Source organism: Physcomitrium patens, chromosome 5 (assembly GCF_059467195.1).
Source record: "Physcomitrium patens ecotype Gransden chromosome 5, ASM5946719v1, whole genome shotgun sequence".
NCBI classification, from domain to species: Eukaryota; Viridiplantae; Streptophyta; class Bryopsida; order Funariales; family Funariaceae; genus Physcomitrium; species Physcomitrium patens.
The window spans coordinates 14,347,864-14,418,807 of record NC_143414.1 but is presented as its reverse complement, the minus strand read 5'-3'; the positions used below and the strand labels follow the sequence as shown (position 1 = coordinate 14,418,807).

The window sequence follows — 70,944 nt, the reverse complement described above, 5'->3', positions numbered from 1 at the left end:
ATAAATTTAACTGTTTGCTTTTATTGTAAACATTTATTTATTTGGTCATATACTTTTATAGTTTAAATTGCACAACAACAAAAAATGATGTATTGTATTCAAAAAGATTTCTATAATGGGTTTACATGGATGCCCAAAGAAAAATAAGCAGTTGTCAACACAATCAAATGTAAAACAAGCAACAACACACAAAGAACCATACAAATTCAATTTTTGACTACTACATAACTTTCATAGAGCATAGTTATGGGTGCAAAAATCTCAAAAATTTACAAGAAACACCAAAAAATAAAATAAAATAAAATCAATATAGTAACAAATGAAATAAATAAATAAATAAATAAAATCCAATTTAATAATGTCATGACTAAAACACTTCAAGTCACATTATTGTATCAAAGCAGGTTAACAAAATGTATGATAAATATACAAACAAAACCAAACATGATTAAGAAAATAAAAATTAGTTTGGAATTCAATTGACAATACTTAGTTAGTTAACAAGTTCAACACTTGGCTTGAATGCTCCACATGGTGGAGACTCTACACAGTTTTCATTGCAATTGCATACTTTGCAGTCAAACATCAGATTGGTCTTTGAACCCACAACTCACTCATTTGTTTCTTTTCACTTGGTGGGGACCTCAAGTTTCATGAGCTTTCAGTGCCCAAATCATCTTTTGTGCAGTGCAATATTGCAAGTCAGAAACACTGACAATTAATGTTGAGTTCAAGTAGACATAAACTGAACCTTGGAAGCAGATGAATTAGAAGAAGAAGTTTTTTTTAAAAGCAAATTAATTTTGGATTAGGGCTAATTCTTTCTCCGTAGTTGTGTCTTTGTATAGCTCTTAAGAAGACTAATCCTGGGGCGTAAGCAAGACCATGAACTCCATTGCAGGCTCCACATTCTAGTGAAACTCACAAATGGGTTCTTGCAACATGCAACCTTCAAGACAATAAACTCACTTTTATTTATTTATTTATTTATTTATTTATTTATTTTATATGTTTAATTTCTTCATTTTTTTAATGCTTTATTGCTTCACTTTGACAGGCTATGGTTAAAAACTCTTATAATAATCCTCCATTTGGTGAAGGCAAAAGTCTTTTTTCAAAAGCTTTGCTTTTTGGAAATAATATCAAGTGAGAAGAGACTATTGCATGGACAAAATAATTCTTTTATTGTGATTCCAAGTATGGAAATTTATACCTTGATAATTAAAACCATATAAATATAGCATAGATGTTTTTTTTATAATTGTAATAAATATTTTTGGCATTTTTTTACTTAATACAACATTATTTATGTCATGTAGGAAAAAAAAAAAAATACATTCCACCTCATCTTAAGATATTTAAGTCGATTTTTCTAAAGTATGAAACCAACTAAGAAAGACTTTTAAATTTTAATCAGTTGTAAGCTTTCTAGTTTAAAGCTTTTTTCTTTTACCACCTAAGTACAAAGACCTCTTAAAAATTGTAAGTTTGACCTATTGTCATAAACAATAAAAAAATATGTGAAAAAACATGCTATCCAATTTATTTGATAAAGATTAGTAATAAAATTTACCATTAAAGATTATGCAAGATATATTCTATACTTAAATAAAATTGTAATTAATTATAATTAAATTGCATATATGCACTCACATACATATATACTTTAGGTTTTAAGATAAATTACAAACTAAAGTAATTGATGTATAGTTTAAAATTAATTTGAAAAGAATTTGTAATTATAAAAAATAGAAGTTTTCATATTCATATTATGACACTGTATAATTTTTTTTAAAAAATAAGATAAGTTTAGAATTATGTATTAGTTGTAAATAAAAATTTAATTTATCCTTCTTCTCATTTTTAAAATTAAATTAAAATTTGAAGTTTAATACATCACTACTTTTCTAAAAACTTTATATTCTTTATATATATATATATATATATATATATATATATATATATATCAAAAATAAATTAGAGTGATAAATAACATTTGTTAGTTTTACCCTTACAGTAAATAATACCAAAATTAAAATCTTTTTTATTTTCTAGTGTTTGTATATCTTCATATCTTAAGTTTCTTTAAGTTCACTTTCATTTCCAAATGCCAATTGAAATGCAAGCAACCTATTCCATGATTTATATTTTTCTTGCTGACGTTGAGTATCAAAAAGATTGCTATTTCAATTTTTATTTTTTTATTTTATGGAGTAGACATACATTTACAAATACCACACTATTATGCCACTTTTATTACTTGCTACTATTCTTGGTTGAGACTCAATGTACTCAGAAGTTTTGCTGTTAATATGAGCATTTCTTTTACGTTTGTCCAAATAAATTTGATCGGTCTTTAAGCAATTCTAAAAGTCGCAACTGTTCTATTTATATATATATATATATATATATATATTAACTTATTATTATTATTTTTTTATTATTTTTTTATTCAATATATATATATATATTAACTTATTATTATTATTTTTTTATTATTTTTTTATTCAATATATATATATATATATATATATATATTTTTTTTATAAATTAAATGTTTTAAGTACATTTAAAGATACTTAAACACAACACCTTCACTCATGTACATTTTAAACTTTAACATTGGTAGTCATCACCCACTTGTTTGTTGTATTTTCCAATGGGTTGGAATCTTTTCACACCCCAATTTCAATTATCCGTCTTTTTCAATAAATCCAAGATTGGATCGTTTTTTTTTTATGGAAGCTCCAAAAATATTTCACAAAGTAGTTTGATAGACATGAAAATGACTCCGGTACATTTTTTTAGATAGGAAAACGTTGAAAGTTAAATTATATTTTTTTATACATTAATAATCTTCAAGTAATATTCATCAATTTTACTGTGTTTATTTTCTCCAAAAGTCATGGCTTTTTCACAGACACACAAGAAATTGTCAGAGTAATATCTAGCAAAGAAGATTAAACACATTTTCACCAAAAAATAAAAAAATAAAAAAATAAGAATCCATGTTAATATATATTATTTCTTACTCAAATTCTCATTTAATATAATTTAATTCTCATATAACATAATATAATATAATTATTGCTCACTCAAATTTTACAGAACAACATCGCATTTGGTCTTAGAACCCAACTCACCAATTTTCTACTAAAGTTCCAGAAATAATAAAAGTAAAAGCTTGAAGGGTGAAAAAGCTCCAAGTCGACTTTTGTTATGTCACGCTGTTACAGCGATTGCAGAGGGAGCAGGCTATGGCGAGGAGAGGCCTGAGCTTGCTGCGAGGGGGATTCGCCGCGTTGGGTCCCAATCGTCATCGCTTCTGCTTCGACTCCGCTGCACTTGCGTCGCAGACCTTCTCGGGCACTCGCTCGACGTGCGATTTGGCTCTGTTTCGCGGGACTTTGGCTTTGACACAAGCTAAGAGGGCGATGGGGGAAGCGGTGGCCCACAACCAGCTCAAGCCTTTGCGTATTCTCTTCTGCGGGGATGAATTCCCTGCTGCGGAGTTTTACACTCGGAAGAATTTGCAACAATACCCACATCTTCATGTACGTTAGTCTTGTCGTTTCGCTGAATTTCTATGCATTTCCTTGCTTGAGTCCCTCGCAGTAAGGATGCCAATGCGAACGAGGCTTTCGACAGTGCTCTGCGTTTTCTCCCGTTTGGGAAATGGTTGGATCAAGTTTTTTTGTGTCTTTGATGACTGATTGTATGCTGCAAGATGGGTCGAGAGATTGAACGGGTTCGAGACAAGTAAGTTTTTTAGTACTTTGTGTTGAACTTGAAGTTGGGGAGAGTTCAATGTGAAGTGCCCTGGGATGAGATGTGTGTGCACGGCAGTTGGATTCTTGTCCCAGGACGTTAGTGGCTGATCGGATAGGAGATTATGACATCTGCGTACCTCGAATGATGCGTCTGGATGCCGAAGTGATTGCCCGCGCCAAGCAGTTGCAACTCATTGTGCAGTTTGGTGTTGGGCTCGAAGGTAGGCGACCTAATGCGCTCATACAAGCTTTACTTTCAATTTGTATGTTTTTTTGATGACGTGCGGATGTGGTGCAAGTTTAGCTGTAGTAAACGGTATGAGGAGGGTTTTGGGAGACATGGAAATGTTACGACTATGGCACTTCCTAATTTTTTTTTTCTAATTCTTTCTACAGGGGTGGATATCGAAGCTGCGACAAGAGCGGGTATTAAGGTGGCTAGAATTCCAAGTGTGAATACTGGAAATGCATTAGCTTGCGCCGAACATTGTATTTACATGATGCTAGGCCTCTTGCGGCACCAGGTATAAGCATGTTTCAGTGACTGCAATTGAGGATTATTCTCTATCATCATTTATGTCGCACTGGCTGATCTGGGCTTTGTCTTTTGAGTCCTCTTAGCCGTTGAGACGATACAGTAGCTAACTACATATTCAGCGTCCTTGCCTTCACAAACATTTAACGTTTAAAATTCAGCTTATGGACAGACATGGTACACAGAGCGGAGCCTTTGCTTGTGTATGTGTATACGTATAATTTCATGAAATTGACCCGGGAATTGTGGCAGAGAGTCATGGCGTCCTCTATTGCTGCAAAACGGTTAGGCGAACCTGCCGGCAGCACCTTGTACGGAAAAACTGTACGTAAGGTCCTTCATTTGTTCTAGTTGCTTAGTGGCTGATAATGTGACTCTTCGTTTTAGCCTGCAGTATGCAGATTTTCTCTCAACAATGGCAATATTAGTATATCATCTAATTGCATCCTCTTGGAATCACCACTTTCCTAAGGTGCTGCTGAAAGTTTTTCTTTTCGAGTTTCAGCCTGCCAAGCTCAGTGAAGCGATCAGATGGGTCGAATTTACTAGCCTTGGCAGAATATGACCCAACTAGCCATGTGTTTTTAAGGCTTTTTGAGCGTTGTTAATAGTGCTCTTCGTTTTCTATTCTGGGTGGTAGTAGATCTTAGTGTTGGCACTGTGTTCGAATTGTGGGAGTTTCGTATGTTAAGGCAACTTCTTGTGTGTGGTTTTATGTTTTTAAATTGACTTGAGATTTCATTTTTTATTTTAATTGAAATTTTAACGCTGTTGGGTTCTCTTTTCTAGATATTTATACTCGGATACGGTCATATTGGAAAAGAGTTGGCACTACGCTTGAGATATTTTGGTGTACATTTACTTGCTGTCCGACGATCTTGGACTAGTTTAAGAGGTATTTTTTATTTGGGGATGAACTTGTTTTAGAACTGCGCTCTGTGCTGTTAATTTTGACGACGCCAATTATTAAGGTGCGATTTCTGATTCTTTCAAAGAACTTTCTTGCTCTGATGTGCTTCGTCTGATAACAAACTAACTCATTGTGCTGTACATTGTAGGTTCGCAGAATGGAGCTCTTCCCAATACATCTGACGATGAGGATTTCGTAAATGAAAAAGGTGGTTCAGAGCGCATTCTCGAATTTGCCAGCCGTGCTGACATTGTTGTTACGTGTTGTACACTTAACCCTTCAACTGTGAGTTCATAATCATGTCTCATTATCCGCACACAGTTTTCTTGGTTGTGAAACTATAATATGGATGTATCCGATGGATATGAAGACTGGTTCGATATTGGTGTTTCATATCGGCATACCAGGTTCGAGCGCAGTCTTGATGTATAGGCATGTGTACCGAAAAATAATTCTCTATGAAGTTTAGAACCCATTTTATGACTCCATCATGCTACAATTTGCAGAAAGGGATAATTGATGCAACGTTTCTTTCAGCGATGAAGAAGGTACGTATTACTCTTTTTTTGATTGGTGTGTTCCCATAAACGATACCTTCGGTTATCAAATGAAAGCAGTATTGTTCAGGCATGCATAGCAAAACACAAGGTCTACGTTAACTACAGCGATTTTTATGAGGCATAACTGCTAGCATTTTTATGGATTTGTTGTTTTTAAAACTTGGTTGCAAACGGTTTTGTTTAAACTATTTGTTGTGTGATCTTGCTGTTGAGATCCATGCGTTGTTTGGTGTCAAGGTCTTTTTCTTTAGAGGCTAACACCATCACATGTGACAAAATTGGCATTGCAGGGAGCTTACGTAGTAAACATCGCACGAGGAGGCTTGCTTGATTACGATGCTGTCTTGGCTGGTATCGAATCCGGGCATCTGGGTGGACTAGCCATTGATGTTGCGTGGACAGAACCTTTTGATCCCACTGATCCAATCTTACAACATCCTAATGTTTTGATCACCCCTCATGTGGGTGGCGTTACTGATTTGTCTTATCAGGCCATGGGAAAGGTACGCATTCTAACCATTCTTTGATTCTCTTATAATGTTTTTATTTCATTTTTTCAATCGTTTTTCGCACCTAGTAGCGTAAATAAGAAGTGTTCAGCAGAATAGATCGTACTATAACCCTCGAGGTTTCTGTAGAGATGTTATTTTTCCTCCTGTTTGGTTCTGTAATCATATGTCAAGTTTAGGATAGAATCTGGCGACCAAGTTCTAAGACTTACGCTGGCTAATCTCGCGCAATGCATAACTTTTTTTTAAGTTCACTATTGGTCCTGTCTTCATCACATGTAGTGAGTTACAAAACCAAGTTAGCGTTTGACAGTTTTGCATTGAAATAGTCACGCTGTTGACTTGTAGCATTGAAGCAAAAGTTCTGATATACATGGTAGTGCTCAGTCGTTCGAAGTTTGATGCACAAAAGAACTACAGTTCGGAGGAAAATTTGGTTTCAAAGTTAGTCATCTATTGTAATGATAACATCTATGGACCATATCATTTGCTTCGCATCAGGTTTGTACCTCTATGTTTGACAGATACTTGGGGTAACAACGAAGCTGGGCTATGTGGATCCGTAAGATATATATATATATATATATATGGAAATAACACTGCTTGGTGCTTGTCTTACAGATTATCGCGGAGACTGCACATCAGCTTTCTGTTGGAATGCCCACGACTGGGATTGAAGTTGTGAATTAGTGGTATTAAAACTACATCTATGGACCTGCAAATGTGAGTGAACATATTTGTTGAAAAGTTTCTGGTATAAGTGACTTTGGAAGCGTGCGGGTGAGTTAGCATCCCTACTCCCCCTGAGTAGATTTGGACTTCTTCTGAAAAGATAATTGTTGCTGAGGTTGGCTATCCTTCTCTCTAACTTACATGTGTTTCTTTTTTCCCCATTCTTCCTATTTCATACCTCCTCTCATTTCTGCCATTCTCTAGCTTTTAAGTTTAACTCTCAAAGTCTCTTCTGCTCCTTTTGCCTCTCAAGGTTGCTGCCTACTGCTCTGGAACGTGATGGCATCTTTAAGGAAATTTCTGTGTTGTATTACCGTATAAAGATTTTAAAGCACCTGTACATTAGTTGTTTGAACCTTAAAAGAGTAAGTTTGTTATCATTTGCATTAACCCACACCAATTTCTAAATACCTAAATTCTGGTTGCTTGGGCTTTAAAAGTCTAAATGTGTTAACAATTGGTGTAGATCATTGAATTTATTTTCATAATTTTATATAAAAATTTATAAATTCTTTTGATTGTACAATGTTTGTGTTGAAAAAAAAAATCTACAAATATGTATCTATTTATACTTGCAAATGTGAAAATATAATGTTCTTGTTAATTAATCCTCCATAAACTAATAACCTCCAACAATCAATCATGATTTTGGAAACCAACTTTGGTTTATGGTGCATAATTAATAACTTTTGATTTCTACTATTTAATTGTTTTTTACTCAATTTTATGAATTAATAAAGGTATTTAATAGAGGCCTTATATATAAATGTGTAGAGCAAGGTCATGTAGTTGGTAGGGCTACATAATTAGATGAGGCAAGATCTCTTGCTTGCCATGTCAAAGGCAACTATCTTAAATTGTAGAGTCCTAGCAAAGATGATTTCTATCTTGTCTTCAATGTGCCACTTCTAATGATTAATATCCTTTGATAATTAATACCTTTGTTGCAAAAAATAATATTAATTAATAGGAAAAAATACTATTGCTTTTAAAATTGATTATTTTACTATATCAATATTTTTAATATTTTTACCATTCATATATGATTTATTTTTTAAAAAATTAATACTTTAAAATAAAATTATAATTGCAAGCTAATTAGAAAATATAACTAATATATATATATATATATATATATATATATATATATATACATACATGTTTGGTGTTTCATACAATATATGCATAAAATCTATAAAGACATATTTAAATTTACATTGTTATTTTTTAATGATAAATCTAAAAGATAGAAGAAATATTTTTTATATTAATTTAAATTAATTTTTTTAATTAATCAAGTAGAGGGAATTAATCTAATTTTAAATTTTAAATAAATTAATAAAGATGTATTTAAGTTTAATTTGATAATCATACTAAATTGTTGAGGTTTATTAAAATCTCTATACTTACATGTTTATAGAATACAAAGTAAAAAATTGATTTTTTGTCATCAAAAGAATATTTGAATTATAAAAAAATCAAAAAGTATTATATTCAATTGAAATTCTATAATACTTGAGATAGAATTTTATAATAGTAAAAAATGATTAATTACAAGTAAGTTCTTTTAAATAAACCAAATATTCAAGCATTGTCATGATTCTTGTAATGAATAATTTTCTCTTGGTTATATCTTTAATATTCAAATGTTGATCTTGGGTAATGCAACATAAAATTAAAAAAATAGGCATTGATTTGTTTACACTTCTAAAATATATATCTTGCTTATAATAAAACTATGTGACATCTTTGTATCGTCTTATTCCAAATTCTTTTATGTACTAGTATAATTTATTTAATATTACATAAAATTAAAATTATTTATCTTTATAATATATCAAATATTTTATATATATACATTTTATTTTATTTAAATTAGAACCATAGTTTTAAAAATATATATATCTCTAATATGTTTTAACTTTGGTTTTAGATATATAGTTTTTAAATAGACATATTTTGAGACTTCAAGAAAATACAATCACTTTTTATAATGTTACCATAAAAAAATACTATAAACATTCAAATTTTAAGAACTATGCATCGAATATATACACCTAGTATAGTTCTAATTACCATACTTACATGTAAAAGTTACTTTGTATGGACATAACGATTTGAATAAACATCTCAATATATTAAGAAATGTTCTTTAAATGTACAAATTTTAACACTAGTAAATTAGAACTATACTAGATTTCCATACAAAAAGTATATATTGACCAATTCTATATGGAATCAAATTTTATTCTAACATATAACATAACCATGTTACAACAAAATATAAGACACTTGTCATAATGTATGTTGTTGAAATTTTTTGTTATTACTTTTTAGAAAAGTAGTTTGTTTATTATGTCAAGCACATGGACTTAGAGTATTTACTAAGTAAACTACACATGTCAAGCCAAATAGTTTGTTGATAAAAAATTAAAAAAAAAAAAAAAATCTAACTCAAATATCTTCTATTCAATTCCACCTAATAATATAAAAATTGTTTCTTTTTTGGGACAATCTTATCATTCTATAGAATGAATAATTATAATTTATAAAACATACCAATACAACAAGTGTAAGGAAATAAGACAAAGAAATTGAGCTACTTGTAGTAGGTCAAGAACATGACCTTTTGAGATTTAATTAAATATTCTAAGAATAATACATGACATTTAATCATATGCAAATGTATTTAAATCTGAAACAAATGCTTCATTAACTAATAAGTTTTAATAGATTTTTAAATATATAAGTCTCATTCGTGTTTTAGATATTTTTAAAAATTTTAAATAAAGTAAAAAATAGAGTAAAAAATATATTCTATCAATTTGAATTATTTCATAAGGACTTGAAAAAAAAATCAAAAATCAAAAATCAACATTCAATTTTTTATTATTATTATAAACTAGATCATACATAAAATTCACATAAAATTCTACAATGGACTATCATCATTGTTTAGATAACCAAGAATTATTTAAAAAATGAAAAAAATAATAAAATAAAGACTGAAAAAGCAGAACTAACACTTGTCAAGATCATCACAACCAAAAGACAATCTTGCTTTCCACATAACTTTCTCCAGGTTTCGAAAGGACGACCACATGTCATGCTAGAGACAAAAATATAATTCACTTAGAAAAGTTCTTCTAAACATCCAAATTCGGAGAAAAGTACAACCCAACATGTCAAAATAACTAATGGCTATTTTGAACAAATCAACGAACCTAGGGGATGAAAGTTGGAATGAGTAAAACGCACCCTCGAGCCTTTTATTCATCCGCATGGTGCCAGCGCAGAGGCCCTGACTCTTCCGCCCAATAGAAACCCGCCAAGCTCTGCCCCTACCAAAAACTTCGACACTGCCCGTGACAGCCCAGCATCGTAGGACGCCGTCAGATCTTACTTCCATCTGACGGCGCTCACATGGAACCGGGCTATGCTCGCAACGAATGGGAACGCAAGTGCGATGAGTTCGCCACATTGCGCATCGCCCGTGCCCAAGCCACAGGGGCCAGACTTCAACATCGGCCCTGTCTATCTCCCGCTTTATCTCTGCCTCTGTCTTTATGTGTGTTTTGTGGCTCTTCCTTGGTGCTCTCCGTGTGCGTGTGTTTTTCCACGGTCGATTGCCGAGTTGCGTAGGAGGGGCGAGGGTAGTGAGTCAGTCAGTGTTCGGTCGCGGCAGTCGGACAAGATGAGAGAGATCCTGCACATTCAAGGCGGGCAGTGCGGAAACCAGATCGGAGCCAAGTTCTGGGAGGTGGTGTGCGAGGAGCACGGCATCGACCCCACCGGTACCTACAAGGGCCTCTCGGATTTGCAGCTCGAGCGCATCAATGTGTACTACAACGAGGCCAGCGGTGGCCGATACGTGCCCCGCGCGGTTTTGATGGATCTGGAGCCTGGAACCATGGACAGCGTGCGGTCCGGTCCTTACGGACAGATCTTCCGGCCTGATAACTTTGTGTTTGGACAGACGGGTGCGGGAAACAACTGGGCCAAGGGGCATTACACGGAGGGAGCTGAGCTGATTGATTCCGTGTTGGATGTGGTGCGAAAGGAGGCTGAGAGCTGCGACTGCTTGCAAGGTATGGCTGGATTGGGGAACTGGTTAAGTTTGAAGATACGGGGGTGCGGGTTGTTGTATTACTTGTTTCTATGGCCGTTGCGACGTGGATCGTGATAGGGGAATTTATATATATATATATATATATATATATATCGAAGGTTTACATGAGCTGAGGTTGTGGGTGTGTTATTTGGCAGGTTTTCAAGTATGTCACTCTTTGGGAGGAGGAACCGGATCGGGGATGGGAACATTGCTGATTTCGAAGATCCGTGAGGAGTATCCCGATAGGATGATGCTCACCTTTTCAGTGTTCCCGTCGCCGAAGGTGTCAGACACCGTGGTGGAGCCGTACAACGCGACTCTATCAGTGCATCAGTTGGTGGAGAATGCAGACGAGTGTATGGTGTTGGATAACGAGGCTCTATACGATATCTGCTTTAGGACGTTGAAGCTCATTACTCCGTCGTGTAAGTGTCCATGGGGTTGGTGGATGTTCCGTTTGTGTATTGAAGGAGGGGCTGCATGCTAGTAGCACGAACGGGATAGATGTTTGATTAGGAGGATGGGTTTGAGTTATGGTCGGGGTTGGGAGATTCCTTTTAGGGAGACGTTATGAAAGGAACTGACAGGTAACTGTAACGTGGTTGATTTGTGATGCAGTCGGAGACTTAAACCATTTGATTTCTGCGACAATGAGTGGTATTACTTGCTGCTTGCGTTTCCCGGGACAGCTGAACTCCGATCTGCGCAAGTTGGCGGTGAACTTGATCCCGTTCCCGCGTCTGCACTTTTTCATGGTTGGTTTTGCTCCCCTGACTTCGAGGGGATCGCAGCAGTACAGGTCGCTCACTGTTCCGGAGCTGACGCAGCAAATGTGGGACGCGAAGAACATGATGTGCGCGGCCGATCCCCGGCACGGAAGGTATTTGACGGCCTCTGCGATGTTCCGAGGGAAGATGTCAACCAAGGAAGTTGATGAGCAGATGATCAATGTGCAGAACAAGAACTCGTCATACTTCGTTGAATGGATTCCGAACAACGTGAAGTCGAGTGTGTGTGACATTCCTCCGACCGGGTTGAAGATGTCTTCGACCTTCATTGGTAACTCAACGTCCATCCAGGAGATGTTCAGGCGAGTGAGCGAACAATTCACTGCCATGTTTAGGAGGAAGGCTTTCTTGCATTGGTACACAGGCGAGGGCATGGACGAGATGGAGTTCACTGAAGCAGAGAGTAACATGAACGATTTGGTTTCGGAGTACCAGCAGTACCAGGATGCGAGCGCCGAGGAGGAGGGTGAGTATGAGGACGATTTGGAGGAGGCGTAGATGTAGTCAGGTGGTTTATGGTGTGAGGTCACTATCCTTTAGTGGTGAGCGAATCAAACAGGAGAGTCTGTTTGATGGCTTGCGGTGATTCGTGGGAGACTGAAACTTGTAGCAGGTTATTGAAATATTATGTATTCTGCAGTACGCATTGCGAGCGTAACCAATGATGGCTGTAGAGTGAAATGCCATTGTGGACTGTTACATTTGAGCATATGATACTTTAATACGTTTGTTACATTGATTGTGGATTTATCTAAAAAAATCATAAAGTGAACAAATGAAATCTCACTCCCACCTGCCTCCGTACTTTTCTGTACATAGCGTATCTGTCCAAAAGATAATAAGAGGGGGGTCAAACTTAGAAAATGGCAAAAACCAAATAAGTCTTATATCACTTGGAATCAAGGCAGATATCTGTAGTACTGCAGCTTTCAGATAACACATCCCTTATGGACCTGCCGATTTGCTTCTGAAATCTAACTTAAGTCTGAGAGTGCTGGCTTTGCCTAAGGAATGTTGCTGATTTGCTTCTGAAATCGAACTTTAATATGAAAAGTGCTTGTTGTTGTGCGGAGCCTAATTGACTCGCGATATTATGGGTTTTTTGGGCAGATCTCTCGGAAGAAAATTTTGTTCCAGGCTTTGGTTTAGCTTTGATTTGGGTTTTGTTTCTGCTTAACATCTCTGTGTTAAATGTTTTGACATTTTCTCCCTACATTCCCACCATGTCTGTTTTAGTTACATCTAAGGCATCTAAGATACACCTAATAGAAACTGTCTTTGCAAACATTGTGTCTTGGCTTGAAGATAGACAAGATTTTGAGAGCATTTATGGCATCTTAGGTGCAACGAAAATCAATAGTCCTCCCAAGACAAAGACGGTAGGCTTGACCATCCTCGTGCTTGACCGTCCTTGTGCAGGTGGTCAGCAACCTAAGCTGTGGATGACTCCACCATCACCACAAGGCCATGAGAGGTAGTCTTCACACTTACAAAAAGAACCTCACTAAAGCCTTGGAAAACTTACAAAAGTTTAATTACAATATACCCTTGAGCAAAAGCTCAACAAAGTTTGTGTTCATTTTGAAAGGATAAAGAAGTTGTTTGGAGAAGATCCAATCTGGGTGCCACTACAAGCAATGGACTCTTTAGTCTACTTTGACAAGAAGAGCTTTAAGAGCATGTAATAGTAAGTTTGAAGTAAAAGATAGAGTTCAAAGTACTCTTGGTCACTCTAGAAAGTTTTTTTGTAGGGAGATTGATCAAAGAACCAAATGTCATTTGAGCTTATGCGTGCCTTGAATTCATTTGTTAAATTGCTACCACTTGAGGAGATATTGACTAAGACATTGTCAAAACTTAGAGTGTATCTAAATGTATCATAATGGAAGGTGTCATCTTTATCCATGGCCAAACACAAAGGTAAGTGCAACATACTTCCTACCTTCCAAAGCAAAAGCATGTAATCTCAAAACAAGTTTTATCAAGCTTTCTTGGAGGTTGTGCTTGAAAAAGCCAAGACTATAAAGAAAGTAGAAGAGATGAAGTTGATTGTAGAGTATAAGAAGTTTACTTTTGAAAGGAAGAGGTAGGCAAAAGAAAGCAAAGACAGTGAGAAGAAAACCAAACTTATAGAAAATGAGTTTTTACGGAAGCAAGAGAATGAAAATACAAGATTATATTAAAAAAAAAAAAAAAAAATATGAGCAAGATTAGAAGTATTATATAATCCTTATTGCCTTGCAAAAAAAGATGATTATAAGAGAATCAAAATAATACTTGCATCTTTTATGCTAATTATTGTAATTGATAGGTGTTATGAACATGTAATAAGAAGATTTTAGAAATATTCTTATAAGATTCTATTAGGAATTCTATAAGATTTTAAAAAGATTTTAGAAAGTTCACTAAATATTTTAATAGATTTTAGAAAATTCTAAGATGATTAAATAAGTTGTTTGAGAAGTTTCGTAAGATTACTTCATCTTTAAGCAACATGAAAACTTTTCAAGGAACTTTCTAAAGTTGTTTCATCTTTAAGTAATATAAAAACTTTTTGAAAAACTTCTTAATACATAACATATATTAGAATCAATATTGGTGAAATTCTCAATCTCGACAATATATCTTTTAGAATTTTAGTTCATCTTTTATGGTGTTGATTTTATATGCATTTGATTTAATTAAGTTCTTGTAAACTTTCTTGTTGAAACTCTTTTGTTCAACTTCTTGTTCAATCTCTTGTATAGTATATCCATAATAGTTTGTCAAGACTACCATCTTATGAATACTAGAGTTTAATCCTTTTTAATAGAGAGTGGACTATTCCTCTTCTTGAAGGCATCTAAACACTTTAGAAGTTATAGAATATCCTCCTTTAAATTGATATTGTTTAGAAATTCCTTTTCTTTCTTTTAGAATGACTAGAGGTAAAGATATTAGTAAGTTTGAGTTTCCTAAGTCGAAATTAGATATTAATATAAACACATTGAATGCTTCAGCTTATAGAACTATTCAAATTGAGGGATTTTTTTGTAAGATTTTATGGTGATGCAAGACCTAAAGTAGGTCAACATGTAATGCAATGATTTCTTCAAGCTTCTACATTCAAGGAGAAGGTGGCACCTATACCTCAATAAGAAAATTTATCTATTCAACAACATAATAAGCCTTGGATTAATCTTCCAGGAAAGTTTGATGACACATACTTGAAGTTCCAAAGGTTTGTTAACCAAATTTGATTGGTAACTTTTTTACAACTTAAATACTATCCAATATAGGAGTTGCAAGTTAATTTAGTTGGAGCCTTGTTCAAAGGATAAGCCTTATCTTGATTTGCTCCTTTATTTGAAAAGAGATCTAGAAACTTAATCAATTTTAAAGCTTTTTTAAAAATATTTGCAAAGGCATTTAGAGAATATGATAAGATTTAATGGGCAACAACAAAAATTTGCTCATTGCGTCAAGAATTACACTTTGTATTGATTCATGTATTTGATTATAGGCAATAGGCTTGTGATATCAATTGAGATGAAAAAGCTCTTATGAACTAATTCTATTGAAAATTAAGGGATGTTGTATAAAATCTATTATTATTATTATTTGATTTTCAAACACGCAATGAAGCTATCAGCTAAGTTGTGAAGTACGATAATTGATTATTTCAATGCTTTTAAGATCAATTTTCATGGACTTTGATAAAGCAATGCATTAAAAATTTGTACTTTGTTGCTTCAACAAATATATTATTTCTATATTTTGAAACCAAATATATGTAAATTGATGTGATAGAATTTGAACCTCTTATAGTAGAAGAAAAGAAGCATTAATTTGAATAAGGCTTATGCTTGTATTATAGTGAAGAAGGCCACAAATCAAAAAATTGTCCAAAAAACCAACATATAACTAAGACTAGGAGTGCAATCATTCAAGAAAACAATGAGGCCTAGTTACAATAGGAATAATGTGGTTGAACATTTCAATACCTCAAATTCATCAAGATTCTTCTTTTTCTATCCAATTTGCTTCTTGTTTTATTATACATTTATTTCTTAGTCCACAAAGACTTCAAATAAATGCCTTATTAGATTCAAGAGCATTTCTTTGCTTTTCAAATGAAGAATTTTTCAAACTCTATAAAATTCTTTTATTACAAAAGTCAAAAACTAAAAATGTAGAAGTAATAGATGGTTAATCTTTATCTTCAAGTAATGTTATTCATAAGACCATACTACTAGAAATATCATTTCAGGGCCATATTTAATATTATTAAAATTGAAATAGAATTGGACTATCTCTAAGATCTAAGATCCTTCCAATTTGTAGTAATATAAATCCCATCATAATATAAGGCATCATAGACTAGAACAAAATTGAATAGATCTAAATAGAATAGAATATAAAAGATAAAAGAGAATAGAATAGAATTGAATAAAAAAATGAGAAATTCAACTTTATTTAAAAAAAGAGACAAAAACCATATTTAATCCAATATCCAAATGGCCCTAGCTAGTCTTATTTATACTTTATCGAATCATCTTGGAACTTTCTAAAATATTCCTAATAGTGGGCTCCACCTAAATAATTGCCCTAAATCTTTTTTAGAATGTTCTATGGTGGATCCTATATAGACTACCACATTCGTTCTAATTCTAGAAACTTCTCAAATATGGCTCCAATTATCTATCTCTATATGTCAACAATACAAATAACTTATCCACATCATGTTACAATTAATTCTCCACTAATGTAAAATATCTTCATTTTGCTTTCAATAGTATCTCCAAATTATTTTTTGACAATATGTGAGGTTTTGTGCAAGTTTTCACGTTGCATTGTGGATGGAATAACATTTCTTAAGGACTTTGTACTAAAGTTGTGGATATTCGTTGCCATGGCAAAGGTAGCAATGCTCCAAAATATTGTGCACTTCATGTCTTTGTTGGTTATTAATCACAACCAATGATAGTGGTAGTGGTTGATGTTGGTTTGAAAAGAGCCTTGGCTGAGTATGAAATTCCTTGAATTTCAAAACATGGAAGATTCAATAGACCTAAATATGTCGTGGAAGCTCAAAGCAATATACAATATTAGAAATCAGTACAAAAATGTAAAAAGGTCCAAGCCACTAAGGTACCAACTTATGGATTTAGGTTGATGTGTCAAATAGACAGTTGGTGTTAGAGAGTAACACCTCATCACCTTCTCAAAAAATCTTATGTTATTGGTTTTTATCCACGTACTTCTTTTGTTGATTTTGCATAATAAAGAAGCGGTGTCATATGTCTTACAAGGCCATTGTAAGCCATTATATGAACTTCTTTGTTATTGAGTTGTTTATATCAATAGGACAGTAGAGAATTGTTAGCATGATCAATTGCTGATCGATATTAAAAAAGAATAAAAATGACTAATATTTACTTAAATACTATCATTGTAAGTAAATTCCAAAGATGTCAAATATTCATCCTAGTTATTATGATAAAATACTACAAATGCGTATAACATATCTTCTAAGGTTTAATTTGCATGCTCTGTTTGTCTATTTATTTAAACATAGAAGGCCATAAATATAGTAAGTCATGTACCTAATAGCTTAAATAAAGCTTATCAAAAACTTTCCTTGAAATATAGATTTCAATCTAAAACAATGATACAAGATAATCTATGGTGACAAAAGACAGTATTGAAGAAGACGTGTGCAAGTGATAGGGCATCAATATTGAATCGCACTATAGCTAAGTGAAGTTACTTCAAGAGTTGGTCTATAAAGATAGCAACCACAATGTGATTATAAAGCATCTATAGCAAATACTTAATGAGATCTATAGTCACTTACTCCCAATGTGTCATATGTAATAGAATTGATTGCAATAGTCTAAGAGATGCTATGTTGCATGCTTTGTTATATTAGCATGACTTGCAAGAGAGCACAAAAGTTCAAATATAATGATCCAAACTTATTCAAAATCATGTCCTTGAGATCCATTCTAGAGTCTTTTCATGTCTTAAATGTCCAAATATTGAAATGTCATGTTCTTCTTGAAGTATGCGCATCTAAAATATAGTATTGTTAAGTACATAAATCCACTTTTTGAAATAGAATAAGCCATTACTAAGCCAATAATCTTAATATTGTATATTTTCTACTTTCAATCAATCAATAATCATCTTAAAATAAGCATCTCAATGTGTAGCTTCCTTCTATTCTGCTCCTCTAATTAGATTTGAAATGATACTACTAATACTAGAAATTTCTATCTAGTCCTTCAATTCTGGCTTCAAGTCTAGTTTACACAGTAAGGTATCCAGTACAATGTATTATCGCCTTTACTTATATTCAAGTTGAATATCAAAGAGCTGCTATTATTCTTCTCAACAATGATATTATGTTTTTATATTTTTTAGATGCAAATCATATAGCAAGGACTGATGGTCAGTCCAAATAGTCATTACCTTCTCCAATAAATAGTATTGCCACACCTTTATGGCATATACAATTGTTAGTTTTTTTTTATCATGTACAAAGTAATTGCACTCTACCCTTCTAAGCTTGCATGATTCATATGCTATAAGTTGAAGGTCTCTACTAAAGTCTTGTTGAAGGACCATACCAATAGCAAAGTTGGAAACATCAATGTCAAGTGCACAAAGAAGGTAGAAATCATATGATTATAACATTGGAATAGTAATGAGTGCTTCCTTCAACTTATGAAAGGCTCTTTTTGCTCTAGCTTTTATTCAAATGGAACACCTTTCTTTAATAAGCTTATTAGTGAACTAGCAATGTTTGCAAATTACCGAATAAAACGACAATAATATCCAACAAGGCCTAAAAATGAGTAGACTTCAAAAGCATCTTTAAGGGTTAATCAATCTTCTATTGCTTTTATCTTATCTTGCTACATATACATACCTTTAAAAGACAAAACATGTCTTCAAAAAGATGACCTTTGATTTCTAAAGTTCATACTTTGATTGCTTACAATAGAAGCAATTATCTTGTAGTCAATACAATACTTTTCATTGATGTTGTTCATGCTCCTCAGAGATTTTATCATAGACTAGGATATCATTGATAATGAAATTTATATACTTTTCCAAAAGGTCCCAAAACAATCTATTTATGTGATCTATGAAGGAGGCTAAAGCATTAGTGAGGCCAAAAGATAAAACAAGCCATTCAAAATGTCCATAGCATATATAAAATGGTATCTTTTCTATATCTTCTTTTGTAATAGGTATCTGCCAACAGTCACTTTAAAGGTCTAATTTGCTAAAGATGGTTGCACCTTGAAATTGGTCAAGAAGATCATCCATGAGTGAAAGTGGATATGCATTTTTGAGAGCCCATTTATTGAGGTCATAATAGTCAATGCAAAGTCAAAGTCCACCATCTTTTTTGAGTGCAAAGAATAAATGTGCTCTCTATGGTGATGTATTTTTTCAAATGAGACCATTCTTTAAAAATTCGTTCAATGTCTTTTACAACTTTTTAAATTCATTTAGTTCTAGGTAATAAATTAGCAAATTTATTGGTTTGATCTTAGACAATAGTTCTATTTAGAAGGAGGCACCTCAATCAAGTAGCATGCCACTAGGTAAGTCAATTGAAAATACATTCTAATATTCATGTATGAATTATTTTTCTTATTTAATTCTTTTGGCTGTCTTTTCTACCACTCAGGCAAGATTTGGAACCACCATATATACTAATTGCTTATGTTGTATTTACTTCTTTATAAAGGTCATCCCTACAAGTAAGTCTTTACTCACAAATTTTTTTTCTACCTCACTTGATGTTGAGATACAAAAAGGCATCTTGCATCTACTATCTTTGAAAGAGATTGTCTTTTCTAGCCAATCAACTTGCTTATTTTTCACCTTTAGCCATAGAATATCAAAAATAACTTCATATCTGAGCTTTGTTACTTTGAACTTCTCTCTTAAGGCATAGGTATTACTCAACCTCAAGGTTTCTTTTTCATATATTGTATTAAATATATTCTCTAGATCATTTGCTAGATATATATTCTTTCTTTTGATCATCTTGGTTTTAATTCCAAATTTATTAGTAATTTCAATTGAGATGTAATTTTTTGTAGGAATGCAATCCACAAATACTCGATATGGTTATTCTCTTAGTTGACCCATTAGACATACTAATTGATCCTTTTGATAGTTATCTAAGGCCATGTTATTTGTCTTTGAAAGACAACAACTATTTCCAATATTGGCCCTTAGTACCTATATTGAAAAGCCTCATTTTTTTGCTCCATTTTGTTATTGATTTGGTGAGTCTAGAGATCGTAAACTTAGCTTGATCTTTTGATGCTTGAATTTTGATATTTTAGACAATCTCCAATCTGATAGCATGGCTCCCAACAATAGAAACACAATATTTTCTATGCCAATATTTGTCATCTCTATGATGTTAGTGATCCTTGCAAGGCATCAATCTCCATCAATTTTAGTTATTGTACCATAGTATTGGATAGCAACATAAGACTTTATTCTATAGATTGTGCTCTAAATTTTTTAAAATCTATAGCATTGACCTTCTCTACAATCCTAATTGCCTCTTCAAATATTTATGGATCCTTTAATTCTGCCTCTTGCTAGACCACAAGTTTCAACCTTTTAATAAATCAATCTATTGTCTCTATCTTTCAAACATTGTCAATTTAAAGACAGAGGGATTTAAATTAAGAGACATAATCTTGCACTAATCTGGATTGTGTAAGGTTGGCCAATTAATTGTGTGTCATCTTTTTCACATTGATGGGCCAAAATTGATTCTTAAATTTCGTCTTAAACTCTTACAAGTCACAAAATCCACCTTGAGCTCTATAGTTTTGAGCTTGATGTTGCCACCAAATGGTTGCCGTACCTCTCAAATAGATGGTGACATATATAATTCCTTTGGTGGTATTTATTTCAAATAATTGGAGGTATTGTTGCATGTTGAGGAACCATTGGCATATATCTTTTTGCCTTAAAGTCCTAGAATATATATCAAGCTTATTTAATTTCAACCTAGCAAATATTGACTCCCTTATCCTACAGGCTTCCATTTATCCTTAGAAAGTAGCTATTTGATCTAGAAGGTATTATATTTAAGTCTCCATTTGAGATTGCTTTGCCATATCTTACATACTAAAATTTCTTTATTGAACTTTGCTATTGTAATGCCTTTTCTCCTTCCAATTGACTTCTTAAAAGTATCTCATGATAGCTCCAAAACAAAATGTGATGTGACAACAAGAATTGACCTTCAACTAGATGGTGGCTATCAACATACTACTAAAGAATAGACTAACACTTCCTCTGATATCAATGAAATAGGACTAGGTTATCTTTAGAATGTAAGATCTTTTCAATCCATAGTAATATAAATTCCATCACAATATAAGACATTATAGACTATAAAAAAACTAAATAGAACTAAATAAATTAGAATATAAAAAGAAGAATAGAGTAAAAGAAAATAGAATAAAATAGAATAAAAAAATGTGAAATAAACTTTATTTAAAAAAAAAGAATTAAAGCCATACTTGATCAAATATCCAAATCGCCCTAGTCAATCATATTTATACTTTATCCAACTATCTTGGAACTTTTTAGAATGTTCTTAATAGTAGGCTCCATCTAAATAACTATCTTAAGTCCTTTCTAAAATATTCTATAATAGGTCCAACATAAAACACCAATCTAATCTTAATTCTAGAAACTTTTCAAACATAGCTCCAACTACCTATCTCTATGGATGAATAATACAAATATCTTATCTATATCTTGTTGCAAAAATTCTCTTCAATCCTATCATTTTAAAACTTTTGTGATTAAAAAGCTATAATTCATCTATAGATTGGAGGTTTCATAAGATTGAATTTCTTATAGAATCTCTTTAGATAAAACCTATCAAGAAGCCATCAACAATAAAGTCTTTATTCCTATGAGCAAGACTTTTTATCAAGACGGCTAAGAAAAGAAATGCTATTTGTCATTTATTCAACTCTAGCTTGTAAAGAAGCAAGCTTCCTAGTAGCTATCTTAAAGGAGTATAAAGAATCTCAAGATGTCTTTGAAAAGATAAATGCTCACATATTACCTAAGCATTGACCATATAATTGTATCATCGATCTTCAAAAAGGGACTCAACTACCATTTGGTCCAATCTATTACAAAACAAGTTTTTGGCATCAAAAGATTATATCAATAAAATTCTTACAAAGAAATTTATTTGGTATTCCAAACTTCCAACAAAGGACCAATACTTTTTATAAAGAAAAAAGATGGATCTTTGCAATTATATATTGATTATTGTGGCCTTAATAAAATAATGGTAAAAAATTATTATTCATTACTATTGATATTAAGGCTTTTAAACAACTCGATTAAGCGAAGATCTACACCAAAATAGATCTTTGTGGAGCATACAATCTGGTGTGGATTAAAAAAAGAGATGAATAGAAGACAACATTTTGGACAAGATACAAAAATTTTGAATATAATGTTATATCTTTTAAATTGATAAATATTCTAGCTATACTTAAATATTTGATGAATGATATTTTTTGAGAATTCTTAAATAAGTTTATTGTCTATTATCTTGATGATATCTTAATCTATTCCAAGACTCCTAAAGAACATAAAAAATATGTGAGATTAGTCTTGTAAAAGTTATAAGATGTAAGATTATATACTAAATTAGAAAAATATATATATTCCATCAACCAAAAATAATTTTTTTTGGATATATTATATCCAATGAAGGCCTATTCATGGATTTAAAGAAAGTTTAAGCTATAACAAAGTAGATAACTTTAAAGACAATACAAGATGTACAATATTTTTTTGGATTTGTTAATTTCTATTGAATATTTATTAAAAATTACTGCTAAGATGTTATTCCTTTCACTCAATTATCATCTAAAGATAAATTGGAATAGAGACATGAAGTACAAAGGGCTTTTTATGATTTGAAGGCAACTTTTACTACAGCTCCAATCTTAATGCATCTTAATTTTATGAAGGCCTTCTATTTAAAAATTGATGCTTCCAACTTTGTATTAAAAGTTGTACTATTATAAAAAAGAATATGGATGGAAAGCTCTACCCAATTGTGTTTTATTCTAAAAAGTTTTTAATTACAGAGATTAATTATGAGATTCATGATAAAAAATTTCTTATGATTGTAGAATCTTTCTAAGAATAGCATCATTTGTTGGAAGGTCCTACATATCCAATGATTATATATATAGATCATAAAAATTTGGAGTAATTTATGTCAACTTGGATTTTGAATTGCTACCAAATTTATTAGAATATATCATTATCTCATTTTGATTTTGTAATTACATGTCTATTAAGAAAGCAATGAGGACTATCAGATACTTTATCAAAAAAATCATATCTATTTCCAAAGGCTCAAGAAGTAGCATTTGATTAAAAATATACCACTCTTTTGAAGTAAGAAAATTTTCATCTAAGTATTATTTTTATGATTATTCCTATTAATTCAAGTTTTTATGAAAAAATTCGTGCAGCATTAACCAAAGATTGATTAGTTTGTAATATCAAGGAGTGTCCTAACAATGACAAGTTCAAGATTGTGGAAGTTCTTTTGTATTTTAAAGATTGTTTATATATTCTAGAAAGACATATGCAACTTTGTATTTTCCAATCTTGTCATGATTTTTGAGTTGTAGAATATTTTAGATTTAAAAAAATATTAAAGATTATTTTTGAAGATTTTTTTTTGGCATCAAATATAGAAGTTCATAAAGGACTTTGTTTTTTTATGTGACATTTGTTCAAGATCCAAGAATTCTTAACATTATCACTGTAGACTTCTACTACTATCAATTTCACATGACCATGGTCTTTAGTATCAATGGATTTCATCACTAATCTACCTCCATCAGCCACGTTTGATGCTATCTATATTATTGTTGATTAACTTAAAAAAATGGCACATTTTGTCTTGTGCAAAAAGGTAATTTTTGAAGAAGAAATAATAAGACTCTTTTTTAATAATATATATCGACATCATGGCCTACTTGATGACATCATTTTTAATCAAGGACCTCAATTTATATCAAAGTATTAGAAATCTTTTTTTGAGATATTGAAGATAGATATCAAAATTTCGTTTGTCTTTCACCTTCAAACTGATAGTCAAACAAAACAAGTCAATCAAGTTTTGAAGCAATATTTGCAACATACCATCAACTATCAATAAGATCATTGTACCTTATATTTATTTTTAGTAGAATTTGCTTATAATAATACTCTTCATGCTTCCATTTAGTAAATATAAATTAAATCTAATTATGGCTACCATCCAAAGCTTGATTTATTAGGTACATTAAATGATGAAAATCCAACAGTTGAAGATCTTGCAAAACAATTGTCACAATTCTAAAAAACTTTGAATCTTCATTTAGAAGCAGCTATAGATTCTTACAAGCATCTTCAAACAAATTTAGAAAAGAATCCCTTGTTTTTAAGTTGGTGATAAAATATGGTTTCTTTGATGAAATATCAAGACCAATCAACTTTACAATAAGTTAGACTATCAAAGATAAGGTCCATTTTGTATTCAAAAGTAAATCTATATAGTTGCTTATTGATTGGAACTACCCACATCTATGAAGGTATATTTAGACTTTTATATTTCTTTCTTACAAGCTTATTTAGAATCAACTATTCTAAAAAGAATACAACCATCTCCGCCTTGCATTCAAATAGATAATCATGTGGAATATGAGATGGAAAAGATCTTTGATTCTCAATCAAGAAGAAGCAAGTTGGAGTATTTTATTCATTTGCATAACTATAATATTAATGAGTATACATGAAAATCAATAAAAAAATCTAGTCAATACGTTACAAAAGATATATGAGCTTCATCAACATTATCTTAAAAAACCTAAACTTATTTTAAGATGACTTTTCTATGAAGCTACTATTGAGATATTACATGTAATAAAGAAAGTAGATAAGAAACAAATGCTCCTTGTGGAACTTGAAGTTTGAAGGAAAAGTGATGTTATAGATATCTAACAATAAGATTTTAAGAATATTTTTAGTATATTCTATTAGGTTCTAGTAGATTCTACAAGATTTTTAGAGGGTTCTAAAAGGTTCTTAGGATATTTTAATAGGTTCTAAAAAGTTCTAAAAGCATTAAAGAAGTTATTTAAGAATCTTCATGGGATTGCTTTATCTTCAAGCAATATGAAAACTTCTAGAAAAGCTTCCTAATATCTAATATATATTAGATTCAAGGCTAAGGAAATCTTCATTCTTGACAACACACCTGCTGAAGCTTTAGCTCATCTCTTTTGGTATTGATCTTGTACTCATTTGGTTTAACTAAGTTCTTGTTAGCTTTCTTCTTGAAATTCTTTCGTTCAACTTTTGTTTGGACTCATGTATAGTATATCCATGACAATAGGTGTATTTTAATAAATTCTCAATATTTACAAAAGTTGTAACATATGCCTACAAGCTGTTACTTATTGGGAAGGGGCCACTAGCATAATTCACAATTGAAGTTGTTTCTTTGAATTGTTCATGCAAAAAAATATTATTCTAAACCAACATGGCTTTTTAAGCTTGTACTTCAATATCTCAAGCCTCTGTATGAAGTTTAATCCACTTATCTCTTAAATTTGCCAACATATTATGCAAAACAATACAATTAGTAATCCACATTGCAATCAGCATGTCTTGTATGTTGTTAAATAATTTCTTCATCTCTCTAATTGATTTCCATTTGCCTTTTGCAACCATATGTAGTGTTCATTCCTTATCTTAGCCATAGCCATATAATAGTTGAATTTTATATCTTTTGATAAAAGCAAGGTCAAGAAGCAGCAAGAGATGACAATTATTTTAGATAATGCATAAACAAAGTTTGCAAGTAGATATTGTCTTAATCTAAAATGTTTTTAAAGATTCTTATACAAAGAAGTGTTCTTGTAGGCAATGGAGTCAAGAAAAGGGCCAAGCCAGCCAAAGTAGTAAGCAATGACACATTTGTTGTAGCCATAAACGACTTAGATATATATTGAATATATGTACTTGTTGTCAAAGTAAATAGCATTGTTGATAGTTGGCTTTTGGTAGTGCAATAAAGTCATTCCTTTTAAAAAACCAATGCAACTTAAAAAGCCCTATCTTTCCATTGTTGTTGAGGTCTCATTTCTTTTCTTAATGTTTGGTCAACAATCCATTGTTGTCTTATGTCATAAAGAACTCAGATGATGTGGTGTACATGACAATAGAGCCTTCACTATCTCCAAAAATCCTCTATGCATGGTAAAGGGCTATTCCATTACCATAGCTACCAAGACACATCAAACAAATGGCAACTTGGTATGCAATATTGTTGTTTATAGACAACCTTGGCCTTATAGAAGACAAGGTGCCCCTCAAGATGACCTATGAGTGCACGAAAACGTATGTGGTGCAAACGTGCTACTTTAACATGGATGGTGGTTGGAACATGAGATAGTTCAAAAAGAAGTCTTGACTTTTGACAATAAAAGTTCTATTATTAATGTATTGAGCATGCAATGCCAAAGCAAACAATTGACTAAACTCTTTAAACTCCAAGTCATTGTCTTGCTTGTAAGCAATCATACCAAGTTGTTGAAAGGTGGAGAGAAGCACGCATCATCCAGAGTTCTTTGATATATTGACAATTATGTTGCAGAAGTAGAGGATTTGACAGTAGCTAACAACAAAAAATTCTAACTAAACCAAGTTTTCTCAGGAGCAACACATGAAGCAAAATACTAGCAAATCTTTTCTTGAATAGGTGTCAAATAACTACCTCCAGGGATCATTTTTTGAAGAATCTGAAATAAGTCTAATACTTCAGAAGATCAAGTCTGATGTTAGTTGCCAGATCTTTTTTTCACCCCCCAAACCCTAAACTTTTTTTAAAGTTTTACCCCTTATTATCAGTTGAAACATGTAATGGAAATGAGACGCCGATTAATATATGCACACTGCAGACACTATGCTGATTATTTGCACGGTCACTGTTCACATTTACATACATATATAGGCCTCGTTTTTTTAGATTTGACGTGTTTATTTCTATATCCTAATTTCTTGAAATAATGACTGGAGAAGAGATATAAGCATCAACAACGTAAAAGCATATCTGCAAAATTCTTTTGGCATTTTGAACAATGTTCATTGTTCAAATTATATTACTACGTGTACTACATTATAGTGCTGCCCTTGCATACTTTTGTGACAACAATAATGTAAGCAAGCTTTGTTCATGTCGAAATTACTGGTTGCAAGTCTAACAAACAACCCTTCTATTCTAATCACAACCTACAAAAGTAAACTAATTTTTACTAGTAGCTTTGCTCAGATACAACGCTGTTATCGCCTAGTGCAGCAGTCTCCACACTCAACTCGACACACTTTTTCAACGCGTCCGAATCTTCGGAGCCATGTACTGCAATGCACGCTTCCACAGCTTCTTCTTTGGCTTTGTCCAAACCTTCCGGGTACCGTCGTTCTTTCGGCTTCCCAACCCCATAGCCATTACCTTCCACATGCGACTTAGCATTTTCCTCAACTGGGACATCTTTCATCAGATAATTGTCTACTTTGTCGGCAGCTTGTCGTCCTTCAGCTATTGCCCACACTACCAGTGACTGACCCCTCCGACAATCTCCTGCCGCAAACACACCTTCCAGATTTGTTGTGAACTGGCCGTAATCGGCCTTGAAGTTCGACCTGGGGTCGCATTCTAGGCCCAACTTCTCGGCGATGTTCTGCAACGAAATAATTGTCACATCAGGGGACTAAACAACTCTGTATTCCAAGGATATCAACAAAAAGTGATATGAATTTTTAGATATGAATGCATGCCAACACTTCAGAGATAATGCTGTACGTTGAAGGATTGAAAGGTTCCTGATACGCAACCCTTGGTTAGTGAAAAAATGCGGTGAGGAAGTTTTAGAAGAGAGACAAAGCAATTGAAGGGAGCACTTACTTGCTCTGGTCCCAGAAAGCCAAGTGCTAGGAAGACGAGATCTGCTTCAATTATTTTTTCTGATCCAGGAATCTCCTGCATCTGGAACTTGCCAGTCGAGTCCTTTTCCCACTTCACTTGAATGATCTCCAACCCAGTCAATTTTCCTTCATCGTTTCCAATAAATCTCTTCGTTAATACTTCGTAAGTCCTCGGGTCAGTACCAAATTTTGCAGCGGACTCCTCATGTCCGTAGTCGACCCTGAATATTCTAGGCCACTGCAAAATGTAAACAGATTATTTTTTTTTTGAAGTTAGGCGAGGATTCCAAAATGAAGATAGTTCGCATTAAAAAGAAAAACGAAATAAAAGACTTCAAACAAAATTATTGTATTACTAATATTCAGGCTCCTGGATTGCAACTAGAGCCTATGTAAAAACCTTTGAAGAAGGGTGTTGGCTTACCTGTGGCCAAGGATTTCCAGGCGCCCTTGTAGGAGGGGGTTGAGGGAGAAGCTCAAGATTGGTCATAGCAGAGCACCCATGGCGGACGGAGGTTCCAATACAATCGGTTCCTGTATCACCACCTCCAATAACCACCACCTTCTTTCCTTTCGCTGATATGTAGTTGCCATCTTGAAGCCCACTGTCCAGCAGGCTCTTTGTGTTTGCGTGCAAAAATTCCATTGCGAAATGTACTCCGCTCAAGTCTCGGCCAGGAATGGGCAAGTCCCTAAATGCAAGGATATACCAAATCAAATTTTAGGATTACTTGAGGTTACGGGAAAAGGCACAACTGAAATTAATGATGTACCTATAGAAGTGAAATACTTAAGACACAACTTCTCAGCGACTTGAACCAGATTTTCAGGTTCCAACTTATAGAACCATACCTGGGCTTTGTAGCGCCGCAAGCTAGCAGAAGGGCATCATTATCCGCACGTAAGGTGTCAATCGAGTATAATGGATCCATACCGACATGAGCATTAGTAACGAACTTGATACCCTCAGCAGCCATCAAGTCGACCCTCCGTTGAACAACGTCAATCTTATCTGTCTTCATGTTTGGAACACCATACATCATGAGACCACCTACGCGGTCAGAACGCTCATACACGGTCACTGTATGACCAGCTTTGTTGAGTTGGTCAGCAGCTGCCAACCCAGCCGGCCCGCTTCCAACTACTGCGACTTTCTTCCTGAGGCATCATAAAGACTTTAATCAGTAGATTATAAAAACTTGGAACACTAGGAAACTGTTAATTCTGTTTAACATTTTGGAATCATAAACTTTAACTATCTTCTAAAAGTAGTTAATTTTACAAAAAGTAAGCCCATTAACATGCGAATGAAAAAGCCCTTTCGTTTGACAGAACCATACCCGGTTCGCTCTTCCGGGGGCCGTGGCACCATCCAACCCATTTCCCAGCCTTTGTCGATGATAGTACACTCCATGGTCTTAATGGTGACTGGATTCTCAATGATCCCAAGAACACAGGCGCCTTCACATGGAGCAGGGCAAACACGACCGGTAAACTCGGGAAAGTTATTAGTTTCTAAGAGCCTGTCCAAAGCTTCTCGCCATCTTCCTTGGTACACAAGCTCATTCCACTCAGGAATCTTGTTTCCTAATGGACACCCACTATGGTCCTGTCCAATACAGAATTTACACACGTACAAGGTTAAAGTACAACATAGCACCATAAGCGATGTTAAGGGACTAACGAAAAGACACAAAAAGCGGTGAAACTAGTAGGATTCTGTAACTAAGTACAGAGGTGAAGAACTGGGCACTATGTATTGAAAGTCGAATGTTATAAAAGTTCTATGTATACCTGATGGCAGAACGGAGTTCCACAATCCATACACCTGGCTGACTGAGTCTTGAGAAGGGATTCGTTGATGCCATGCTCAACAACCTCATCCCAATCTTGCAAACGCTCCTCAGTAGGTCTTAATGGCAGAGACTCGCGCTCGTACTTAACAAATCCTCCGTGCTTTTGGGGATCAGAGATCTTTGTTGGTCGTTCTACCTGGTGAGCACAACAGTACTAGAGTTCAGAACTGGAGTACCTTGCATTATGCTGACCACTTGTGCAATATGCTAGTAACGTTCACTGACGTAGGCTTTATAATTATTCAGAAGCTTACCTTCGAGGCACCATTCGATGCTGCGTTGATGCCCGCAATGGCAGGGGCGCTTTGCGCCGCAAGCTTTTGAAGTTCGGCAAAAGCATCTTTCTTCGAGAGCTCTATCTCTTCTTCTTTTGCGGCTATTTCGGCTGCTTCCTTCGCCTTCTTTTCATTGACCACACGCTTGTAGTCCCTCGGGAAAACCTGCAGTCAAAATGAGCCAAAAATTACGAGAAAAATAGTGATTCAATGCTTATTTAACTTGGAAACATAACTTCTAGGCCATGATCAGGTCTGGCAAATTATAACAACCAAAACAATCATCTGAAAAATTCTTAACGACTTGGGGGAAGTAAAAGAAATGCAACGATCCTAAACCAAGGAGCCACAAACCTTGATAAAGTTCGGAAGCAACGCTTCGAAATGATTGAGGACATATCGCGCAAGACGGCTATTAGTAGCACGTTGGTGCTGTTGAATCAAGGACCTAAGCGTCATAATGTCATCCTCCTCTTCCACAGGATCTAAATCCACCAGCTCCGTATTGCACTTCTTCGGAAACAGACCTTCCTTGTCAAGGACATAGGCAATGCCGCCACTCATGCCCGCTGCAAAATTTTTGCCCGTCTCTCCAAGCACGACCACCTTACCTCCGGTCATATATTCACAGCCATGATCACCAACCCCTTCCACGACTGCATTCGCCCCCGAGTTACGAACAGCAAATCTTTCTGCAGCCATACCATTGAAGTAGGCTTCTCCACTTGTGGCTCCGTACAATGCTACATTACCAATCACTATATTCTCTTTTGGGTCGAAGGTACTATCCGCTGGGGGGTACACTATAATCTTCCCACCGCACAAACCTTTTCCGACGTAGTCATTACTGTCACCCTCGAGCTCAAGTGTGATTCCAGAGCATAAAAAGGCACCTAGACTTTGTCCTGCACTGCCATTGAGCTTCACATGAATAGTATCTGTAGGAAGCCCTGTACGGTTGAATCGCTTGGTCACCTCATGGCTGAGCATAGTACCCACAGCTCGATTCACATTGACAACCGGTGTTTCAACATACACAGGTACTTTTTTTGTCAAGGCTGGTTGTGCGAGGGCAATTAGCTTCTGATCCAAAGCCTCCTCCAGGTTGTGATCTTGTGCTTCGACGCACCGTTGCGCAGCACCAGGCCGGATCTCAGCAGCTGGGCGCAGAAGTAAAGATAGATCTATGTTGCCCACTTTCTCGTTCTCTCCCATTGCTTCCCTGTCCATCTACACATTGCGCCACCGAAAAGTTTTAGTTTCAAACCATCCATTGCAACCAGTGTAACTTGCAATACACATTACACAACTGATTCGGACATTTTCTTCAGGTAACAGTCCCGCAGTTCTAGAAATTGATAATGAGCATGTCATACCTCTAAAAGATCCGCTCGACCAATAAGGTCGTCCATCTTACGAATCCCCAACGAGGCCATGATCTCCCTAGCTTCCTCCGCCACCATGAAAAAGAAGTTGATAACATGCTCAGGCTGTCCAGCGAACTTTTCCCTCAAAACTGGGTCCTGAGTTGCAATGCCTACAGGGCATGTATTCTTGTGGCATTTGCGCATCATGATGCAACCCAATGTAATTAAAGGAGCAGTCGAAAACCCAAACTCCTCAGCTCCTAGAAGGGCAGCTACCATAATATCTCGTCCATTTTTCAGCTGACCATCTGTCTGGACAGTTGTGCGTCCCCGTAGCCCATTGGCAACTAAAGTTTGGTGCGTCTCAGCTAGCCCAAGCTCCCATGGTAGTCCTGCATTCTTGATGCCAGTCCATCTGCTCGCGCCAGTTCCTCCATCATGTCCAGCAATAAGAACATGGTCTGCATGGCCTTTAACAACTCCACTTGCAACCACTCCAACTCCAGATTCTGAAACAAGCTTCACACTGATACGCGCTCCTGGATTGGAATTCTGCAAAACGACTTGCAGTAAAATTCAGTTCAGAACGAACAAACGTAATTGAGTGAAGGCGTAAATCCAGTACAACAGAATTATACAAAAAAACAGTAAAGCTTGAAATAGTCATTATTCGAACTTAACCTTGAGGTCATAGATAAGCTGTGCAAGATCTTCAATAGAGTAGATGTCATGGTGTGGAGGCGGACTGATGAGGCCAACACCCTCAGTAGAGTTCCTCGTGATTGCAATGTCTCCGATCACTTTATGTCCTGGTAACTCTCCTCCTTCTCCAGGCTTTGCTCCCTGTTCATAACAACGAAAAACGCGTATTTTTTGAATTAACAATTCTAATTGATCACGACGGAATTCGCGTTCTAGAACTGATCAGAATCAAAATTTCAGAGCAGCATTTAATAAAGACGTTAATAGATGAAGGAAGTAGTAGAAGTGATACAAGTACCTGAGCCATTTTAATTTGAATCTCGTCTGAATTTGTGAGGTAGTAACTCGTCACACCGAAACGCCCACTTGCAACTTGTTTAATAGCGCTCCGCATGGGATTCATACTACCGTCCTCAAGTGGTTCCATGCGCTCCGGCTGCTCGCCACCCTCTCCTGTGATCATAAGCAAAAGCGCAGTTCCGAGTAAAAATCAAAGCGCTAAAGCTCATAGAGTACATAGAGGTTTTGGTAACTACCACCAAATAGTTGCCTTCGGTAGTCACTTTATTCTCATTGGAGCAGAACAATGAACTTGAGAACAACCAATCGTCAACAAGTACCTGTATTAGACTTTCCTCCTAGTCGATTCATGGCTACCGCAAGTGTCGTATGAGTCTCCAAAGAGATGGATCCATAGCTCATAGCACCAGTGACAAATCTCTTCACAATTTCCGATGCGGGTTCTACCTCATCTAACGGAATTTGTTCGGATTCCGGTAAATCCTTGAATTTCAACAACCCGCGCAAGTTGCACTTCCTATTTAGTTTTTGAATAATTTGGGAGTACTCTCTGTAGGCAGCAGTGCTGCCAGTTCTAGCCGCCTCTTGAAGCTTCGCAATGGCATCAGGATCATTCATGTGGATCTCCCCTGCTCATCAAGCAACACCCCCCAGCATAAAGATTTGTTCCCTATGTTCTTGTATATGTTGATGACCTTTTACACACACTCTTGTTATCTTCATAATTTTACCGACAGTATGCATAAACATCATTCACAGCGGCAGCCCTCAGATATCCGAAGCAATCAGAGTCTATCCAAGAACATGATTTGAGCACATGTGTTCGCCACATGTTGGTTCGCCACATGTTGTAAGCAAATTATCTTTAGACATTTGATTCAACTCACAGGTACACGAAAATAGCACATACCTCTCAAACGCCAGTGGTAGTCCCCAGGGTTGGGCAATGCTACGGCATCAGCGCAACCGTCTGGTAGGTGACGAGACGGGAAGGCAAGTTCATGCATACGCAACATGTCTTGAGCAAGCATTTCAAACGTTGCACCCTCAATTCGGCATGGTGTACCCTTAAAACACCGTTGAACAACCTCAGTAGAAAGCCCAAGTGCTTCAAAAATTTGAGCTCCTTTGTATGAGGCCAACGTTGAGATCCCCATTTTAGCAAGAACTTTAAGCATGCCAGAGTTGCTAGCTTTGAAGTACTTAGCAACAATCTCCTCGCGACTCCACAGTGTACCATCCTTCTTTGGTGCGACTTTCCCATCAACCTGAAGCCTACTCTCACATTGCATTTATGTGAAGCAAAAGTGAGTCATGTGAAAACTTCACTCAACACCATCTTTAAAGAGAGAAAAAAAGGGGTAAAAAATAACTCTCAAATAATGGGGCGTGACATGAACAAAGCAGAAGCATGGAGACAGCAATCACCTGTAAATACTTTCAATGGCCAAGTAGGGACATATAGCGTCCGCACCAAATCCTACCAACGTGCAGAAGTGATGCACCTCACGGGGTTCCCCAGTTTCAATAACCAGCGCAACCCGTGTGCGTTCCAGTGACGCCACCAAGTGGTGATGCACAGCCCCCACAGCTATTAAGGAGCTTACTGGTACTCGCTGTGCCGACGTAGCTACATTTACAGCAAAATTTCAACGATTACTCATTGTTCTTTCATACCACACCTCTAAGCACACGGACACCCACAGGCACATGCTTTGACCACAGAAGGAGGTGAATTGATGGTAGTGTTCTAAGGACTTCGCAGACGTGATGGAATCGTTAGCTTGTTTAAGCTAGAGTCACTGATATTGATAATCCAATAATATTTTATACCACGAATTTCCAAACCCGGCAACCACCGCATAGGTTCGGGCAAAGCTTGAAGTGCACTGTTGCCCACCAAATAAAGATTTGCAGAAATTACTGAGCAATGGCTAGAAAAAATATGTACCTCGATCTGAAAGGGCAAGAACAGTGTATCCATCACTTACGGCAAGCCTTGCCTCAGCACAGATGCGATCCAGCGCCATTTCAAGTCCGTCAATTCCATCTGATTTTGGGAAAGTGATGTCAATAACCTTCGACCGCCAACCACGATAATTTGTCTTCTTTAAGGCTTCCATTTCCTTCAATGTCAAAAGAGGAGACTTGAGCGAGAGACGATGGCACTGCGACTCTGCAACTTCTGTTAGGTCGCCCTCTGGACCAACCATGCACTCTGTCGATGTGACTACTGCTTCACGGATGGGATCAATTGGCGGATTGGTAACCTGAGGAAAAACAATTATAGAAAAATCACCGCTTCAGAATCCCGAGTCCAATATTAGATTCTCTTGTAATCATGACCTAGTTGGCTACGAACCAGTGATCAGAACAAAATCTGATACTTATTGATAAGAACAGAAGGTAATTTCATCTTCAAGGAAAACATTTAAAACAACTACGCTAAAATTTTAATTTAAAAAAACAAGATGGACGTGGTTATAATGAGTAAATTAGGAAGCAATTGACATGGGAATATATAGAACATAAACGAAAAAAATACTACATGGGCTTAAGTCAACCAATTGCTCCTGGATGTTGAGTATGAAGTCCAGACAAAACTACGTCGACACGGATGGTCAACATCATGCACCAAAAACAAGGACCCGGACAAAGCTCACCTGAGCAAACATCTGCTTGAAATACTCAAAGGAGAGCCTAGGTCGATCAGACATCACGGCCAAAGGCGTATCATTACCCATGGACCCTAAGGCCTCCGTACCGTCATCCGCCATGGGTAATAACAGCAACTCCAAGCTCTCCGACGTGTATCTGGTGCATAACAACAGTCCTATGTCGTTAATAATCAGAATCAAACAGCTATTATGATGATATTCAAGTCTCTAAGCCTGTTGACGGACTGTACTACTATCCCAAGGAATGTTTCAAAATGCTGCCTGATATCATAACAAGCCGAAGAGATTCCTGAAAACAATTTATTGTTGAATCGGAATACATGTGCACTGCGGGAAAGAATGTGGACTAAAAACATATTGTATCGATCACCAGTAACAGAATTGAAATGTACCCAAAAGCTCGCAGAGGGGCTATGATCCCTCTCGTTCCCATATGATCCATTGTTTCGTCCGAAGTTTTCACCTACACAATCACGAAAACGATGCAGTTATATAATAGCACAAGGAATTAAACTAGTAATACACTTGCGAGCTTGGAAAAAAGGATCTGAATAGAAAACAACATTGGCTACAATTACTGATTACAACGAGAACCAAATCACTCATATAAACTGTACAAGTTACACAGTGCGCCGCGTAACATTATCCATCTCCCGACAACTGAAGGTATCCAAAAACCTCCAATAATGTAGACTGCTGTGCTTGAGAGGTAAAGTAGTGTGTAACTAACCTCCAGCGCTCCAATGATGGGGGGCGTCACTCGCTTTTCCTCGGGAACAGATTCCACAATCTCTTCCAGCGTGAGCTTCTGGCGTTGTAGCCACTCAGCGTATGGGTACCGACTTTGGTACTTCTTTTTGAGCTCTTCATCATCAACAACTTTGTGCTTCTCAAAATCCACCAAAAGCATCATACCAGGAAAAAGGCGACCCTTTTTAAACACGTTTTTAGAATCGACGTCGACAACACCAACTTCACTAGCCATTATTACTCTCTGATCGTGCGTTATATAATATCGACTTGGACGTAATCCGTTCCGATCCAGCTTAGCTCCCAAATACCGCCCGTCGGTAACTGTTGCAATGCATTACAATCGAGTTTAAAACCAGCATTACTATTGAAAAGTCAAAACAAACCATCAAGCTTTTATCGAGCATATGAGTAAATTATTCCACGAGTCAGGAATACAAGAGGTCGCAACTTACATGAGATGAGAGCTGGACCATCCCACGGCTCGAGGAGGCATGAAAAATACTCATACATTGCACGCCTCTCTGGATCCATGAGCTTGTCATTTTGCCAGGCTTCAGGGATCATCATCATAACTGCTTCAGGTAGGTCCCTACCGCTCCGCATGAGAAGTTCAAGCACTCCGTCGTATGCCCCTGAACACCCGTGTATCAATGATCACTTCCGTAAAATTCATTAAATTTTGTACCTGTACTTTCCCTCCCTACAATATCGTCTTATTTCAACTCATAAGGATAACAAATCGAAAGCAAAAGATTTAATTTGTGCAGCTCAAGGATAAGATCATCACTTAGCGATCAGATCAGATGAAGAACTAACCAGAATCTGAGGATCCAGCATCGACAATTGGTAGAAGCTTCTGGAGCTCATCTTTTGTTAAGTTTAACGCATTACATTGTAGTAAACCCTCTCTTGCGTGCATCCTTCAATACCACCGAATCTTTAAAATGACAAAAATTAAATCTATAAAGAACCCAACAATCTCGATATGCTCATCAAATCGATTGCACGAGGCCAATTCTGTTTCCATTGGTAACACTGACAGCTGGCTTCATGGAAAAGTATAAAGAAAAAATCAACCAGGGGATATAAGCTCCGAATTAAATCAATCGCTATATGCCTAATCCAATTGAACACAAATATAGAACACAGTGCCACCTAAAGCGCACACACACATATTTTAGAATCCACAACTGCAACATTTCCTTGCAAGCAATTTATAACAAGACAAGTTGCCGAGCAGGTTGGAAACTGGATCGTCCCTACTTACCAGTTCACGTTGCCACGAAGGGTATTAATCTCGCCGTTGTGGCCTAGAACTCGCATGGGTTGAGCTCGGTCCCAGCTCGGAAAGGTGTTGGTAGAAAATCTGGAGTGAACCAGTCCCATGTAACTTGTGAATCGCTCGTCACCCAAATCGTTGTAGTAATAGTTTTTCAACTGATCTGGCTTCAGCTGACCCTTATACACAATGGTCCGGGAGGAAAGCGAGCATATGTAGAAATCTTTTGAAGCTCCGTAAGCTAAATTTAGAGCAGCTCGAATTGCAATCATTGAAGTCTTCCTCAATATATACATCTGTTGCATAGCAACAATAAACCAAGTTAAACAAAGGCCCAAAAAAACATAAACTATCCATACCTTCATTCTAAATTCTCCATAAGAGAATAGTTAAAGTCTGATCCAGTTCCATTCCATGACCTTGCGGACACTAATATGGAATTGTACTGTAAAAAGAGACTGGTCATCTTTCAGATAAAACAAAGAAAATCCTGCAATAAGACCTGTTGCTCAAAATCATTGGTGGAGCGGGAGCTTGGAGTAAGGAAGACTTGTGCAACAACAGGTTCGGTGTCGATTGCTCCCTTTCCAAGTCCAGAGTTATTAGTCTTGACGGGGCGCCATCCCAGAATCTTGTGCCCAAGTGATTCTGCAACCTAAAAAATCATGTATGGACTTATTACTCCTAGCTGCCGTCCGTGTATATATATATATATATATATATATATATATATAGCAATCACCAATCAACACAGACGCCATATACCCAAGTAGATTAACGACATTCTTATTACTCGGAAGAAGGTTATCAAATTATCAAGTTATGTAATATCACAGAAGGAATTGTGAGGAAGAAAATGCTTACCTTATTGAACACCTTTTTGCTTTCCTCGCGCCTGTGTTCAATCGTTGGTAAGAAAACCATGCCGACGGCGTACTTACCGATGGGAGGAAGATCCAAATCTAAATCCTCTCTCAGCACCTGCGAAAACCTCAAATTAGTACTTCATCAGTTCTGCAGAGTTCATCTTCTGACGATTCTCTTCAGATGAAAAGTAATCAGAATGATGTCGATTCCGGAATTCTTGAAAATTAGTTCATTTCCAGTCAGATCATTATTTGTACCTTTGCAAAGTAGTCATGAGGTAATGAGACTAGAATACCGGCTCCGTCACCAGTGTTCACTTCGCACCCGCAGGCACCTCGATGTTTCATGCGCACCAGCATTTCTATCGCGTCAGCTACCTAAATTAGAACAAATTAAGCAACAATTCAGTATCACCATAAGACTTAATTCAGAAGACCAACGGAAAAGAGTGTATGTATGTCATATGACACGAAGAGAGCTACATTGTCTTCGATGCAGGATTGATGTCACAGAATGTACCAGTGATTCTTTGCGTTAGAGGGGCCATGACGTCAAAATTCTCGATTTATGCAAAAAATGTTGTTCCTCACTTTTCAGTAGTGACAATTCGGTGAAATGAAATCTAATGTAGAAGCAACTTTTTACTAGAATAAAAACCATACAGAGAGAATACCAGAGCTTCCAAGTAATCGACTCGTTTAGATAGCACTTACGATTTTTCGGTTTGGTTTGGCAGATAGTTCTGCCACAAAGCCAACACCGCATGAGTCCTTGTCGAAAGAAGGATCATAGAGTCCAAGATTTCCTTCTGGCACCCCCGACAGACCCGCCAACACCGGCTTCAAGCCTAACCCTTTGACAGGTGATACATCTGAAAAATGCAGGCAACTCTGCTGCCTCTGGTGCAATCTGTCCCTCGGAGACAGATTCAGAGATGCCCTCCTGAGTCCTGTGAACCTAAGGGCCTTAAGCCAGTGAGCTTTATGTGTACATGTGGATACAGGCGCTCTGGGCAGACTGGCGTACGTCAAGCTGTACTGAGAACCGAACTGGGAGAGAGTCTGCTGACACGCTGCCATGGTCGTAGTTATGAGAACTGCTCACGATTCCGCTTTAGACAAGTTTCGTGAGCTCTACATAGGGTACATATCTTTTCCTGGTGTAACCGATCAATCGATCCCTTCAGCGCGCAGCTCAATGCTCCCGCAATCTGTCATAGTGAACTCTCAGGAGTCAAAACAGTGAACCAGGGCATAGATGGGAACATCAAATCTGCAAAGACCCAATGAAAGCGAATATGGTGAGAGGTTGCATGCAATCCGACCAGGCTAACTCTAACGAGAGGCGGGAGGCGGGGGAGAGAGAGGCATGCAAATGGCTAAATACCCCTAACCAGAGGGCTGTGGCCCAAAATTGCCTGAAAATACGACAGTGGAAAAAGCAAAGCAGGTTCCCTGAACGCAAAGCACGCTATCCTTAGGCTTATACACAACAACCAGCGATCCAACACGACCATTCATGAAAAAGAAACTACGCACATTACTTACAAAACCACCAAAACCTTCGCCTTCCTCAGCACCAACCACACTGAACTTCGATAATTCCCACAAACACAATTTACAAGTCAATCACTACAACTCGACTTCTCCCTCCTTTCTACACACCTCAACAAGAAAATCAGCGAAGAACCAAAACATACACACCCCCGATCGCCCTCCCCCCTCCCCACCCCCCAAAACAACTGCCAAATAACCGGAAATCTCACCCTCGTCGGATCAACCACTACGCTCTTCCCCGCTCTCTCTCTCTCTCTCTCTCTCTCCCTCTTCTGTCGATCGAGAAACCACCCAACCCTGAAGTTGGACCGATCGCGACTCCCTTCACGTCAAATGCTCGCACGAGACCTCTCGGCGGCGCCCAAAACCCTGTCCTACCAGTCTGGGCGTCACAGCCAGCTCAGGACAATACAGATCCCCAGAATCATTAAAATCGTGTAGGAGCTGATGAACACGCGCTCAGATGCTACAAAGACACGATACTTTTCTAGTCTGTCGTTGCGGTGGTCCCGCCTCTTCCTCCTCCTCCTCCTCCTCCTCAGCGACGAGCGTAGGAGGAATCTGGGCCCGAGCCAGCGCTTTCCCCAGGCTTGGGGCCGAACCACGGCTGAGCATCAGCAGAGATCAGAGAGATAGAGAAGCCAAAGCGCGCGCCATGAACGGCACGCAAGGGCGTGGTGGCGGGGGCCGCCCGCGTCACGGCCACGGAGCCCATTCGGCGATCGATCCAACTTGGCGGTCCTCTGGTCGCCTCATCCCATGACGACGGAGAGCCTTCGCTGCCCCAACAGAACTCCTAATGGATCATAAGCCATCCCCGTGCCCACGGAGGAATACTATTCCTGCTTTCTGCTCTCCGAATTCCCTCGCGTGCCTTATGGCCCACACCCCCTGTGGCAACCCTTCCCCTGCACCGAAATGGCACCGCGACTTCCGCCCCCATGCCCAATGCTTGGTTTACACCCATTTGCCTGACCTTTGGGCTGCTCAAATAGGCTGCTTCACTAACTTACCCCCGTGCCCATGTTTCCCCACTGCGAAAATCCGAAAATCCCCCCACGGGCACCGAGATTCCACCATCGCCAAAGCCGTTGCGGCATCTCTTTTCGCGTGCGCCGTGCTGATCAGGCTTGATCTCGTTTTGTTGGTTTTTCGTTTTGCCCTTGTCGGGTAAATTTTTTCTGGTGGGTACGTGTGTGAGAGTGCGTGTGGGTGTACGATTCTCGCGATTGTTGGTAGAGCATGGCATTGGCGTGATGAGATTTGAACGCGGTGGGATTTGGTTCTCTGTTTTTTGTTCCGTTTGCTTGGGGGTGGGATTAGGGGTTGGCCCTGCCCGGGATGGGTTTGCATGGCCTTCGTGGTGTGCCACCTCAGCAGCCTGAATGCCAGCGCAGCACGCGGGTGAGCCAATTCTCCGTTTGTCCATGCCCCGTCATCCCCCTCACTCACTGTGTCCACGTCGGATGGTCTGAGCCTTTCTGACTAGGACTCTACTTCCGATGCTTCCCACTTCTATTCTTCCTTGTTCGCTTTGTTCCCTTTGAATTCTCAAGAAACTTGTTGCTTTGTTTGTGTTGATTTATGTATTTATTAAAAAATAAGTAAATAAAAGGAAATTTTTAAATTGACCCAAGTATTTACTAAATTTACCCACCCATCATCATTGGTGGTTGAGGATCCAACCATTTTTTCATTGGTTTGCATCCAATGTTGATCCGGTTGTGGAGATTTTTTTTGATGATGGTTAGGATGGGTGGGTCAATTTAGTAAAAATCTGGGGTAAATTTAACAATTTCTTAAATAAATACAGGTAGCTATGTAATAAGCTCAATGATAGTTAATTCACAAATATTTTTTAATTAGTGTATTTGGGCTAATACATACAATATTATTGAACAAATTTTGATATTTTCTATAGAAAATTGGAGTATTATTATTTTTTGTTCAATATTGAACTTTTAAACTAATAATGACATAATACTAATATAATTAGTTTAATGTAAACAGAATTTTTTTGAAAAATAATTGATTTCATCAATTAAGAAATTTGGTTTGTGATTCCTTGTAAATCAACATCCATAAATTTTGAGAAATTGTAAATGCACAATGTGTATTCAAAATTAAATTTTGGTTTTAGAATAAATGTCCTTTCAAGAATTTTATAAATGGAGTATGCTAAATTATTGTGTATTCTTCATTTTTCATTTATGTAGCATTAACTTCTTTTTCTCAAAAATTAATTCGATCAATTGACTTTAAGGACAGATGATTGGCTAATTTTTTATTGAAACAATTAAATAAAAAAAATTAGGGGCACCATCTCTGTTCACAATTGTATTGGGAAAATCAGCTAAAATTATCCTCCCACATTGAGTTACAGATAAATTTGTAACAATTTGAATTGAACACATGTGAATTTAATATGAATTTAATAAATAATTAAAAAAAAAAAAAAAAAAAAAAAAAAAAAAAAAAACTACACATGAAAATCATAATAGAAAATTGAAAAGTATAGAAGATTGATTGTTTGAAATGCTAGTTTCTGAGGAAAAGACTGCAAATAAGTAAAAATAAGTAATTTGCATGCATATGCATGTATGTATGTGGTCGGAGAATACAATTTTGAATTGTAAAAATTGTTTGAAACAAATGCAATATGACTTTAATATATATACATATAATTCATTGTATGTATATATATAATGAGTTGTGTTGTTGCTATACAAACTATGAAAGAGAAAAAAGGAAGTGAATGTTTGAGAATTGAACTGAAAACAAATAAATAAGACAAACTGAAAATCTATTGAAAGAATTTTATTACTGTTAAATCTAATGTTGTGACAAAAGATAAATATATTACAAACAAAGAATTTCATTTTTATTTACGTTCAAGTAAAGTTTTTGACAGATGAAAAATTATATTTCTAAAAATTGGTCAACTTATTTAAACATTGGCAAACTAAGTAGATTATAATTAAAGTTCTAAAATTTTGCAAAAAAAATAAAATAAATATAACATAGTATTTTTTTAAAACCATAGAAGAACTTGTCTTAGAAAAATAAAATACAAGTATGAAGTCTCATGAATGAGTTAAACCTGTAGAATTTTTAATATATATATGGGAATTAAAAAAATAAGAATATAGTATTTTGTGTACATACACACATACACATGTGTTGATAATTGTAGTATGTCTAGGTTTGAACCAACATCAATCCTAATGAAACAATTGAATAGTTACATAATAATTTTGATTTACATAACAATTAGGAGAAAATCATTATAGCCATGTGGCACATTCAAAAGCACTCATATATCCAACCTAGGTCTAGGAGGCTACCACAATATTTTACAAAGAAGACACCAACAATCTAATTAATTAACAACCACTTATATATTTCAGATATTTATGACAATTGTTACCATTCTTGATAATTACTTTAATTCATTTATTTTAAACATGGTTTGAAAAAGAAGATGTTGTTAGATAAATAAACAAAACTGTAAAGAAAAACAACACAAGATTTTATTTAGGGGAATGTTAAGTAGACCCATGTTTTTACTAAATTTACCTACCAATGATAAAGAATATGGTAATCATGATGAATGTGGTTGGTTTTCATTGACTTTGGATCAAATAGTAGAATAATATTTTAAATGTCATTTTTTTTTTTTTTTTTTTTTGTTTTTTTTCCATGATGGTTAAATGGGTGGGTCAATTTTGTAAAACCCTGGGTCTTATTAACATTCCATTATTTATTTATTTATTTATATATTTAAAGTCATTTGAATGACCTCATCCATCTGCTTCGTGTACAACCTTGAGATTAGATCTTACATGGCACGAGGTAGCCATGAGGACGTGGACTTGGTGACCCCCTATTCCCGTAGTCCCATATTTGGTGCCCTATGGCTGCACATCTGACAGCGTCATTTCTCGAGCTGGCAAGCTATTATGGACCCCTATCTCTGATTCTTCACAATAATAAAATGGACTCGTGTTTTGTCTTATTGAACTGGATATCATGCAGTCCTGTTTATTTTTTTCCTTTGCTACGTACTACTAGCGTATGTATGTAGTTCAGTAATTATGTATATGAACGACCTAAAATCCTTTGTTTGGAAGAGAATTTGGTTGTCTAATGCTCAAGTTGGAAAATCATATAATCTACACTCCTTTAGAGCACAGTGATGGCATTGTTGTGGAATATTATTGTTTTCAGTAGAGTTTAATATTGATTTTTTATTGAAAATAACAAAGTCAACTCTAAATTGTATTTATTTATTAAATTCTATACAGATTCTCTTCTACTGACCATCACTTTTTTTTACAATTGCAGAACATCTTCTCTCACTTTAAGATACACCTAAAGAATAGTTATATTTTTACTGACTGTTATTATAAACTTTTGTCAAGTTTGCATTGTGGACTTTTTCTAAGTGTCCACTGAGATTTACTAGAAGATTGTGTTTAGAAATTCAATGATTGTTATTTTTTATTATTTTAAAGATAGAATTTCAACAACAAAAACTTTGTAAAACAGTTAAAGAAGTTTTTCATAGCATCTAGTTACATAGGTTTGTGTATTTATATATTTGGATGGTTAGGGGCTTAGAATAGGATTGTTGTGCAATTTTGTAGCGAGTTGAAACTCTACTAAAAAAAGAGTGTTAAAACACATTGTTCACCCAAGAAAATACCTATAACAACATAAAAAAGAAATGAATGTATATTATATAAGTGTGCTCAATAAAAATAAATTATGCATCATTATTATCAGTTTTAACTCTAGACATAAATATACACACCAGTTAATATAAATATTTATTATTAAATTTTTTTGAAATTCAAATTTAAGATATCAAAAAATAATAATTTTAATTAAGATATATGTTTAATATATATATATATATATATATATATATATATAATCATGTTAAAAAAATATACTTGACAAAAAAATCATATTTTTATTGTAGTTTCATTACTTAGTTGAATACAATATTCTACAAAAGTCAGATTGATGGTTTTAAAGTTTTCAATTTTTGTTTCTAATTTTGCCATCCAATTTATGTTTAATACACTAGAATTTGTAACAATTAAATTAGTTACACATGATACATTGCATTGCAGATATTAATATCACTGTGAATATCAATATTACACACTAAATGTGCAATACTAGTAACTATACAACTACACCATTGAGTAGTACATAGACATGTTTAAAATAATTTACCCAATCAAACTTATTAAAATAAACCATATTTTCAAAATTGCTTGCAATCTTGATTTTTGGTATCTGAATGGATAAGAAAGTATCACCATGTATCAAACACATGAAAGCATATTCAATGCATAAAATGCATTATGCTATTCAAGACATTTTTTTCAAATAGATGATGATCGTTTTGAAAACTACAGCAGCAGATATCAGTTACATTTATAAATTTTGTGCATTGCCATCTCACATTACAAAAAAAAACTTTACATAACAATTATTATAAAATAATTTCTCATCTGTTGAATATTGCTATCTTTTCCTCCCAACTTTACATCTTATATCCTAGTATTTAAATCCTGAATCCCAAAGTTAGATTCCCAATCTTTCGTGCTCTAAAACTTGAGCCATTGGATACTGAACATTAGTCCATACTGAGCAACTAGTCAATAATAAAACCAAGCATACTAATAATGTGACCACAATTTTTGTTACTACCACCACATTCATTACATGCCACTCACATCCTTTGTCAAATAAAAGACCACTTTTTTTTCATATATATTAGTAAAATAAAAATAAAATTATCCTATATTTTGAAAGAGAATAAAAATATAGGAGAATGATAAATAGACCTAGATATAGTGTTCAACAGATGAGAAAATATTTTAAAATACAATATTCAAATCAACCTACCTATGATGGAAAAAAAAAAAACATGGTAATCATGATGAATGTGGTTGGTTTTCATTGGTTTTGGATCCAATAGTGGAGAAATGAATGTAGAGGTCATTTTCTTTTTTCATGATGGTTAGGATGGATGGATCAACTTAGTAAAAATCTAGAGCTATTTAACTTTTCCCATTATATATATATATATATATATATATATATACTAAAAATTGGAATAAATAAATAAATAAAATATACAGGGTGATGGCATTAGCAATACCCCAAAAACATGATATTTTTCTATTTACATGTTAGTTGAAGAAAGATACAACTTGTGTTTCCCCGTCCAAGTCATCTCTTCCCCTCCTTACCCTCTCTCCCCCCTCCCTCCCTCCCTCCCTGCCCAAACCGTCCATCTCACTGCTGCTGCTTCACAGCCTTCTGCCAGCTCTATGATGTGAAGACGCAGGGTCTCTGCCTTCCCCTCTTCCCTTGACATCATGGCATGATGGAAAATCAACGTCTTCTTCTTCTGCAGTTAGTTTTCACAATGGAGGAAAAATGTCATACACTCGTTTTCGCATTGACTACCACCAGAATGACTACATAGGAATCTTTGCCGTAATGGAGGCACTGGGGAACAATCAGGTACTGAAGGAATTGCGAAGTGTGGTCATCAATGCGGCGGCTAAATGATGTCAAAGCATAGGCCACCTGACAGACAGACAGACAGACAGCAGTATGGTTGACATGTTCGGGACGCTGATTTTATACAATCTCTCCGCGATACTACTGGGATTCAACATTGTGTGACTCTTGCTTGAGACAGATTCATTCCTTGGCTTCTTTTCAAATTTCAAATTGCATTGCTCGCTCCTACGATGTTACAACATTTTCGGTTCTGGCTGAAGGCAGTAGCAATTGCACACATCTACCTCTGTAAAGTCAATTCTGGATATGGAACCGAAATTTTCATCCTGATTGTTGTCAGCTGTGGCGCCATGGTCGAGTAACCCACGAAGGGATTCAAAAGGTGTCACTTCACCCTGAACCTCAATAGGAACCAGATCGCTGCCGCTGTGAATGACGGCGCTAGGACGTTCCCTCCTGTTGCCAGCTGCGTGACCGGCACGGCCTTCTTTGCAGACGAAAACACCCCTGTTGTGGCCAACGTCAACGTCGTCAAGACCGCTTTCAAGGCTGCTTTCGACAAGGACGTCATTGACACCAAAAAACCACCGCAAGTGGACGAACCCTTGTCAGTAGATAATTGAGTGTATACACCCTTAGACAAGAAGGAAATTGATTCTTGGATAGGAGTGAGGGAGCACATTAATCCAACTCCAACTGCAACCAAGATCCTGAATTCATAGGCGATAAGAATCAACACTGATAACGACGTCGAAGAGGCACCCTTCCAGCAATTATCGGCTGAAGTCCTTCACGGTAATTACCAACACTGATATCTGACTATTTACCACGGATGTAGACGTTGTAAAAGAGTCCTTCTGTGTCTTTGGGCAAAATATGCCGAACGACAGGTGGCTTGATATTTTTCTTGAATGCAAGTGCTTCCCCGGAATCTCTACGTCCAATTTAACAATTTGTTTCGAGACTGATGTGAAAGCTATAAGTTGTTCATCTTCACTTCTAAACATGCTTATTACAATTTAGATGTTGACATCTTCCAATGCCTGTGGAAGAGCTTTATTCTCGAGCATTGAACATCAGAAACTGAATCGAGTTGTGTTCGTCATCTCCAGTGATTCTAAATACGCACCAAGGTTTCTAAGCACATCTGTGGAAGTGATCATTAACTTGCATAAGTCAACTATGACATAGCAGATTGCATGGAAAGGTCAAGCTGCGTCAGCTCCTACTTTCAAACTGCAGAGATGATGTGTCTCTGAAGGACCAACTAGAATTAGCGCATCAGCAAGATCATCAGAGAACTCTTCTAAACTCGTGCTATATTTCATGCGTTGCAAATAACCATTTCTCCCATGTTCTGTCCATTCAGACATAAAAAACTGAAACTCGGAGAATTACTTAACTCGACCGAAGTGGGCCCTAATGCTAAGGTCACTCTCATGAAGATATTCCGGACAAAAGATACACTCCAGTCATCCGGAATAATAAAAAACAATACTCAGCTAAGGAATTCAATCGAAGCAAATTGAACGCACATTCAATATCCATATACTCCACTTTATTATTACTGCAGTTAAGAGTACATTTCAAAACTTGAATTAGAAAAAGCTGCTATATAGTAACCGACATTTCGTATAACCGTCGAGAACACATAATGAGCATTAACTACTTAAAAAAAACCATTACACGTTTCATCACAATTCATCGGGACAACTACATCACTCATCGTCCTCCTCCTCAGATTCAGCCTCCGCGCTGCGAAGCCAATCAACGAATGGGAGAGCAGACTTCCTCACCAAAGCACCAGGACTATTCGCTGAACCATTTGTTGACGGTACTGCATCATACCAGAGCAATATCTGCTCCTCTTCAAGGATTTCTTCGTCATACAAAACCTTGAGCAAGAGTGGAATCTCCTTACTTGCATTCGGGGGAAGAGCACAGCAGAATGTTTCAATCGCAGCTAAGAGGTCCTTCTGTGAAATTTCATCCTGCACAGCTGCATCCAGATAAGCCTTCTTCTTGGTAATTTCTTTATGCAGCCCCTTGCCGCAACCTTCGAAAAGAGCGACGAAAAATGCGTCCATTGCTTCACTTCTGGGAGAAGCCTTGTTCAATTGGACTGCCATTTGCGCAGGAGTCATCCCCTTCTTCAGACACTCCTTGAAATCAAGTAGAAACTTTTCTCGAGGACTCAACTCCTCCTTCGGAGAATCTGGCTCTTTCATCTCGTTCACCTCATTCTCTGTCTCCGACTTTTTAGAGGACGACTTCTTCAGCAACTTCGGGGCAGTTTGGCCATTAATCTTCGATCTTGGCGAGGGCTCGCTCAATTCAACACCATTCCCAACCATTACCATCTCACTTGTTGCCGCAGTCAACTGCTCGATAATCCTCCTCTGTGCAGCCTCGGCAGACGTATCAGTCTGCCACTGCACATCATCTTCATCATTAGCAACAGATTCTTCCTCATCAGCTTGGCTTGCAGAAGGGGAATGCTCTTCATCATCAGACCCTTGTTTCTTCTTCACAACTTTGGCATCAGACCCTGATTTACTCTTCTTCGAAGCCTCTCGCTTGAGCTTCTTCATTTGTTCGTCCGCAGCTTCTCCCTCTTTGAGACGCTCCTTCTCTGCCCGTCGCAGAGCACGGTCCTTCTTACCTCCTTTTTTCTGTTCTGGTGGATTCTTCAAAATGAATGTGGTCAGCTTATCACGCATGTCAACATCAGATACGTAACCACATGCAGCACATTTCAATGTTATGAGCTGCGTCTTGGTGATGACCACCTCCGTCTCAGGATTACCGCATCCATAGCACTGCACATACTTCTTGATAAAGTTCTCAAGCAGCGAAGCGAGCTTCGAAGTATCATGAGCACCATTCACGATACTCGTACCAGTTTTCTCGTCATACTTTGACTGAGCCCCTAGCTCACAACCAAAGTACTTGGTGGTGTAGGCAGGATGCCTTGCGAGTGCCTTCGCCACATCCACCATGTTAACGACGTTCGTCTTGATGCCGTTTCCACGCCCTTCAATCTTGGTGATGAGCTTGGGCATCTTGTACCTGTAAAAGGCGTCATCGCGGTTGCCAGCACCGATATTCTGAAGCGCCATGATTGAAAGCGTTAAGAAACCGAAGAGGATGCTGACTCACGAAAGCGCAACACACTAATTAGCTGAGCCACATGCAGCCGAGTGGGAGTACTGGATGGACTCGAAAGATGTTTGTATCTCTTTCTCGTTGTAGGACAATATTCTCCTAAGAGCCCAACCGACCCCAGGTAATAGCAGCCGGCTTCAGACATAAAAGAGTGTGCCGCCACCTTGCTGATCGCTTTTTAAATATTTATTTCTCACACTCACTCCAAACAGCTCCTCAATACCTCCCTGTTCAATCCTCACCTTTACGAACTATCAAATTCAAACCTCCTTCACACAAACACACCTGAAACCCTCGGAAAAAACACCGCACTCTGTAGAGATAACCCTCGGAAACAAAAATTCACGCAACAGACTCAGCAGAACATGAAAACTCCCAATCTCAAAACCCGGGTCTCCCAGTCTCCTCAACACTACAGCGCCGAACGATTCACGCTCCGATATCCAACACGCAGCGCCACGATTCCACACAGATTTGCGCACCAAGCGGCTTAGGAAACACAGGGCGGAACACACATGAGAGCAGGATTGCCTCAAGAAGACAGCAGTCGCAGAAGGGGGACGGGGAGCAAGCAGCAGCAGATGCAAGAAAGATGGTGAGAGGGGAAGAGGCAGAGGGTTGAATAAGCAAGAGGCTCAGACGAAGCTTTGGAGGCAGCCAGCAGTGTAGGGTTACGACGAGAGCGGTGGCTGCCCGTTTCCAATCTGCCCGCTCCCCTAGCCAAGAGCTTCTAAGCCCACGATGACCCCTCGAAACCCCCGGGTAAAGGACCCCGGGTAACATCCGGGTTTCGACGAGTGACTGAGAGAGCGGCTGCCTCTATCTAGGAATAATAGCCCTACTGGCCAGACTGCGACGACGGCAAGCAATATCGACCGATGCTTCTATTAAAGGCATCCATCCATCCATCCATCCATCCATCCCCGATGAGATCACACTCTGAATAAATGAATATCCGAATCTGTGGGGCTTGGGCGTTGTCCATCACACCGCTGCATGCACCTTGGATGAATGAAACGGCGAACTCTGCTTACCATGATTTTTTCAACGATAAAGTAACAAATTTCAACATTTGAACTCAGCAATCCATACTACTCATTTCATCTTCCATATTCCAGTTTTGTTTATTTTATTTTTTTACTCTCTAGTATTCTATTTGATAATGATGCAACTGTAAAATAATTCCAGTATGATGAATATTGTAGGTTTCAATATATTGTCTCAAATACTGAAGAAGTGAATTACAACTTATAAAATTTATTTCAAATCTATACTTTATTTAATTTCAATACACTAAAATGAATTATAACCAAAAAAAGTATCATAAAGTTAAGCTACTGTTGATATCAATCTATTATATAAAACAACTTCGAGGTAAGACAAAGAAACAAAGATGCTACTTAATTGATTGTTGATAACAGGAGGCAAAGTGGTTGGAAACCTCAGTATTTAAAGAATAAAATTGTTAGGATCAAGTTGTTTGAATAGTGAGGATTCCTAGTAATAGCTTCTTTACTTACCAAGCTTACAACTATCATGGACATATAAGAAAAAGATAATAAGCATATTCTTAAAATGTTCTATTAGATTTTAAAAGATTATAAAAGATTCTTAAGATATTCCAATAAAAGATTTTAAAAAGATTCTTAGAATATTTTAGAATACTTTAGAAGATTTTTAGAATATTCTAATAGATTTAAAAAATTTCTAAAAAGATTAAGAAGTTGTCCAAAAAGCTTTATAAGGTTGCTTCATCATCAAGCAACATCAAAACTTCTCAAAAAGCTTCCTAATACTTAATACATATTGGAATTGAGGCTGAAAAGATCCTCAGTCTTGACAATATAGTTCTTAGAGTTCTAGCTCATCTTTCTTAGTATTTTTTTTATACTCATTTGATTTAATTAGGTTCTTATTAGTTTCTTTATTGAAGCTCTTCCATTCAATTTTTTTTTTGATCTCCTATATAATGTATTTGTGATAATTTGTTGAGACTCTCTTCTTATCAATACTAGAGCTTGATTCTTCTTGATAGAGAGTGAATTATCTTTCTTCTTGAAGGCATCTAAGTGCTTTAGAGGTTATAAAGTATCTTCTTTTAAATTAATATTTTTTAGAAACTCTATTTTTTTTTTTTTTTTTTTTTTTTTTTTCTCTTTTAAGATGGTTGGAGGTGAGGATGTTGCTATAGTTGACTCTTCCAAGTTGAAATTAGATGTCATTATAAACACATTGAATGCTTTAGCTTGTAGAACTATTGGTGTTGAGGGATTTTTTATAAGATTGCATGGTGATGCAAGATTTGGAGCAATTTAGCATATGATACAACCACTTTTTAAAGTTTCTACATCCAAGGAGGTGGTGCTACATGTACTTCAAAAAAGAAATTCACCTATTTAATAATATAAGGAATCTTGGATTAATGTTTCAAAAAAAATTGATGGTACATGCTCTAAGTTTTGAGGATTTATTAACCAAATTTGATTGGTAACTTTTCTATTACTTGAGTGCTATCCAAAAAAAGTATCATGAGTTGGTTTAGTTGGAACCCTGCTCACAAAACAAGCCTTATTTTGGTTTGTTCTTTTATTTAAAAAAGAATCTTCAATCTTGACCAACTATGAAGATTTTTTAAAAGCATTTGTAGAGGCATTTGGCAAGCATGACAAGGTTCAATGGACAATAGTAAATATTTACTTATTACATCAAGGGTCATGCTTTGCATGAATTTATGCATCTAATTTTAAACAATTGGCTTATGACATCAATTGAGATGAATAAGCTCTTATGAGTCAATTCTATTGGAAACTAAGGGATGAAGTATAAGACCAATTACTATCATTACTTGATCTTCAAACACTAAATGAAGCTATCAACTAAGTTGTGAAGTGTGATAATCAAGTATTTCAATACCATCAAGATTAACACTTGTGAACTTTGACAAGATAATATATTAAAAATTTGTATTCTATTATTTTAATGAATATATTACTTCTACACTCCAGAGTTGAAGATATATAAATTGATGCAATACAGTTCAAATCTCTTATAGCAAAGAAAAAAAAACATCAATTTGAACAAAGTCTATACTTGTATTATAGTAAACAAGGCCACAAATCTGAGAATTGTCTAAAGAAACAACTTATAATCCAGACTAGAAGCACAATCATTTAAAAAAATGAAAAAAAATAAATGAATGGAAGACAATATTTTGGAGAAGGTATAGACATTTTGAATATAATGTCATGCCTTTTGGATTGACAAATATTTCAACTATATTCTAGCATTCAATGAATGTTGTTTTTCAAAAATTCTTAGACAAGTTTATTGTTTATTATCTTGATGACATCTTAATCTACTCCAAGATTCTTGAAGAACATAAAAAATATATGAGATATGTCTTGGAAAAGTTATAACATATAAGATTATATACCAAATTGAAAAAATGTATATTCTATCAATCAAAAGTGGAATTTTTTGAATATATTATTTCCAAAGAAGCCTTGTTAATGGACTTAAAGAAAGGTTAAGTTATATCAAAGTAGAAAATTTTAAAGATAATATAGAATATATAATATTTCCTTAGATTTATTAATTTCTATCAGATATTTATTAAAATTAGTTCGAAGTTGATATTCCTTTCACATGGTTGACATTCAAAGATAAAATGAAATAGAGACCTCAAGGACAAAAGGCTTTTCAAGATTTGAAGGTAACTTTTACTATAACTCTAATCTTAATGCATTCAAATTTCACAAAGGCCTTCAATTTAGAGAGTAATACTTTTGACTTTGTATTAGGAGTTATATTATCACAAATGAAAAAGAATAGACAACTTCACCTAATTTCATTCTATTTCAAAAAGTTTTTAGTTGTAGAAATCAATTATGAGATTTATGATAAAGAGTCCCTTCTCAAGTCATGATATTCTAATTTATTTCGGTGCCGCCTTGAATCTAAGACTTCTTCTACTTCAAACTCTTCATTATTGTCTACTTCTATAGGAAGAGGTGGAGCTTGTTGTCTTCTTGGTATGTCCACTGTCTTGTATGGTTCAAGAAGAGACACATAGAATATTAGATGGATTTTCATTGACTCTAGTAGATGTAAACAATATGCGACTAGATTGATTTGTGTAGAAATAAAAAATGGTTCTAGCCTTCGATAGTCCAACTTATCACTAGGACGAATAGTCTTCATATTGTGACGAAGTAGCCATACCTTATCACCCAAGTGGAATGGTGGTTGTTCCTTTCGATAGACATCCGCATTGACCTTTTGCTGTTCTTCAGCTTCTTTTAACTAAGCCTTCATCGTTGCATGTAGCTCTGACAAATGAATCGCCAAATCTTTCACAACAGGATTATCAACTTTTGAAAAGTCAAAAGTATCAAGTCGTGGATGATAACCATAATTAGTAAAGAAAGGTGTTTGTTTTATACAAGAATGTATTATACTATTGTAAGCAAACTCTGCCAATGGCAAAAGAGTTGTCCAATCATCTTGTTGGTAGTTGATGGTATATCTTAAATATTGCTCCAAAACTTGATTAACATGCTCCGTTCTATCCATCAATTTGAGGATGGAATATTAAAGATAGTTTTATATTCACTTTTAGAATCTTGAAAAGAGTCTGTCAAAATCTTGATACAAATTGAGTTTTCGTATCTAATATAATATCCTTAAATAATCCATGATAGCGATAGATATTATCAAAAAAGAGCCTAGCTGTTTCTTCACCTGTAATAGATTTTGTATATAGTACAAAATGTGCCATCTTGGTAAAACGATCTACTATCACGAATATAGAGTCATAAGAACCTGAGATTAGAAGATCCATGATGAAGTCCATAGAAACAGAAGTCCATGATTGTTCTAGAATGAGTAATGGCTGAAAAAGCCTAAAAGGTCGATGACGAGGAGTTTTTGATCTTGAGCAAACATCACATGATTGTACAAAATCTTTGTCTGCCTTCCAAATTTGAGGCCACCAAAAATCCCTAGATATCAGTTCCAAAGTCTTATTGTATCCAAAATGTCTTGCTATTGGGAAGTTGTGACGAGCTTGAAGTATACATAAACGTGCTTCTCCTTCTGGAACATATAAGCATCCTTCAAAATAGAGTAGGTTGTTCTTGAACTCCAATTTAGAGGGATCATGAGATTTAGAAGAATTATTCTTGATATCATGAAGAAGAGGATCTAAAGACGTACTTAACTGGACTTGCTTAAGAAAAGTTAAATCAATAGTCAATATTGATTTTATTGCTCGAAGATGAAATTGCTTCAGCCTCAAGAGAACCGTTCTTTGTTGCTCAAAAGCTACATCTCCTTCTTTTGGTACAAGTTAAGAATGTCTAGACAAGGCATCAAACAAACTTTGTTGTTTTCCTGGCCGATAAGTGATGATGAACTCGAATCTTGATAAAGACATGCTCCAACGAGCTTGATGATGATTTTAATACTGGTGTTGGCATGAAATACTTAAGGTTCTTATGATCCATATATATGGTGACTGGATTGGAAGCGCCTTCTAAATAATGATGCCATTCTTGAAAAGAATCCATAATTACAAGAAGTTCTTTGTCATGGATCTCATAATTGATTTCTGTCACTGAGAATTTTCTTGAATGAAAGGCTACTGGGTGAAGTTTGTCATCTGTTTCCATTTATGACAAAACTGCACCTAGAGCAAAGTCTGTTGCATCTGTTTCCATAAAGAATGCTTCAGAAAAATCAACATGATATAAGATTGGTGCAGAAACAAACGTTGTCTTCAAAGATTCAAAAGCAACTTGTGCTTCTTGATTCCATTGGAGTTTGTCTTTACAAGTCAAACGTGTAAGTAGAGTTGCAACTCGAGAAAAGTCCTTGATGAAGATCTGATAGTAGTTGGCAAATTCCAAAAAGCGTTAGACATTTCTTACCATTTTGGGGATCTTGCAATCTATAATAGTTTGAACTTTCTTAAGATCTATCATAAGTCCATCATTTGAAATGATGTAACCTAAAAAATCGACTTGAGTAGTGTGGAATACATACTTTTCTATCTTGGCATAGAGTCTTGCATCTCTTAATTTTTGTAACACATGGCGAACATGAAGTTCATGTTCTTCTAGATTCTTAGAATAGATCAAGATTTCATCTAGATAACAGACCACAAAATCATCCAAAAACTCTCAAAAAACATCATTCATTAGATGATGAAAAGTTGTTTATGCATTTATAAGTCCAAAAGGTATGACATTGTATTCAAAATGTCCATACCTACTTCAAAATGCAATCTTCCATTCATCTCCTTCTTTGATGCGTACTAGATTGTATGCTCTCCGAAGATCTATTTTTATATAGATCTTAGCTTGATTCAGCTGATCAAGAAATTCAGATATTAAAGGTAGTGGATACTTGTTCTTGATGGTAATCTTGTTGAATCCTCGATAATCAACACACATCCGCAATGATCCATCTTTATTCTTCACAAATAGAATTGGAACTCCTGCCGGAGATTTAGAATGGAGTATGAAATTCTTGGTTAGATTTTCTTCAATATACTCCTTGAGTTCAGTCAACTCATTTTGTGATAAACTGTATATTGGTCCGAATGGCGGTTGTGCTCTTTCTTGAAGGTCAATTGAGCAATTATAGGGACAATGTTCCAAGAGTGTATCTGCATTCTTTTTTTTTGAATATATCTTGAAATTCTTGATATTGGCTTGGAATGCCACTTGAAGTCTTTCCACCAGTAGAAACAAGTGTGGCATAAATAATATATGGTGATTCTTTCTTAGCAGCATGCAAGAAAGCTTTTACACCTATAAATACAGGTTTAATTGAACTAGACTTATGACTCTCTACTTGATTAACTACACTGTTAATTATACTTTTAGAGAAAGTAAGTGTTTGAGAAATCCAATCTATTTGAGGGTTGTATTTTTCTAACCACGATAAACCTAAAATGACTGGATTAAAGAGAGATCTAATGATATTAAATACTACAAAGCTATTATAACCATTGATTATTACTTCTATAGGAAAGATTTTGTAAATAATATCTCTAGAAGACAATGGCGACCATCTATGACTTCTACATGAATAGGTTTAGTTTTCTTTACTAAAGATATGCTATGTCTTTTAATAAATTCTTTATCTAAGAAACATGTTGAGGCTCCTAAATCTAACAAGACAGAGGCTTTGTAATATTTAGGTCCTAAAATAACATTTAATGTTAAACAAGGAGAGGGCTCTGAGGAGAGATTATGACCTTTACTAGATGTTGTACAAGGTTCCAACTGCACGGTCCCTATTGTAGCTGAACAAACTCATTTTTTGACATATTATCTTCTTTGACAGCCATACTCCTCATTTTATGGTTCCATCTTTTCTTTGGATGATGTTGAGCAGTGTGTTTTGATTCTCCACAATATACACATAATCCTTTTTGACGATGACAAGTCTTTTCTTGCTCAATAAGAGGTTTGAAACATACTACATCAATTTATATATCCTCTACTTCCGAATATATGTATTGAAGAGGTGTTGCTGTTGCCATTGAATTATAGTAACGTTGAGGTCCACTTGTATGGTTCTCAGATCGAAATTCAAAAAGGCGATTGTCGCACTTCATAGCAAAGTCAATTGCTTGACTCAATGTTTGAAGATCAGGTAAGTTGAGCATCAATTTTTTTACCTCATATTATAATCCGTAGATAAATTGGCTAATAAGTGCTGCATCATCCTTCTTGATATCAGTTACAAGTTGTCAAAATTGAGAAGTGTACAACGTTACTGATCGATTGTCGTATCGTAAAATACAGATCTTATTAGTTGCAACACGAATTGCATCATGTTCTCTATACATGGATCAAAACTCCACCAGAAAAGCCTCTAGATTATCCAATATTACATCTCGTTGTTCAAGAAAAGATAAAAATCATTATACTGCTCCACCTAAAAGAAGCGTACAAATGAATCTAACTTGCGATCTTGGAGTTGAATAGCTTTGGAATTGAAGTTTAATCAGAAGTTGCACTTGATTGATAAATCTCCAAAACTTGGATCTGGTGCCATCAAATTTCTCGGGTAGGACAATTCTTGGTTCTCTAACACTGAAAGGACGTTCCACCATAGGAAAAAAGACATGATTTGGTGCAGATGGTGAAGCAACTCCAACCATTTCTATATCTTCACTTCCTACCAATCTTATTGCTCCTTGTGGTGGTAAATTGAATTGATGCATTGCAAGCATTAATTTCCTCAATTGCTCTTGCATTTGTGCCATTGCACTCTTCATTTCAATAAGTTTTGCCATGATAACACTTAGAAAAGAGAAGATATTTAATAACGCTGAAGACAAATAGAAGAGAGGACTTGAGAACAAAGAAAATACTTAGGACAATATTAGTTTAGAAGAGGGTAATTTGTAACTTCTAATATTCTTATATCTTATAAAAAAAAAAGGGGTAATCCACTCTTAATCAAGATTAGACAAAGCTCTGATATTATAGGTGTACTCTTGATAATTTGTCAAAGACAAGAACTCGATGAAAAAGCAATTCAGACAAGTGAGCCTTCACTCAAAGATCAGTAACAAAATATAAATAAGCAAGTATGTATATTCAAAAAGAAACTGGAATGCCTATTGCCAAAAGACAAAAAAACTAGAGATCCTTGAAACTAGACTAGAAGCAAGAAAGGAGTTGACAAGAGTGAAGCCTTCTTTACTCTTGTCTCTATATATACTATCTAACTAGGGGCTACGTGGCGACGTTCTATAGGACCTCCAATATGTGTTGACTTTGTAGGACACATGCCTTGACTTACAAGGCAAGTTTTTCTACATGTGGGCCACATAGTTAGCTTGATCTTCAAGCTAACAACATGTGTGGCACATGGCCAACTTATTGACCACGTTTATAATCAAAAAAGTCAATTAAAGACACCTATGAAGTCAAAGCACCATCTATGAAGCTTCTAAGAAGCTTTTATATCAAATACTATAGAATTAACTTATTTTTACCTACTTTTACTTGATTCCACGTATTTGTATATATAATTACTAGCTTACATGAGTATGTCCGTGACAAAAATTTACCTTCAAATCTTGAAAAGCCTTTTGTCCTTGAGGTCTCTATTTCATTTTATCTTTGAATGTCAACCATGTGAAAGGAATATCAACTTCGAACTAATTTTAATAAATATCTGATAGAAATTAATAAATCTAAGGAAATATTATATATTCTATATTATCTTTAAAATTTTCTACTTTGATATAACTTAACCTTTCTTTAAGTCCATTAACAAGGCTTCTTTGGAAATAATATATTCAAAAAATTCCACTTTTGATTGATAGAATATACATTTTTTCAATTTGGTATATAATCTTATATGTTATAACTTTTCCAAGACATATCTCATATATTTTTTATGTTCTTCAAGAATCTTGGAGTAGATTAAGATGTCATCAAGATAATAAACAATAAACTTGTCTAAGAATTTTTGAAAAACAACATTCATTGAATGCTAGAATATAGTTGAAATATTTGTCAATCCAAAAGGCATGACATTATATTCAAAATGTCTATACCTTCTCCAAAATATTGTCTTCCATTCATTTATTTTTTTTCATTTTTTTAAATGATTGTGCTTCTAGTCTGGATTATAAGTTGTTTCTTTAGACAATTCTCAGATTTGTGGCCTTGTTTACTATAATACAAGTATAGACTTTGTTCAAATTGATGTTTTTTTTTCTTTGCTATAAGAGATTTGAACTGTATTGCATCAATTTATATATCTTCAACTCTGGAGTGTAGAAGTAATATATTCATTAAAATAATAGAATACAAATTTTTAATATATTATCTTGTCAAAGTTCACAAGTGTTAATCTTGATGGTATTGAAATACTTGATTATCACACTTCACAACTTAGTTGATAGCTTCATTTAGTGTTTGAAGATCAAGTAATGATAGTAATTGGTCTTATACTTCATCCCTTAGTTTCCAATAGAATTGACTCATAAGAGCTTATTCATCTCAATTGATGTCATAAGCCAATTGTTTAAAATTAGATGCATAAATTCATGCAAAGCATGACCCTTGATGTAATAAGTAAATATTTACTATTGTCCATTGAACCTTGTCATGCTTGCCAAATGCCTCTACAAATGCTTTTAAAAAATCTTCATAGTTGGTCAAGATTGAAGATTCTTTTTTAAATAAAAGAACAAACCAAAATAAGGCTTGTTTTGTGAGCAGGGTTCCAACTAAACCAACTCATGATACTTTTTTTGGATAGCACTCAAGTAATAGAAAAGTTACCAATCAAATTTGGTTAATAAATCCTCAAAACTTAGAGCATGTACCATCAATTTTTTTTGAAACATTAATCCAAGATTCCTTATATTATTAAATAGGTGAATTTCTTTTTTGAAGTACATGTAGCACCACCTCCTTGGATGTAGAAACTTTAAAAAGTGGTTGTATCATATGCTAAATTGCTCCAAATCTTGCATCACCATGCAATCTTATAAAAAATCCCTCAACACCAATAGTTCTACAAGCTAAAGCATTCAATGTGTTTATAATGACATCTAATTTCAACTTGGAAGAGTCAACTATAGCAACATCCTCACCTCCAACCATCTTAAAAGAAAAAAAAAAAAAAAAAAAAATAGAGTTTCTAAAAAATATTAATTTAAAAGAAGATACTTTATAACCTCTAAAGCACTTAGATGCCTTCAAGAAGAAAGATAATTCACTCTCTATCAAGAAGAATCAAGCTCTAGTATTGATAAGAAGAGAGTCTCAACAAATTATCACAAATACATTATATAGGAGATCAAAAAAAAAATTGAATGGAAGAGCTTCAATAAAGAAACTAATAAGAACCTAATTAAATCAAATGAGTATAAAAAAAATACTAAGAAAGATGAGCTAGAACTCTAAGAACTATATTGTCAAGACTGAGGATCTTTTCAGCCTCAATTCCAATATGTATTAAGTATTAGGAAGCTTTTTGAGAAGTTTTGATGTTGCTTGATGATGAAGCAACCTTATAAAGCTTTTTGGACAACTTCTTAATCTTTTTAGAAATTTTTTAAATCTATTAGAATATTCTAAAAATCTTCTAAAGTATTCTAAAATATTCTAAGAATCTTTTTAAAATCTTTTATTGGAATATCTTAAGAATATTGTATAATCTTTTAAAATCTCATAAAATATTTTAAAAATATTCTTATTATTTTTTTATAGAAATATTTTAATAATATAAATTTAAAGAATTTCTATAATGTTTTATGGATAACTAGGCCTTATAGAAATTCATAATTAGAGAATATAAATTTGCGATCGAATGGTGTTATTTTGTTGATCATGTTGTAAAAGAAAGATTTTATCTTCATAGTTATGTATTGGATTTATGATCTTTAATCACAATTTATTAGTTAAGGTTTTATTGCATCAGTAATCAATTTTGAAAACATATATTTTTTTAAATATTTTTTAAATTAGACACTATTTATAAAGATAATATGTAAGTTTTTTATTTTATATATTACTTTTATTAAGAATTAATATGATTTTAAGTTTATTGACTAGAATTTATAAATATTTGTTTAGAATATTTAGAAATGAAGATTTAGAAATGAAGAGTTTTAAATTTGATGAGATGTTAAGATTCAAAGTATAATCAGGTCTTATAGTTTAAGATTTGATAAGTATTAGGATTTAAGATTAAAGAGGATCTTTGATTTAAGATTTGATAAGTATTAGGATTTAAGATTAAATAAGATCTTTTGTTTATGATTTGATAAGATTTATGATCTAGGATTGGAATGAAAGCTATAATATTAATAAGTTTTGAAATTGGTGGCATCAAAAATGAAAAATTTATTGATATTGAAAGTTATGAAGACTTCACCAACAAAGAATTTGTAGTTTATTTTTAACAAGTATCAATCTTTATAACAATATCATTGGCAATATGGACTTCCTTAACTTTAATTAATTTCAATAAAATCTTTGGTAGACTTTACTAAAGATCTTTTAATGTCATGTATGTTTAATTTTTTTTATAATATATTTTCTAATCAAAATAATATATTTTATAATTTATTATGGAAAAATTTAAATATTTTAAAATGGCTATTTAAAACCATTTAAAGACATGTTTTTTGAATGAACTAATTTTTTCTAATAGATTTTGTATAGGATTCTTTCACCAAAAAGCATGTTTACTCTTTTTCTTTTATCTTGATCCAATCAACACTAAAATAGATAACACTGTTATTTTTAATGTTTACAAATGAAGTAAACCTATATAAAACCATCCTATGATATTACATGTTAAACTTCAATATTGAAACCTTTAAATAAATAAAAAATAAATTTAAAATCTCCAAATATTCACAAGTAACTATATGTATTTCTACTTCAAAAGCTCAAGAAATTTTGTATTGAGTGCAATTTATCATTTTCCATTAATGTATGAACCCTACTTTTTAAAAATAACAACAATCAAATGAAACAATACACACACACACATATATATATATATATATATATAACCTAGGGAATGCAATGTTTTGATACAATATCACTCCAGGGTGTCAAAATGCCACAGGTCCGGATGAACCTGTTCCTCTCAAGGAACAAGTCCATCTCTACAATATTTCATGGAAGCAGTCATAACATTCATGGTTTCTCCAAGATAATAAGACTGGAATAATCATTAAAAACCCTGATTCTTCCGCATCGATCCAACGAGTGAGTTTGCGTGAGTGTATGTGTGTGTGTGTGTATGTGTGCATGCTCAGAGTTGCAGCATGATCTGGAGCTCTGGATGCACAAAAGAAAGGGGAGGTGGAATATTCAGCAAGAAGTATAAGACACGGTGCCTAGTATCACAAATTGCCTTTGAAGCGTGGCTCCTAAGGCGGAGCCACGCATTTGCAGTTTGCATGGAAGTTAGCAGTGAATGATACCATCGCTTGCACAGGTGAGTCAAATTGGTGTCAGTGAATGGCTCAGCTACCACGCGTTGAAGAAGCTGTCCGTTGAGTTTACTTTGTTTTCTGATTAGCTTGGTGACGGTATGCTCTTACATATATATATATATATATTCCTTCTGAAATGGACATACCATAGAATTTTTGCATGCACACAGAATTCACCTCATGTTTATTTATTTACTTATTTGGCTGTTTTTTGTATGTGAAAAAACGAAGGTGTTTGACAAGGAAGGAAAATTGCTAGTGTAGGGTAGTTCAGGGTCAGACATGTATGCACGTCTTGAACTTGGACTTTCTCAACAGTTAATGCAAGCGAAGAAGCACTGTAAACGAGCCGAAGTACTATGACAAGAGCCTGCTTCACTAATTCGGAGTGCCTGTCCGACTCCTCTGAACGATCTTCTCTTATTCTAATTCCTGCGTTTGTCAACAACACATCATCTTGGCCACCAGAAGCACAGGAAGTTCTACTGAACTTGAGATTCATGCATCTAGTGTTAGTCCTAAGGAGGCCATCAATACCATGTTGCTTTGTTACGGCTTGACAGGTATTCAGTGACAATGTCACTGGTTCCAAGGTAACTGTTGAATACTCTAGTTGGTTTCATCAACGCTTGGTTGGAATGCTTCGCAGTATCTTTTGTGTATTTGTGGCGCCAGGGCAATGGTAACCGGGTTTCTGTTTTTCACTTTTGTTCAGAAAATAGTTATACGGCATACATGGAGAGCGTGAAAGCTGCGCATGTGAAAATTGTTTGTGTACTCCTCTGCACAGAAGGATATGTACTGCTCTCATGAGCTCATGAGAAACTAAAGGCTTCGTTGATTTTTAGGAGGATAATTGCCCCAAGAATTGTCAGACTGACATGGTAGCGAGGCAGGATTTGAATAACGATTGTGACATTGTAAGCGGCATCCATGAATGACGGCACTCGTGTCGTTCGTTTAGAAGATCGTTTCATTCTCAAGTTTGTTCGCTCTGAGGTCCATTGAACTGAAGTGCCTGAGACTTATGAAAAAATTCCGAGAGGTGCTCAAGCCCTGTGTGTCTCTTCAATACTAACATGAAAAAACATGAGTGTCACGGTCTCAATTCTCAACGGAGAAAACTGTACAGTCCTGTTCAACAGAATGTACAAAAAGTAATGCGACAAATGTCTGTTTGGCATTGCAGAATTCCTCTTGTTTTTCATCTGCGTGATAATATTTGTGATAGGGTATTTATTTTTATTTATTTATTTATTTTTAATTTAATGTTGGGCTACTGTAGCTGAATTAGCTGCCCTCTGTTTTGCATGGAATAGCCAAAATCATGTTCGTGCATGCAGGGGCATGCTGCCAAGACGATTTGTCCATCGGGACGTTAGCAGTGCGTTAAATAATCCGATACTCCGCACAGCTGCCGTATTCTATGTTCGAGGTGGATAAGAGTGATATTATTGACGAAACCATCATGGAAACGGGGCTTAAAACGTGCAATGATACGAAGGGTGGGGAACTGGCACATGAAAGGGCTAAACGGTTGTAAAATAGACGATTAAGATTTGCAATAGAGTTCTTACTCGACCACGATTGAGGTTCCTGGACGAGCCTACCTGTGGCCTTGACAGGTCGGTCTAAATTCCGAAGAAGGGTTACACTGACATCCTTTACTTTAAAGAGTTTACTGGTTTCAATCCCACATATGCTAGATGACGTGCGCAGAACACCTGTGTACTTACCAACGTTACCTGAGTAATGATCTGCGTCTACAACTGTACGATGTGCTGCCGCCTTTTCAGTCACGTCAAAACTCGAGAAATTTGGCTCGGCGTCTAAAGCTACGGAGCTGCGCACTCTATCTACATCTTTTATGGCCACTCGACATATGAGGTGAAAGTGCCTTCATGGCTGATAGAAGTGTGAGTCGAAGTGTGAGGTATCTGTTCATTGTTTCTACTTTCAGGATGCTCTTGCACTTTTGGACTTTTTTATCTTTTTATATATCGATCTAAGAAACAGACAGTGTACTTTAATGGCTCGTGTAGCTGCATGTTAACAATCGTACATATTGTTTCCATTATTTTGCAGCCATGACATTCCGCTGTCCTTTGCTGCGAAATTCCTGGGAACGTTTCCTTCGGCATGTCAATCCATAATTTGATGATCAAGAGCTTGACACTTCTCTGATCAAGGTATGCTTCTGTGTCAAGCTTGTATGCTTTTTTTTTTGGTTTGTATTTACTGGAGTCTGCCATGTCCAAGCCTGTCTCGAGTATGAATTTCACGAGAACTTCTTAGAAATGAAGAACCGACAAGAGTTACAGTTAGTCAGAGATCATTGAGTTAGACTGCAGACTAACCAGATTCTAGGGCGTGTTCACAGGATATGGAAAGAGGCGGGGGCCATGGCGAATCTATCAACCAATATGGTGGTGAAATTCTCAACGACGAGTATGAATATTCACATGATGCGTTCACTGCGGATTAGAAGATCCAATTCATATCGACTAGAGTAAGTCCTAATATACTATCAATAGTCCAAGCATCGCGACTGTGGCTGAGATCTTTCCAATTTCTCAGTTGGATGTAATAATCAGATTCATTAGAAGTTTTTCCCTGACACACAAATGGCGACAGAACGGGTTGCCTATAACGGTGTCTGATAAGGAAGGAAGTTCAAACAGGTTCTTCCGCTTCTGCCATATGTTCCTAACAATTTGTGTACGTTCAATTAGCATGGTAGTCAAGCAGGATTTTCCACCCAAATACATGCACTAACCCGCAGATCTTTTCGATAACATGCGTCGAGACTAGGGCTGTAACTGGCTGCAAATATATTGTCTACATCACGCTCAGGGTCAGCATCGAAAGTGTCCATCGCCATGTTGACACTTCATCGAACTCCATCGGAGCGCATTGTAAAACCACAAACGCATGGAATGTGTGTGCGCATATTAGAAGCACAAGAGGGGATTGATCTTCAACCAAAAGTAATACTGATGTGACAATGTCGTAGGGGGTCGTAAGGTGTGTTATAAATCTAAATATTGAGATTCAGTGGATCATAGTGTTTGATAAGTATTCGGGGAATGCTCTCATTTGAAATTTACTATGTCGACTTTGTCGGAATCTCATAGAAGCTTTGAGGAAGCGATTTTTCTCTAGTACGAACTAGCTGCAGTAATCCCCAGTTAGGACAACTTTGTTTTTTTACCTAACGCTATATACATATTTGAGTTTACTCTCCGCAGTAATCCCAATAATTCCACAGTAGGATAACTTTGTTTTTTTACCGAATTCTAACTGTTGCGTGGATTGGATATTAATGATCAATGATAAAATGGAGGACTGGATGTTACCAGATATCCAACATGTTGGGTATCACTAACTCCCCTCAACATGGGCTCCTGTTGTCAACTCCAGATGGCGTGTCATTGTGCTTCCCCACTCAATGCACTTGTGCAGTTGCAAGTTGCAATTGACGAGCTGACGCTAGTAATTTTTCTCTGTTTCACTTTTATTTATGTGCTGCTATACAATCTTTACTAGTGTACTGATTGCAAGCTTGTGTTTTTTATTTTTGTTTTGTTCAACTCCAGTTTGTTGTTCTTGCAGTGTGATTGGTGATGGCGATCCTCCTTTGCTTGTGCAGAGCGGCGTTTGGTTCTATTTTGTCGTCGTTGGTGTTAGTTTTGTTGGAGGAGGATTGTGAGAGTGACAATATAGGTTCCACAGCGGACATAGCAACTTCTCGTAGTATTTGATTGAAAGGAGCTTCAGGGTTAGAGTTTTGTTCAGAGGTGCCACCAGCCAAGTTTTAGGCGGTTCATCGTGGATACTCCACGGGAGTGTTTGCCATCGTGGCCAGAGTGTAGAACTCAAGTTCAAAGTTATAAGGGTGTAAAATATAAGAGCTTTAGAGTACAAGAAAAGGCAAAGGAATTTCTACAACATGAATGTTAAGTCTAATTTTGGAGTCACAATTTTTAAAATTTTGTGTAACTAAGATGGGACTCTCTTCAGTCCAAGAGATTCCCTATTGCTAATAAAATCCACTCGTTACAGAGCCTTTGTGAACGTATCTACTTGTTGTATGTGGATATGTAACTAACATCAATTGTGTCGTTCTGTTGTTTGTTTTAATGCAGTGGTGGTCCAACTCTATGTGTTTTGTTCTTTGATGCATGATTGGATTTCTAAAAAGTCTAATGTTGTTTGTATTGTTGCACAACAATGGTGTCGGGTCTTCTTCATCTATGTACAATTCTTTGAATAGTCTAAAAAAATATATAATATTGCTGGTAGCTTCAAAGAAAATGCAATAATTTGCATTTATAGAAGAGAGTGTTGTAGTCAATTGAAGCTTGGTAGACCAAGATATTGGTGAGGATTTGTATAGGATTCACAATATAGATTTTTGTGAATTGATATCTCCTACCTAATCGCAGTTGGCAAAGACAAGTAGACCCCCTTTGTCATTGATGGAATAGAAGATGCCATAATCTATTGTACTCTTAAGGTATCTTAAGATCTTTTTTTCAATGATAAGATGTGTTGTGATATGGTCATATATCATAATATTTTTCTAACTGCAAATTGAATGTTGGTGGTATATAACAATCACTTGACAAGGCTTTGATAGAATTTAGGGTCAACTTCAAGGTCTTAATTTCTTGTTGTAGTTGAGTCTTTTGATTAATAGATATAGAAGAGGCTTTACAATTGCTCCATTCAAACCACTGTACTGCCTATAGTGAAAATAGATTCTATCTTTAATTTAATTTAGCTTGATTTCTAAGTATAATTTAGCATTTGTAAGATTTAACATCTTAAATGTATCCATCATTTTGTCTTTAAGTTTTCAAGTATGATCTTTGTTGTGCCTTATAATAATAATATCATCTACATAAAATAAAATAATAGTTTATTATCCATTTTGTATTACAAAATACATGTTTGAATCTTTATTATTTTTTAAAAGTTTTTGGTTTTGAAAGTATATGTTAATTCTACTATACCAAGCTTAGAATGCTTGTCATAGGCCATATAAGGTTCTTTCTAATTTATACACTTTGTTATAGCATATTTACTCTTCAAAATCTATATGTAACAACATATAAATCTTTTTTTTAAAAAAAATATATTAAAAATACTATTTTAATATCAAAATATTATAGTTTTTATTATTTTCTAGCTACTAAAGCTATTATACTTTTGACTATGAATCATTGTACAATATAAGTAAATATTATAAAGAAGTCATACCTTCTTTTTGTTCATATTCTTAGGCAACTACATGGACTTTTAATTTCTTTGTATTTTTATTAAACATTAGTTTTGTTTTAAAGATCCATCTTGTGGATATTAGACTTTTTTTTTCTAGTAAGTCAATTTGTTTCCAAGATTTGTTCTTTTCAATCAATTTTATTTTTCCTTGATTGGTTCTTGCCATTCATTGTATTAAACTATCTCTTCATAGGTTCTAGCTTCCATAATGTGCTCTATTATGAACATATAAATATTTCTATATTTTATGTAAGGTTTTTTTTTTTTATTTCCAATCAAATATCTTCTTTGAACAATAGATTCTATGTGTGGTTGAAATATACAACTGGTTGTGTCCCTTGAAGTTGGAAGAAATGAGCTACTTGTAGTTACAAACAAAGGTGAATTGGAGCTATTGTTATGTCCATAGTTAGAATTTTCAAAAGGCACAATTTGATCAATTATTGATGCATGAATATCATCCATTAAGTTTTTAGATGAAGTCTTCGTCTCTAGAAATAATTTAGGTTCATTTGTAAGAGTTAAGTAGTTTCTTATGTAATCAAAGTCTATAAGTGTTTTATCAAATATAATATCTTGGCTGATGTACATATTGCAGAGTGATAGATCAAAGATTTTGCATGTTTTTGTTTCATTTTCATATCCTACAAATATATATTTGATGGATTTTTTCTTAAGTTTTGAATGCTCATCTTTTGGTATGTGTATATACACAATTGAATCAAAGATTCAAAGCTGACTTATTTGGGATTTTAATTTGTAATACAATTGGTCTAGGATTACTTCATAATTGATTCCAGTAGAACTTAGGTTTAGTACGTAAATCATTATGTGGATAGTCTTAGTCCAAAGATATGCAAGTAATTGATATACTATCCACATCAAGCTTGCTTTCTTTTCTATTATTTGTTCTTACATTTGCTAACTTTAATTTATTGCAAGATGCAAGCTATGGTGAATTGTCTTCTTATTCCATTCTCAATTATAAAATTATTGAATTCACAAATTAGGCACTATCATTTTTTTTTAATTCTAAGGTTTCTAATTTATTTATTTATTTATTTATTTATTTTTTTATTTGCAATCTAAAATTTTAAAACTTCTTAAATGTTTTGTCTTTGTTGTACATCAAATATAAAAATTCTTTCAAAAGTGATAATCTATGAATACAACAAAGCACTTTAATCTTCTCAAAGAAAGTGTTTTCATAAGTCCAATCAAATTAGAATAAATGAATTGAAGTACCTTATTAATGCAATAGAACAATGTCTTTGGAAATTGCTATCAATATTGTTGTTACTTCAAATATTCTATGCATAGTATAAGTGCATGTGTATCTTGTGCCACAACCTTATATTTTCTTTTATTGTAATTAGATTGGCTTTTGGATTTTTTGTTTTATCAAAGAATTGATAGATTTTTCTATTTTATTTTATTTTTATTTTTTATTAATTTCTACTACCTATTATTATTATTTTTCTATTATATTCATTATTTAGTATTAATTCTTTTTTTTGAGAATAAAATTGTTTTTCTATTATCTAACAACAATCCTATTGTTATCAAATTATAAATCAAGGCTCGCATATAGAAAAAGTTATATAAATTTATTACTATTAAATTTAAGATTATATTGGTGTATCCAATAGCTTCAATCTTGTGGAATTTATTATAATCCATTTTTACCAATCTATTGAAAATTTGTCTATATATCATTTAAAGATTCAAGCTTTTGTGTATGAAATGGTTGCTAGCTTAAGAATTAATATATTAGTTGCAATTTTGATAGTCAATAAAGTTTGCTTTGAGAATTTTTTTAAGATGTCTTTTATAAGTATTTCTTTTTATGTAGTTGATGTTTGTATATTGGTATTGATTTTATAGATAATTTTGTGCAATATATTTTACTCCCCTATACATGTAATAAGACAATGATGTCATGTTGTATCAATCTTGAAGGTAGAATAGAAAAAAATTGTGCTTATGCACTTGAGTAGTTTAAAAAGCCTATTGATTAATAATGATTGGTTGTAAAAGGTCTTCCTTCTCTAAAATATTATGACATAGCTCGTCTAGAGTTTCTTGCTTCTCAAGAATTTTATAGCATAAAATGGTTTTATTCATGACTTTTAAGATAAATATGTTGAAATTGAACTTTCAACCCTTCTTCATATAGTAGTTTTTGTTCTCTCACAGCCATTTGATAAATTTTAGTCAAAAGCTTATTTATAATATCTTAAAATGTGGATTGATCCATGTAGGTGATGCCTTAAATCACCATTTTTGTAATAGGGCATGGATAGGATATTTGTATTATTTTCTTATAGAAATATATAATTGGAGTTATTTTTGGAATTTTTTTAGAATTGAGGTTAGTATAGTAGTTCATGTAGGATCCACCCTAAAACCTTCTAAAAAGACTTAAGGTGGTTATCTTAGTAGGATCCACTATTAGAGACATTCTAGAAAATTCCAATGATAGTTGAACAAAGTATAATAGGACTGATTGAGGCTATTTGATTATTTGGTTAGCTATGGCTTCAAACTCTTTTTTTTCAATAAAATTTGGTTGTTTTTTTTTGTTCTATTTTCTTTGATTTTATTTGATTTTATTTTCTTTTATTCAATCTTGTCTTTTATGTTCCATTCTAATGTGTTTGGTCTTACATTGTATTCAAATCTTTGTTGTTATGAAATTAATAAGATTTTAGACCTTAGAAAATCCAATCTTGTTTCATTAGTATTAGAGTAAGTGTTAGTCTATTCTTTAATAGTGTATTGATAGCTACTATTTAGTTGGAAGTCAATTATTGTGATTACATCAAATACTATTTTGGAATTACAATAAGCTACTTTAAAAAGTTAAATAAAAGGAGAAAAGGCTTTATACTAAGAAATTTCAGCAAAAAAATTACAACATGGAAAATATGGTGGAGCAATTCTAAATGGAGACTCAAATAGAATACCTCTTAGGCTAAATAGCTACTCAGCAAGGGCAAATAGAAGCTTCTAAGACAAGAGAGTTGACATCTGCAAGGCTGAAATTAAGCAAGCCTAATATATATTTAGGGACCTCAAGGTAAGAAGATATGTGTCAATGGCTCTTTAGCATGCAATAGTACCTCCAATTATTTATGACAAATACAAACAAAGGAATTATATATGCCTCTAATTATTTGAGAGGTACAACAACCATTTGGTGGTGATATTGAGTTCAAAGCTATAGAGCTTAAGGCAAATTTTGTGACTAGGAAGAGTTTGAGATTGAGCTTAGGAGTCAATTTTGGCCCATCAATGCAAGGAAGTTAGCATGCAATTAGTTGACTAAGCTTACACAATCTAAATCAATGTAAGATTA

General features: G+C 35.0%; 4 protein-coding genes and 1 long non-coding RNA gene across 13 annotated transcripts; 3 read left to right on the top strand and 2 right to left on the bottom strand.

Moving 5' to 3' along the window:
• Nucleotides 1-3,227: 3,227 nt before the first annotated feature.
• LOC112282127 (uncharacterized) lies at nucleotides 3,228-7,152 on the top strand. The gene is made up of 9 exons (XM_024519374.3): nucleotides 3,228-3,554; nucleotides 3,847-3,991; nucleotides 4,167-4,294; nucleotides 4,558-4,629; nucleotides 5,095-5,200; nucleotides 5,364-5,500; nucleotides 5,722-5,763; nucleotides 6,066-6,278; nucleotides 6,906-7,152. The coding sequence occupies exons 1-9, from the start codon at nucleotides 3,258-3,260 to the stop codon at nucleotides 6,972-6,974; spliced, it is 1,209 nt and encodes a 402-aa protein (XP_024375142.1). The 5' UTR covers nucleotides 3,228-3,257; the 3' UTR covers nucleotides 6,975-7,152.
• Nucleotides 7,153-10,579: 3,427 nt separating this feature from the next.
• LOC112282599 (tubulin beta chain) lies at nucleotides 10,580-12,648 on the top strand. Its single transcript, XM_024520394.3, has 3 exons — nucleotides 10,580-11,104; nucleotides 11,283-11,552; nucleotides 11,746-12,648. The coding sequence occupies exons 1-3, from the start codon at nucleotides 10,711-10,713 to the stop codon at nucleotides 12,411-12,413; spliced, it is 1,332 nt and encodes a 443-aa protein (XP_024376162.2). The 5' UTR covers nucleotides 10,580-10,710; the 3' UTR covers nucleotides 12,414-12,648.
• A 14,444-nt stretch (nucleotides 12,649-27,092) lies between these two features.
• On the bottom strand, nucleotides 27,093-40,045 carry LOC112283025 (glutamate synthase 1 [NADH], chloroplastic). Of its 2 annotated transcripts, none has more exons than XM_024521329.3 (26): nucleotides 39,808-40,045; nucleotides 38,756-39,252; nucleotides 38,300-38,419; nucleotides 38,040-38,156; nucleotides 37,678-37,830; nucleotides 37,164-37,471; nucleotides 36,713-36,816; nucleotides 36,349-36,528; nucleotides 35,874-36,217; nucleotides 35,536-35,606; nucleotides 35,129-35,279; nucleotides 34,417-34,735; nucleotides 33,894-34,095; nucleotides 33,376-33,740; nucleotides 32,786-33,094; nucleotides 32,464-32,618; nucleotides 32,145-32,306; nucleotides 31,473-32,015; nucleotides 30,451-31,326; nucleotides 30,076-30,261; nucleotides 29,760-29,957; nucleotides 29,306-29,574; nucleotides 28,818-29,123; nucleotides 28,390-28,657; nucleotides 27,946-28,203; nucleotides 27,093-27,721 (listed from the first exon to the last, which is right to left on the bottom strand). In XM_024521329.3, the coding sequence occupies exons 2-26, from the start codon at nucleotides 39,119-39,121 to the stop codon at nucleotides 27,296-27,298; spliced, it is 6,756 nt and encodes a 2,251-aa protein (XP_024377097.1). In that variant the 5' UTR covers nucleotides 39,122-39,252; nucleotides 39,808-40,045; the 3' UTR covers nucleotides 27,093-27,295. The 2 variants fall into 2 exon arrangements, with proteins under 2 accessions (XP_024377097.1, XP_090106735.1); XM_090250609.1 differs by having other exon boundaries at nucleotides 38,756-39,314; nucleotides 39,808-39,987.
• A 7,638-nt stretch (nucleotides 40,046-47,683) lies between these two features.
• Nucleotides 47,684-49,997, bottom strand: LOC112282474 (putative eukaryotic translation initiation factor 5-1). The gene has a single exon (XM_024520076.3). It carries the CDS (start codon nucleotides 49,264-49,266, stop codon nucleotides 47,866-47,868), a length of 1,401 nt encoding a protein of 466 aa, XP_024375844.1. The 5' UTR covers nucleotides 49,267-49,997; the 3' UTR covers nucleotides 47,684-47,865.
• Nucleotides 49,998-61,892: 11,895 nt separating this feature from the next.
• On the top strand, nucleotides 61,893-66,377 carry LOC149989296 (uncharacterized). 8 transcript variants are annotated; one of them, XR_016503027.1, is made up of 7 exons: nucleotides 61,893-62,305; nucleotides 62,535-64,190; nucleotides 64,389-64,492; nucleotides 64,684-64,812; nucleotides 65,115-65,290; nucleotides 65,724-65,795; nucleotides 65,953-66,377. It is a non-coding gene; the product is annotated as an uncharacterized LOC149989296 (long non-coding RNA). The 8 variants fall into 8 exon arrangements; XR_016503028.1 differs by having other exon boundaries at nucleotides 64,684-65,290; nucleotides 65,916-66,377; XR_016503034.1 differs by having other exon boundaries at nucleotides 64,684-65,327.
• The last annotated feature ends 4,567 nt before the right edge of the window (nucleotides 66,378-70,944 follow it).

What these genes read in the sequence shown, in the direction of transcription:
- LOC112283025 (XM_024521329.3), bottom strand. Translation starts at nt 39,121, where the DNA reads ATGGCAGCGTGTCAGCAGACTCTCTCCCAGTTCGGTTCTCAGTACAGC. An exon ending in TGCTGGATCCTCAGATTCTG is followed by an intron (nt 36,529 to 36,712) that starts GTTAGTTCTTCA and finishes ACGGGTGTTCAG; the next exon opens with GGGCATACGACGGAGTGCTT. An exon ending in CCATCATTGGAGCGCTGGAG is followed by an intron (nt 35,607 to 35,873) that starts GTTAGTTACACA and finishes GTGATTGTGTAG; the next exon opens with GTGAAAACTTCGGACGAAAC.
- LOC112282127 (XM_024519374.3), top strand. Translation starts at nt 3,258, where the DNA reads ATGGCGAGGAGAGGCCTGAGCTTGCTGCGAGGGGGATTCGCCGCGTTG. An exon ending in GCACCTTGTACGGAAAAACT is followed by an intron (nt 4,630 to 5,094) that starts GTACGTAAGGTC and finishes TCTCTTTTCTAG; the next exon opens with ATATTTATACTCGGATACGG. An exon ending in GTACACTTAACCCTTCAACT is followed by an intron (nt 5,501 to 5,721) that starts GTGAGTTCATAA and finishes TACAATTTGCAG; the next exon opens with AAAGGGATAATTGATGCAAC.
- LOC112282599 (XM_024520394.3), top strand. Translation starts at nt 10,711, where the DNA reads ATGAGAGAGATCCTGCACATTCAAGGCGGGCAGTGCGGAAACCAGATC. An exon ending in GAGCTGCGACTGCTTGCAAG is followed by an intron (nt 11,105 to 11,282) that starts GTATGGCTGGAT and finishes GTTATTTGGCAG; the next exon opens with GTTTTCAAGTATGTCACTCT. An exon ending in GAAGCTCATTACTCCGTCGT is followed by an intron (nt 11,553 to 11,745) that starts GTAAGTGTCCAT and finishes TTTGTGATGCAG; the next exon opens with TCGGAGACTTAAACCATTTG.
- LOC112282474 (XM_024520076.3), bottom strand. Translation starts at nt 49,266, where the DNA reads ATGGCGCTTCAGAATATCGGTGCTGGCAACCGCGATGACGCCTTTTAC.